We start from the raw sequence: 72089 nt of genomic DNA on the forward strand, positions 1-72089 counted from the left end.
TTACGCGTAGAAATTCGAAATGAAACCTGCTTAACTTTTGTAAGTAAGCTGTAAGGAATGAGCCTGCCAAATTTCAGCCTTCTACCTACATGGGAAGTTGGAGAATTAGTAACGTTAGAAAGTTCAATATGGCGGCCGACAGTGGTGTCATACCAACGAAATAAGTATGGACATCGGTTTCCGTTAAAAGTTCAATATGGCGGCAGACAGTGGTGTCATACTACCGAAATAAGTAGGTAAATTGGTTTTGGTTAGCGCAGGGAAGCCGCATACCAAATTTCGTGAAGATGGGGCCATGAATAAGAAAGTTCAATATGGATGACGTTGTTGACCGTTATTGACCGTTATGACCGTTACGTGTAGAATTTCAAAATGAAACCTGCTTAACTGGGCGGCACGGTGGCGCAGTGGTAGTGCAGCTGCCTCGCAGTTAGGAGACCTGGGTTCGCTTCCCGGGTCCTCCCTGCGTGGAGTTTGCATGTTCTCCCGTGTCTGCGTGGGTTTCCTCCGGGCGCTCCGGTTTCCTCCCACAATCCAAAGACATGCAGGTTAGATGGATTGGCGATTCTATATTGGGCTTGGTGTTTGTGTGTGTCCTGCGGTGGGTTGGCACCCTGCCCAGGATTGGTTCCTGTGTTGGCTGAGATTGGCTCCAGCAGACCCCCGTGACCCTGTGTTCAGATTCAGCAGGTTGGAAAATGGATGGACGGATTTTCTAAAGGCCAAATATAATCAAAACAATTGTTCATCCTTACCTATGAAATGTAATCCCCCGGGATCTGGTTTCGAGCGTATATCGGTTTGTACAATTCCAAGCAGCACATGCGTGAGGCATCTTTTTCCATTTCTTCACTCCACAGCAATATGGCGGCGACGTTGACGTACGATGCTGCTGGTCATGTGCTGTCTAGTAATTCTATGTCTATGGTCTGTAGTGAAAGAAATACAGTCAATGGAGGTGGCAGCTAAAACATAAGGGACCCTTTCTATGTCAACGTCAGGGGTGTTATATATCTGCACTGTGATATTAATTGCAGGGTTCGATTATGCAGCCATGTGCGGTAGGTCTGTTGTTTGGTGAGATGAGCTTGATTACTTTGGTCTGGGTAGAAAAAGGAAGGAGAGAAAACAATAAAAGGTTTTGAAGTTGTTGCACTTACCAGCTGTCAGCGTCTCTCTTTCCTAGACATAAAATTTGGCGACAAGAATGGCTGAGTTTTCCCTTTCACCACCGCCTCCCTTCCTGCTTTTACCCGGTGAGCCTCCGATTCCGTGGACTCGTTGGCTACAATCCTTTGAAGTCTATCTCACTGCCTTGGGGCTTGAGGATGTTTCGCCGCTCAAAGGGCGCTACTCGTTCATTGCTTGGGAGCGGAAGGGCAGCGAGTGCTTGGGACTTTGGGACTAGCTGACACATACGATACTGCAGTTACACTTTTGAATGCCCACTTTGACATCTCTAGCCCCACGTTTGTCACCTGTGATGCATCTGCTATAGCAGTGGGGGCCGTGCTATCACAAAGTCAGGATAAAGTGGAGAAGCCCATAGCTTTTGCCTCTCGTGCCCTCACTGAAACAGAACGGAAATACTCGGTGGTTGAACGTGAGGCACTGGCATGTGTCTGGGCATGTGAGAGATGGCACCTTTACCTGTATGGCCGACATTTCACACTAAGAACAGACCATCAAGCTCTCACTACCCTGCTGTCGGCATCTGGCACTGGACACCGCCCATTGAGGTTACATCGTTGGTCTGACCGTCTTCACCATTACCACTTTACTCTCCAGTTCACTCCAGGGCGTGAAAATGTTATTGCAGACCTCCTGTCTCGCTCAGTTACATCTTCAGCCCAGCCTCCTGACTCTGACCAAATGGAACATGAGATTGTCCAAATGATGCACATGCCTCTTCAGACTACTATATCTCTCCAAGAACTCAAGGAGGCCTCTGCACATGACCCAGTACTATCCCAGGTATGCCACTTTATCAGGAATGGTTGGCCTAGCATGGCACCTGAGGATCTGTTACCCTTTGCCAGAGTGAAAGAAGAACTCTCCTGCTGGAATGGTTCTTGTGTGGCACGAGGGTTTCGTACTGTGGTTCCAAATGCGCTTCGTGCACGTGTGTTGTCAATGGCACATGAGGGCCACTTAGGTATAGTGAAACTAAAACAGAGATGTCGTGACTTGGTGTGGTGGCCTGGCATAGACAGGGACATTGAGACTCTGGTTAAAGATTGTGTGGCCTGTCTGGTAAGTGGCAAGACAGGTCTCCAGGCCCCTCCCCCATTGCAGCCTATTGCCTGGCCCACCCTACCCTGGGAACATATACAGATGGACATCTCGGGAGAAATCCATGGTGTCCCTCACCATCAGCGGTATTTGGTTGTTGTGTATGACTTACACTCAAAATGGCCAGAGGTTACTGCAACTGGCACAGTTACATCCTGTGTCGTCATTAACATTCTGGAATCACTGTTTTCTCGCTGGGGTCTCCCTAAGACCATTACTACGGATAATGGGCCTCAGTTCACCAGTAATCAATTTGCCTCATTTCTGGAATCAAAATGCATTAAACATGTTCGCACTGCCTATTACCATCCACAGTCTAATGGAGGGGTGGAACGTTTCAACCAAACACTAAAAAATGGCCTTAGGGCACACCAGGCACAAGGGTGTTCTTTTGATCAGGCTCTGCTTAATACCCTCTTGCACTACAGATCATCCCAGCATAGCACAACTGGAGTCTCGCCTGCCTTCCTCATGCTAGGTCGTGAGCTTACCCTACCTCTCGACAGACTTCGTCCTTTTTTCGGTCAGAGTATTCCCTGTGCCCTTCCTTCAATTCCTCACGTTAAGCACTCTGTCACCAGAAAGCAACACAGAATGAAACAAAGGTTTGATCAATCAAAACGGGTCAAGGAGGTCAGCATAGCAGTCTCGGACTGGGTGAGAATTCGGAAGCCTCATCGCAATAACAAAATGGCCTCTTTCTGGTCCTCACCAGTACAAGTCACCCGACAGCTTGGCCCAGCCACATTTGGTCTTGCTGATGGTTCTAGGTGGCATGCCACATGTCTTCGAAAGGTGTCACCACCATCATCTGTTGTAGAATTTCATCCTGCTGACAAACACAATGAAAATTCTTCGGCCATTCCAAACGCATGGCTGGGTGACTCTGTTATCCAGTCTGATGTACCACAAAATGAAACCGAGCCTGTTATTCAGCCCCAGGAGCCATCTCCACGTCCCACTCGGTTGCGTTCTCGCCCTGGACACTTGCAGGATTTTGTTACTACATTTCATGTTTAACTGTTCTGTTATATACTTGGATTTCTTTGCTGTTGGTGGAAGGGGGGAGAAATGTTATATATCTGCACTGTGATATTAATTGCAGGGTTCGATTATGCAGCCATGTGCGGTAGGTCTGTTGTTTGGTGAGATGAGCTTGATTACTTTGGTCTGGGTAGAAAAAGGAAGGAGAGAAAACAATAAAAAGGTTTTGAAGTTGTTGCACTTACCAGCTGTCAGCGTCTCTCTTTCCTAGACATAAAAAGGGGTCCAGTCAATGTTACTGTGGTTGCCTTGACAACAGCTCATCGTCCGGGGAAATCAAAGTGAGAAAGAAAAAAAGGTGGACCAGAAAGCCGGAGTGGAATGAAAGAGGCAAGCCAAGTGGGCACATCTGCTAGCCACATGACTGACTTGACAAGACCAGATCCCAGCTGGACGATCGGAAGGGGAGTGTGGCCACCTCGAAGACGGACACGGCGATTATCAGGAGCCAGCAAGGAATTGGAAGGCGATGAGGCCCAGTGGCGCTGACAAGGAGCTGAATTTTCTTACCATTGACGTTGGAAGAGAAAGGCTACACTGAACCCAAGACTGAAGAGAGAACCAGCAGCGGGCCCTTCTAGATTCATTTCTGTGTGAATTTATGTGGCGCCAACAATATGCTGGAAAGGACTTATTCGAGCAAATAATGCTAGTCATCACTATGTTTAATCCTCTGTGGTGTATTTAGAAGATGATTTGTGTACTACTACTAAAATATAGAGAATTCCAACAAAGAACAAGTGGTGTTCGCTTTTTGACCAAGACCCCAATTTCCAAACACTTTTGCACAATGGATGGTGTGTTTATTTCTGAAAAATATTGAAAAACTCGAGTCAGACACGGCCGCGGATTTTCCATCCAATGACAATTCCTCTACGAGGCGTTGCACCACACTGCGTGTTTGCTGATGTGCTGTGTTGTCTTGTTGGTCGGTCATTAAAAGGTTACCTGCTAACTTTCAATTCCCAGTCACCAAACACGCTGTCCATTTCTTCCTTCTTCGCACTGTTGAATCGGCTCAGATGATGACACCCGTCGGTACTCTCAGGCTACTTGGCTGAACTATCTGTACAGAGCACTCAGTGACTGCAGAATCGCCAGAACTCTGTGACTCGTCTCACCTGTCAAAAAGGCTCTCGAAGGGACCGGGTGTGTAAATGGGATATCAGCACCAGGCTATTTGATGAATTTTAATGTCTCTCTATATAGAATCCAATGTCTGTCATTCTCTCTGTCTGTCTGTCCACTTTTCACAAGAGAGCTGCTTAACGGATTCACATCAAGGTTTTTTCCATAATTTGCTTGAACATTCTGGTTGATTCTGCGACTTCTCTCATCGTGCCAAGAATCATAGATTTAAAACGGTGAAACAGCAAACTTTGTGAACATCAACATTTGTGTCATTCTCAAAACTGTTGGCCACAGCTGTAGTGGGCTCTAAATTGTCTGCTCAGATTCAGAAAAATGCTACAAGACAGACAGGACAACACTTCACAGTACAGATGGACAACAAGACAAAACACACTGGGACAGCAAACCGAGTGCTTTACAAGGCAAAGAAGTGAAATATTCTTCAATGGCCAAGTCAGTCAACTGACCTCAACCCAACTGGACAAGAAGTTCACTTACTGAAGGCAGAAAGTCTAAAGAACAAGCAGCACCTGAAGACAGCTGACTTGGCAAAGCATCACTGGGGTGGAAACGCAGCACTTGGAGAAAGCCGTGGGTTCAGACTTCAGGCAGTCGTTGACTGGAAAGGACTTTCAACCAAATATGGACAACGGACATTATATTTAGGATTAGGTGAGTTTATCCAGACACTTTTGAGACCCTGAAAATGGGGGGACCAGTTATAAAAATGGCTGTCTTTCCTAAACGGCTCACATGATATTTAAACTAAACCCCTTGAATTAAAGCTGAAAGTCTACACCTCAGTCATATCTTGATTACGTTATTTCAGATCTATTGTGGTGGCACATGGAGACAAAATTATGAACACTGCGTCAGTGTCCAATCACTTATAGACCTGACCGTATATCAGCCCCAGTCCTGGCCTTCCTTTGTCTTTCATTACCAACTGCAACACAGAAAACGACTGTGAAACTGAAACGAGCTGTAACCTTAGAACAGCAGTGTTGAAAACTTTTATAGAATATACAAATATTAACATATGATTCTGCAATTATTAATAGTCAGTCAGTCATTGTTCAACACACTATATCCTAACACTGGGTCATGGGGGTCTGCTGGAGCCAATCCCAGCCAACACAGGGCACAAGGTAGAAACAAATCCCGGGCATGGTGCCAGCCCACCGTAGTATTAAATGAATGTATAAGTCATGTATGAAAACTTTGCATGATGAAATGCCATGAAACATTTAATCTTAATGCAATTCTGAGGATTCCCAACGTCCAGAGAGCTTTCAGTATTAAATTGAACGTTTTCAGTGTGGTGGGTGTTGATGGTCGGAACAAAATGGTGTTCATTTAAGAAGCACGTAGCGAATTAATGACTTGGTCGGGGATCACAAAGAGTACTTTAGTTACACTTTTAACAAAATCCTGTTTCTTTAAAGGCATTAAATGGGGTTGGGTGGTTCCCCATAGCTGAATTTGGTTCTTTAGGAACTGAAAATGTCGATAAACCATAAATCGTCAATGTCCTGCAGACAACCTAGCAGGATACTAACGTGAAGTTAGCCAGATTTGTGGTGTACAGTGTGAACTTTGCCCGGACACAGACAGGCGGACGTGTTGTTAAAATACCACCACACGTTTATTTACAATATTTACACAAATAATAATGGTCACTCAGACCCAGTCCAAAGTCCATAAAGTGCACAAACCCCAAAATGACACTCAGTCTTGGCCACAATGCCTTCTTCTCGGGCCGCCTCCACTCTCTTCTGCCTCGTCCTTCTTCCACTTGACTCTAGCCTCGAATGAATGGAGATGGCCCCTTTTATAGAGGACCCGGATGAGCCCCAGGTGTTCCCGGCAATCTTCTTCTGGCCACGCCCCAGTGTGGCGGAAGTGCCGGCTGTCCTCCCGGCTGCTCTCCGGGCATCCTCCAAAGTCTTCCCCCCAGCACTTCCTGGTGTGGCGGGAGTGCTGGGGAAACAAGTCCCCAAGGCATTGGGGCGCCTCCTGGCGGTGACCACGGGCTCCTACAGGAAGGGCTTCCATGCCCTTGACCCGTGGCCCCCAAAGCAACCCGGAAGGCAAACCCCACGTGATCCAGGCAGGGCTCTGACCCTCTTCCGGTCCCTCCTGGCGTCCCGGCCGGGTCATGGCCCCTGGCATCCCTGACAACAGCAAGAGTCCGATTCAAAAAAGGAACCCACTGGGATTTAACAAATCTGATATGATCTGCTCTTCGCAAATTTTCAAACTTGCTAGGAATCAACATGCACATGTACCGGTCCGGTACATAACGACGATTTTACGACGTCACAATCATGTCACAGCTATGTGTGCATGCCCCTCTGTCATGCACCTCGACATACTACACATCAAATGAAAAGTCAGAGTCTCGTCTTTCCGATGATATAAACCATTTTGACACACAACAACCACAGCACTGACAATAAATTATTTTTTACAGAGAAGTAAATACTTTCAAGAGCTGACTTTTCCTACATTTGACTACCTTTGAAGGCTCTCTGCAAGTCAAACATCAATATTTCCGAGCAATATTGGATCTCGTTCTGTCTGTAAGACTCCAGGGAATATAATCCAGTAAAACGATTAGGTCCAAAATACACGATTGATCCTCAAAGGGAGAAAAACTCCAGAAAACGCTTCTTAACTTGAGACTAGCTCCGACATTTTTTTTTTATTTCTATTGGTCACATCAGACGTAATTTGTTTCTGTTGGCAATAACCATGCTAAAGCATGTTACACCGAAGTGTTAGCTTCTGATTGCCACCTAAGTTGGCCAATTACGAGGGTCTGGGGGTGACTGGCACCTCGTATAGCCAACGAGTGTCACAGACAGCTGAACGATGACGCACAACTCCAAACCCTGGTAGAATCTACCAGTTTGATTGGACGCTGTGAGTGACACTCCAAACTTACAGCCAATGAGCAGCTGAGCACGCCGATATGTAACTTGCCATACCAACTTGTAAACAAAACCGATCAGAGCTGCGCGAAGCTGGCATTTGTGCCAGTCTGCAGACTTGGTGCGTGGTTGTTTATTGTGATTTCACCAAGTTTTTTCGAATTTTAAATATGGATAAACGTACAGATAAATGTAAATACACTCTCGATTAAATAATAGAGGCATGTACGCGGCGTGACAGTGATCAATCGGACCAGGTGACGTCTAATGGCAGAGAGCGACATGTGACATGCCCTTGTGCTTTCTGCTTGCTAACGATTGCTACAATCAGTGCCATGTGGAAAAACGCTGAGCTGTATTGTAACAGTTTGTAAAGAAATGTATATAGTTTTTGTGCATTTTATTTAAAAAAAGTAATAAAGTAATATATATATATATATATTTGGCCCATAAGACTTGTTTTGACTATTTTTATATTGAAATGTGTATTTTTTATTGTTTTTATTATGGAATATAAATTTCGATAACTAATAGAGTGACTCTGTGTGTAGATGTAGATTCCTTTAGGTGTAAGCTTTCAGTAGAGCCCTCATTGATATCTGTGGGTTGAAGCATTCAAAAGTTATTACACTTTTTCCATACGTTCCAAAATGTGGATAATGGTCCCTATAAAAAGCCCCTGGACATGCCCACATAAAAACTGGTGTAAAAATGTCATTTTTACAGGTATTCTTTTCAAATTTGAAATGTGAGTAGTCAACAAGTTTTTCTGTTGGTACATAGTGTGTTTCTGTCCCCACCTACCTACTGCAGCTATAGAGGCCTTTATTTTCACAAAAAAACTTAGACGAGAACAAAAAAATTCATTTTTTCTGTGAGTTCTAATGTGCATAACTTGTGATCAGTCACACCTACAGTGATTCTGACTACTAAGGGTGAAACTAGAGAATGTTACCTTTACAAAGAGACCAAACATGTGTTTATACTCCAGATAGTTCAATAACAGCAATGATTCTAATTTGGAGAGGTCGAATTACAAGCGATTTAGCAAAAATGACCCCGCTTGATAAGGGGTTAATACATAAAGTTTTCCCTCTGGAATCTTCACAGAGACGGTCCTGTTGGTGAACAAAGAAGGTGTACTTATGGGACTGCATTGAAGAACCATGTTGGATCCTTTATTTTTAAAGGATGCCTGATTGCGGTTTGAGATAAATTCTTAAATTAAACGATCAATCTTATGATGTTCTTAACAGAGATATAAGGATTTCTGGAAGCACACCCCTGATTACTAAGTCACTGAACACATTGGAGTGTTACGCCATGTATATAACAGAACATGAAAGTGCTTATTTGACCACAGTGACCGAACATTTCACGTTTATTTAATTAGCAGGTACTTCTATCCAAAGCGCCAAATCCTCTCACTCTGAAGGACTTATTGGAACAAGTGTGACAGGACAAGGGTACAAAATCGATCATCACAAGTGACAATACCAGAAAGTAGCAATTCCTCTGTGACATTTCCTCTGTGAGCATTCCTAGAACTCCTGAGGTTTCAAGCACAGGTGGGCAGCTTGTTTCCCCCAGCCAAACACCTATATGAGAAGTCCGGACAATGCAGAGGTGGGCATCATCACACGCTGTTCACCATCTGACAGGGGGGCTAGAGAGGGAGCAGAGGACCTCACAAGTCTCACCAAATGCAAAGGCTGGTCCTATGAAAGTAAACGCACTTTATGATTGTAAATTAACAGCAGGGTCTGCACCAGAACAACCAGCAGCTCAGACACTTGTGAGATCTCCAAATGACTCTGCGTTTGTGTTGTGCAATTGGATTTGAAAAACTGAAAGGAGATGTTTATTAAGATACATCTATGCTCCTTCAAAATGTGTATCTAGTTCTTGTGACACTCTGTCTATGTTCTACTGACTACACAGTTGGCAAACAGGAAGTATTTGAACTTCATGTGAGCAGCTACAAGGAGCCAAAGTGATGACCTGAAAAGAGGAGTGAGATGTTCCCACCTCAATGTTGCATACACCCATTTCCACACTCACATGACGATGTATAAAAACTAAATTTGGCATAAAGCCACGCACATTCTCACGCCAGGTCAATCCCTGGCGTACGCAAGTTCTCCGCTCGGTTTTGCACACTTGCGCCATCCAGCCCTGTATGTTTTCCATTTTATTTTTTTAGATTCACATCCCTGACGAGGCTTTATCAAACACATTGAAATTAACCGCATATTGTTTATTAGTTTAAGGGATCTGATTGCAATCAACCTGTAAAATTATAATGGTGAACCAAATGGCCAAACTATTCTAAATACTATAGCTGCTTTAGTGTTGTTACTCTCACAGCTCTACAGCATCTGATTTGACTATCAGGATACAGCATCAAGCACATGCTGCCTCAGCCATGCACACAGTCTGTTTGAAATTCTCCCATACAGTATTGCAAACGCTCTTGGGATGAAACTGTTTCTGAACCACAACGTCCCTTCATGAAAGACCCTGAAGACACTCAATCAGCCCATGAATTGCTCGTGGTAAAACTATTTGTACTTAAGTACAATTACCTCACTGTAAACTTGCATTACAGTTATAATATTGCACAACCTGAGTCAATTTATAAAGCGGGTATTTACATATGATGACAACTGGCTTCTGAGTTGATTTAGATTTCCAAATGGTATCTTCTTGGAGCTATTGATATCATTTTTAAGATGAAATGCTATAAAGCATATTTATTAAATTATACAGATGAGTTTTAAACTTCATTAATATAATATATATTGTTAATAATTAAACATGTGAGGACACGGTAGACAGCGGTAGCGACGAGCTGGCGCCCCGTTCAGCAATTGTTCCTGCTGTATGCTTGCTGGCACTGGCACGACACTGGATGGATTGATGGATAGAATAATTAAACACGTACTATGAAGATATTTCAATGTTCCTTAAAAGTTTTGAAGAATCTGCATTCTCAGCTTACAAATGGCTTAACGTCCATTACAGAGCTGAATGTGTGGTGATTGGTTACTTGTAGAAAGAAAAGGAAGGACAGGAATTGGAGGTTAGTACATTTGAAAGAGACTGGACTGCTGCAATACATTTTTTCATCGAAGGTCGCGCACGGCGCAGCAATCATCTTGCATAAGGCAGGAACAATCTCTGGACGAGGCACCAGCTCATTGCTAATACTGCGCCACTCTTTCCCCATGTTTAATAAATGCTTTAATTCCTATCATTATGAAAATGGTATCAAGTGTACATCTTAATATTTAAATTAATATCATGAATGTAATGGATTCTGTGTGCTGTTGGAGGAAGAAAAAACTAGTTTAAGAAGCAAGTAGTGATTCACACACACAGAGCACATTAAAGATCAAATACAAAACAAAGCATCTAATGTGCTACTTTAGTTACGATGGAATTTGAGAGACTAATAAATTAAGGATTTTAAGATGAAGTTCATGACATTCTACTTTATTGACAAAATTACGTCATTGAAGTGGAAATTTCAAGATTTAAGTTGATATTTGGACTTTTTTTTTCACTGTGTCCGTTTTGGTTTTTTTTTTTTCTCTGTAACCTAATAAGCTTTCATATGACACTCAGCTACTGGGCTACGACTCGGCTTTTCACTGCGACTTTTATATCTGTCCACTTCTTATTTATTTCGGGCACTTTGGGACTTTCTGAACTTGAACTTTCATTCACCTTTCTTTTATTATTTATACCACTACTTAAACCAACAAATAGTACATTCTTACTTGCCTCTACTTGGTATTCGCTCAAATTCTTATTTTTCCCACGTGCTTTTGCCATTGTCCTTTTACAGAACACAAAATATAAGTGGCTATTTACATTGATTTGCATATTCAATATCGATATATGGGAGGAGTCTGGGAGGGGCACCCGTGTTACATTTCACGCTGACCAGGATTTTTGTGGCAGAAGAACGCATCTGGATTTTTTTTTGTGCGTATGCACATTACTGCTTTTGTCCGTAGGCCATGGTTTAGTGTGAATTCTACCCATGGTGTTATGCATGAGGCCCCTGGTGTGCCACTTCCTTTAAAATCATCTGCAGTAGTTTGGGGACTCAGGCTAATGCATGAGGCCCCTGGTGTGCCACTTCCTTTTAAATCTGCAGTAGTTTGGGGACTCAGGCCAATACTCCTACCAGCAGATAGGTGCAGTGGTGGCTCTGAGGCGAAGGTTCTGCCAAGAGATCCTACTCTCCCAGGCAACTTGACCAAGACCCCTTAACTTGCCATTGCTCCAGTGGTATTTGCTGTATAATGGCTGACCCCAAGGGGTATGCAAAAATTAACATATTCTTAATACAAGAAACTGTATAAGGTGAAATAAAAAAAAAGCCTGGACCAGACGTTGTGCTGCACACTCTACCACATCAGCATTATCAGACCATAAATGACAAAGGGGGAATCTGCAAGACAGAGACCATTGCAACGTGCCCAGCAGGATGTTATCCATCAACATCACGAGCTTGAGTGGTGACTTAGCAGCTCTTAGCCATAATGAGCCAAGCCAATCAGAAACTGTGTATTAAATAGTCTGACCGAAATGCTGGGACAACGAGAAGGTCCATTTTTTGCAGGTGGTGTATCTGGAGCCACTTCACTTCATCCAAGTTATATGACTGAGATGCGTGGCCCCATGGAAAGAATGGTATCTACTGGAGTAGCACGTATAAAGAAAGTCCATGAGACTGGCTGAAATAATCCAGTGAAGAGACAGGAGGGACCGAGCAGGGATGCTTGGGGGAATCTCTGCTTACCTGGTGCACCCCCTGTTTCTGTGGGTGGGAAGGAAATGCTGCACTCAACAGGTCAGGTGGTGGATAGTTATCAATAGCACCTGATGACTCCGACTCTTTCGATACACTAACACAATGTCTTACTGGTATTTCTGAATGGATGAATAGTAATTTTCTCAAACTAAATAAAGAGAAAACTGAAATTTTGGTAATTGGCAATAATGGATTCAGCGAGGTTATCAGAAATAAACTTAATGCACTAGGATTAAAAAGTTAAGACGGAAGTAAAAACTTAGGGGTAACCGTTGACTGTAATCTGAATTTTAAATAAATCACTTGCATATTCATCAGACCACTAGGATGTCACTGGTTGCCTGTGTCATTCAGGATTGACTTTAAAATACTCTTATGGTTTATAAAGCCTTAAATAATCTGCTCCATCTTATATATCGGAATGCCTATATTCCAAATCGTAACCTTAGATCTTCAAATGAAGTGAATTCCAAAAGCTAAACTTAAAAGAAGTGGTGAGGAGGGCAGCCTTCTGCTGTTATGCACCTAAAATCTGGAATAGCCTGCCAATAGGAATTCACCAGGCTGATACAGTAGAGCACTTTAAAACACTGCTGAAAACACATTACTTTAACATGGCCTTTTTATAACTTCACTTTAACTTAATCCTGATACTCTGTATGTTCAATTCTTCATAATAACTATTCATGGTGGCTCTAAAATCCATACTGACCCCTACTCTCTCTTCTGTTTCTTTTTCTGGTTTCTTTGTGGTGGCGGCCTGCGCCACCACCACCTACTCAAAGCATCATGATGCACCAACATTGATGGACTGAAAGCCAGAAGTCTACGTGACCATCATCATCAAGTCCTTCCATGAAAACGCTAAATACAAAGAGGACTGTTTGACTCATGTTAGGTAGATTGCCCAGAGGGGACTGGGCGGTCTCTTGGTCTGGAACCCCTACAGATTTTATTTTTTTCTCCAGCCTTTGGAGTTTTTTTTTTGTTTTTTCTGTCCACCTTGGCCATCGGACCTTACTCTTATTCTATGCTAATTAATGTTGACTTATGTTTATCTTTTATTGTGTCTTATATTTCTCTATTCATTTTGTAAAGCACTTTGAGCTACATTTTTTTGTATGAATATGTGCTATATAAATAAATGTTGATTGATTGATAGTCCCTTGAATTTTAGTCTTGGATGTAAAACAGTTAATGTTCAAGGTGACACTTGTGAGCATCCTAGTACTCATTGCAAAATCCAACCCATTTCAAACACTCAATGGCAACACTTCATCACTTGCCCAGATGAGTGGTCAGGGAATGACAGAAAGATAAAGCAATCAATGGGATGGTTTAAAAGTGTACTGTGTTTGAAACAGCAAGAACATAGAGGGTGGTCCAGATGTAATTATGCAGATCCAGAGCGTCTGGATGACTTTGATTTATGCGGGGACGATTCCAGTTCGGTGCAAAGACGATTCTTCATGTCATCAGTTCGCACATTTCTCAATGGTCCAGGATATTTCGGGTGATTTTCTACGTAATAAACTTAAGTTATAGCATAATGAAAATTGCATAATTAGATCTAGACCACCCTATAGAGGTGAAGGAGAGAGAGAGAAAAACTGCAGCAATACCAGTTACCCCAGTGTAAATTAACAAATGGAATATCAACATGGGAGTGGTAGCATTAAAAGGAGTCAAGGACACACAAAAAAAGCAAATAACTGACCATGTTCATCCAGTCCAGACTCCCTCTTCACATTTAGAAGCCTCCTGACCCAAACACCATCAATAATTATGACAGAGCCGAGCTGACTAATTGGGACAAACCTCACACACAGCAAGGAGATTGTGGAAATGTGTCAAGGTGCTTTTATTAAAAACCAAAGTGTCCACAGTGCAGTGTTCCAATTGTCCATAAATAAACCATAAAAACCAAGTGTGTATAGATAGATACTTTATTAAAACCCAAGGGGAAATTCACAAACTCCAGCAGCAGCATACTGATAAAAAAAATATTAAATTAAGGAGTGATAACAATGCAGGTATAACACACAATAAAACTTTGCATAATTTTAGCGTTTACCCCCCAGGTGGAATAGGAGTCGCATTGTGTTGTGGAGGAACGGTCTCCTCAGTCTGTCAGTGGAGCAGGACGGTGACAGCAGTCTGTCACTGAAGCTGCGCCTGTCTGGAGATGATCCTGTTCAGAGGATTCTCCACGATTGACAGAAGTCTGCTCAGCGCCCATCACTCTACCACGGATGTCAAACTGTCCAACTCTGTGCCTACAATAGAGCCTGCCTTCCTCACCAGTTTGACCAGGTGTGAGGCGTCCCTCTTTATGCCGCCTCCCAAGCACACCATCACGTAGAAGAGGGTGCTCGCCACAACCATCTGATAGAACATCTGCAGCATCTTATTGTAGATGAAGGACGCCAGCCCTTTAATGAAGTATAGTCGGCTCTGACCTTTCTTACACAGAGCATCAGTATTGGCAGTCCAGTCCAATTTATCATCCAGCTGCACTCCCAGGTATTTATAGGTCTACACAGTCAACTCTGATGATCACGGGGTCCATGAGGGGCCTGGGCCTCTTAAAATCCACCAGCTCCTTCGTTTTGCTGGCATTAACCCCTTCTCAAGTGGGGTCATTTTTGCTAAATCGCTTGTAATTTGACCTCTCCGAATTAGAATCATTGCTGTTATTGAACTATCTGGAGTATAAACACGTGTGTGGTCTCTTTGTAAAGGTAACATTCTCTAGTTTCACCCTTAGTAGTCAGAATCACTGTAGGTGTGACTGATCACAAGTTATGCACATTAGAACTCACAAAAAAAACGAATTTTTTTGTTCTCGCCTAAGTTTTTTTGTGAAAATAAAGCTGCAGTAGGTAGGTGGGGACAGAAACACACTATGTACCAACAGAATAACTTGTTGACTACTCACATTTCAAATTTGAAAAGAATACCTGTTAAAATTACATTTTTACACCAGTTTTTATGTGGGCAGTTACAGGCGCTTTTTAGGGGTACCCATAATTTATCCAAACCTATCCAAATTGTACAAATTTGGGAATGTATGGAAAATGCAATAACTTTTGAATGCTTCAACCCACAGATATCAATGAGGGCTCTACTGAAAGCTTACACATAGCGGAATGTATATCTACACACAGTGTCACTCTATTAGTTATGGAAATTCATATTCCATAATAAAAATAAATATGCACAAAATATAAAAATAGTCAAAACAAGTGTTATGGGCCAAAATTATATTTATATAATATATATATTTGAAAAGAATTTTATTAAAATGAACAAATGCTCTTCTAGATGCACACAAACTATATACATTTTTTGCAAACAATTGCAACACAGCTCAGCGCGTTTCCATGTGCCACTGATTGTAGCAATCCCTAGTAGGCAGAAAGCACAAGGGCATGTCACATGTAGAACATTTTACAGGGGTTTTTGCTTGGCACCTCCTGCACCTCAGTTGGCCATGAGTTTTGTCCCCACCACTGATGTGCACCAAACGATGGTCTTCCCTGTTCTCTTCTTGTGGTGCTGTCATGGTGGATCCCGCAGCTGCTAGCTCCAAGACTAGGGCTTCCCTAAATGCCTTCTGGTGCACAGGAACTACTGCCTTTGCCTAGGACTGGGATTTGTATAATATGAAGGCATTAATAGCGATATCCACAAAATGGTAAAAAAAAGTCTTGTACCACTTTTGTCTTGTGGAGAACCTCATAATAGCTGATGAGTGAATCCGACAGGTCGACTCCACCCATGTGCCTAAAATAAATTGCAAATATATTAGTAACATACAAATACTATTTCAACAGGGGGTAAATACAATATACACAATACAAATCATGTTATATTATACATACTTGTTGTAGTCTTTGATGGCTGGTGGAATGGGGACATCTATCTTGGTCCAACGGCCTGCCTCATCTTTCACCTTACGCGGCACTGTCTCCGCTCCATGGGCGGTGTGCATGGTGGAGCACATGAAAACATCTCTGGTATCCCTCCACTGGATAAAAAGCAAAGGGTCTCCACGAATCCACCTGATACTGCCACGGGTAGCTTTGGTGTCCAGGATGTTGACAGAAGTTTTGGGGTAACCCTGTCTGTTTGTCCCGATAGTGCCACAGGCTGTTATTTTTTTGCAGGAGATCCTGAAACAGAACTGGGCTTGTATAAAAATTGTCCACGAAGAGCTTGTACCCGGTGCCCAATAAAGAGGGGTTGACAAGAGTCCTAGCTCAACCCCTTTTTGCATGCTCCTGCACTTTTGCCCTCATAGACAAAAAAGTCCCACGTGTAGCCTGTTTGAGAATCTGCCAGCACAAACAGCTTGTAACCCCATCGAACAGGTTTGTTTTTCAGGTATTGTTTGAATACCACTCGGGCTTTTGAAGCAACCATTCTCTCATCAATGGAGATATGCTGATTTGGCTGGAAGTTCTGACGACATGCAGTTCTAATGTCATTGTAGATGGGCTTGATCTTGCCCAGGCGGTCAAAATCAGCAGTGCCTCTTTTCCTTTCATTTTTAGCATCCTCGTCTGGACTGCTTAGTTGAAGCCCGTGAACAATTGAAAAAAATTTCCGACCTGACATGACTGAGTGAGGAAATTGAAGACTGTATAATCTGCCTTTTCTCCAGTAATCAGTTAGTGCAGGTACTTTCAAGAGGCCCATGTAAATTACAACTGCCAGAAAAGAGTAGAGGTCTTCAATGCTAAGGTCTGTCCATGAGCTGTAAACGGATCTGCCGTGCACATTTGTATTGGCCACAATTGTCAATAACAGTGTTTTTAAAAAACTGTTGAAATAGTTCAAGAACAGTGTAGTGTAATTTGACGTGCCGATTATCTGGGGTCCAGGAGTCCTTGTAGGACAAAAGGGGGGGTGGGTGGGTAGGTGTGATGTCTGGATCTTCAACATCAAGCCACTTCCCCTCTGCAGGTCTTGGTGGTGGCTCTCTAGCACAGGCACCACGTCCCGTCCTCTGCTCCTCCCCGTCTGCTGCCTCTTCTGGTTGTTGTTAAATACTCATTTAGCTTGATTCGGCATTTCAGGTTCCTACACATCCTTCAAAATCAAGCATAAAGAGGGTGTCCAATGTGACCTGTGGGCTCGAGTATATGATTGTGGCACCAGTCCACTGCTCAGAAAGATGGTGTGTGTTGCTGGCTAGGAGATGTGTACGTCACCATCAAGGAAATTTCATGATAAGCTAAAGTCAATGGGAGCACCTGATGCCTGGAGGATACCAAACCCCAGTTGAAAAATTCTCCATTTAAACTACACACTTTTTAAAAATCACCCCAGTAACTTCCACTATTCATGAAGAGCCTTTTTAAAGTTTCAGATTCACATTTTGACTGTTCATCCTCCTCACAGCAACTACAGCCAAAATCAGAACCACTATCAAGATGGCAGCTGCAGTTCCCAGTACCAGGTATCCAGTAGGAGCTTTGGGAGGAAGACAAAGGACATTTACTCTCCAAGGAGAGTAAAGGATAAGACCATGGATGAGCCAAACCCCCCCCCCCCCCCCCCCCCCCCCCCCCCCCCATAAAGCAGAACTCTGGCCTACCCAGGTAAATCAAGATGGTTACCTTCCTGCTCCATTCTGGATGTTTGCACCTGTTCAGCCTCACAACGACAGGACCACTGTGAAGGAGCACATTCTTCCTAGATGAAGTGATTTGTGCCAACTTATCTGCAGCTCTGCCAGATCCTGAAAACAAAGTGGTAGGGTTTAGTTTCATACACCATTCCCCCACCTTACAAGGGGGCCAACAAGATTGCTTAACCCCATGGTCATGGTTTGGGATGTCTTCATACCACTCTGTGCAGTTTCAACCACAAGGCACTGAATTTGAAACAATGATGCTATGTTCTACAGACGGACACAACCAAACCCAACTCTCATGTGCAACTCACTTCTTGCAGGGCAGCTGAGTACAGGGGTCTGTGGCAGAGGGATAGCAGGCAGCAGCAACACAGTAGATGAAGATCTACAGAGAGCAAAGGGAAACCAGATTACAAAGGAGCCAAAACCAGAGATTCCTTGCCATCACTTTGGCTTGAAATAGCCGTATGGATACACAACTCAAACAATGACAGAATTCCCCATTGCCGCAAAACCCACCTGTTCAGCCAAGGCTTGTGCTACAGGGTCCACAAAAGCAAACATCTCAAACACAAATCTCTTTGTAATGACTTGGGTAGGCCACTCCAGAGTGTGCTGTCAACACTCACCTAGCTGGTCAAATAGTTGTTCTCAATGTATGGGCACCTGGAACAAACAGACCCCCAGTTAGCACTAACCAGCCACCCCTCTACCACCGCCCAAGACAGCGAGGAACATACCCATTCACCAGAAGGCTCCACTGGGGCTGGCTGGAAGCAGAAGGGCCTGGGTGACCCAGCAGTCCCCAAGAGTCAGCACAAGGTTAGGTCAGTCCTGTTCATGATGTGCACTTCCACAGCCACAGGATCCCTCAGAGTTTTGGTCACTGGGTAGTCAGCATCCACATAGTAGGAGCCATAGGAGGAATCTGCCCATGGAAAGGAGGAGGCATTTACTCAATTACAGGCCTGAAACGGTCCCTGAAAGTATGGACTTCACACTGACCAACTTCACAAAAGGTATTGATCTTCTCAAAGCCCACAGGGACCCCACCCCACAATACCTGTTGCAATGACCAATTCAGGTCAAATGGCCCTTGCTCTACTACTGGAAGAGGTGGCGCACAGTATACACCTCAGCCTCCACTTGCACATCCTGGCTTCCAGAGTAGGTGCACTGAAAGAATAACCTGAGGAGAGAAACACCACATCATAGCAGGGAGAGCACATTTAGGGTTAGAGGAAGCAGGTTCCGAAGCCTTACTTGTAGACGCTGTCCCTGGTGATGGAGCCCTCTGGACCACTCCTCACAGTGATGGCAGCAGACATGGTGTTCTGGTAAGTCACATTGCCACCAGCAAGCTGAAACAAGGACATTACAATCACTGCTGGCCACCAAATATGCAACAGTGGTGGCATCTTAAGGTCAGCAGCAAAACATTGCTGTGTGTAGTTCAATTTTAGAACAGTCATGTAAATGGGGCGAAATTGGTTTAACATTTGTGTATTTGAGAGAAACTGCCCAGATCTTGTCAGGTTAAACGTCAGTAGCAGGACAGCCCACTCTTCTGCTAGATATCCCCCGGATGGCATCTCACCTGAACTGTGCTGCCACAGGAACTGACTGGAAACTGGTACACGACAAAGGTGGACAGGCTGGTCACAGGACTGCAGCTGGGGGAACTGCTGTCCACCAACTGGATGGACCCAAGATCCAGGGGAGGAAGGGTCACCTTCTCAGACACCACCACCACAAATCGGCCATCCAGGTACACTGCACAGTCACTGGCAAAAGCAACCAAGCATAAATATCCAGTAGCAGCCACCTTGGCTCACCACACACCCCCAACCACTCACCATCATTAGCATAGTAGCATGGAAGGGCGAGGATCCTGCGAATCGTAGCAACAGTTGATGGCTTCACAGTCTGCTTGAGTGATGAATGCAGACGCTCCACAAGCGAGCTTCTCACTGCTGGTAACTGCACATCTCTCAGCAACACTCACAGATTGGCGAGCTGCGATGGTCAAAAAGCCCATTTAGAAAATAGGAGAGACACTAACGGTGTCAACCCAGAAGAGAAGCATACCTGGTTTAGGGCATGTGACATCTTCAAATTAGAGGGACGTCCAAAGGCAATGACCACGACATACTGGGAAGGCTAAAGAGACAAAGGAGAGGCTCAAACCCGTAATTAGTGATGGGCCGCTCGATACTCCAGTGCTTAGGTTTCGACACCGTGTCGAGCTATCGGAGATCGAAGCACCGCTTCGAGGATTGCTGCAAATGCGCCCATTACGTAATTGCGCAGATATCAATGACGTCATTACGCTAGCGTACTCAGTCAGCAGTCGATTTGGTCAGTAACTAGTCTGCTAAGGTGCTTTGGCTCAAAGCGTAAAAGCGGTTGTCTGTGCTATGTTGATAAAATACGCTAACCCGAGTTCAACATATGCGAGCCCCAACTAGGATTTGAAATAAGGATTTTGTATAAAACAGTTTAGTACTTGTCTGAAAGTTAAATATTTGAGACATTATGAACGATTTACATGGAGCACCTTTTTCTTCGGTGTGGAATCGTGTCCACCAAGAATCTGTAACAAATCAATGAGCAGATTTTGCGTAAGGTAGCACGTATTATAACAATCCAGAATCTATTCTACCCATGTCGATCATAGGACCACGTCGGCTTTCGTGAAGCATTTCTTAGCCTCTGAATAGTGAAAACGTTTAATGAGGAATGTCTTGCGCATACTGTATACTGGTGTAATTACAGTGATTCCCAGATCAGTTTGATTTGTATTATTGATTTCCAAAAAGAAATGCGAGTAAAAGCGTATTCTGCATAACTAATCACAACTGCAGAAGACACTGTCTTTACAACTTTTTTGTCTCATTAACGCAGAAATCCCGAGGCTTTTCTAAAATTGTTGATGGCGCTGATTCTGTTTTAAAGAAACTTTACGTTCACCTCTGGATGAATTCGCACTCAAGTACTGAGAAGGAGCAGCTGAATAAGCACATCTGGAGCCAAACGTTCAAAAAATCATCTGACTTTTTATACGTTGAATTCACAAGACAGGATGTTGCTGACAAAGGCGCATGGGGTAAATAAGTAATCTTCCGAAGAGCAGCACAACAGAGTAAATAAATGACGTAAATAGAATTACTCAAACACTAAAATTGTCGTTTCTGTATTTTAAAACCATCTTCCAGTTCCACAATCCTCAACAGTCACTGTCACATTTAACGTTCCCTGCTCCTTAACCTGTCTTGTTACCCAAAGCATCAACACTCAGTTTCATTCAAGACTTTACCGTCCTTCCTTTCATAGACATAAAATAAAACACATTTCCTCTACATGTCCAATAATAATAGTAAACTTGCAGGAACGAGAAAAAGCACAAGATGGAAATATTTAAGACCAGAGCCTGGGCATCAGGATGAGAATGTGGCTTGTCACCCGTTACGTGAGCTTGTCTGCCATCCCTCGGTTACACTGGCACACGATACACACGGGGGGCAAATGCAATGGAGAATACCGACAGTGTACACCTTCAGAAGTGGAATAAATCGACTGTATAAGTAGAAAATTTCAGATAAACGATGAATTTTGTTAATCATAAACAATGCAACATAATTATGTGTTACTTTTAATTTATACTCACCAAACGTTACATATCTACATGGGAAATGAACATAGGTAATATGTTTATAATCACTCACTAAAATACACTGTCAAAATATATTAATGAGCAAATTGGAGACAGATTGGCCTTTAGGAAATATAAAAGAGCGTGTGCGCTGTCATTTAGGACAGAATGCATTGTTAACGTGACGCGCTCTCTACTGACACGATGTCACGAAGAAAAAAAAAAAAAGAAACAGCGCAGTCCATGCAAACTCAAATCCTCTTTGATGTTTGGCCTTATGATTAATTGTCAATATCAAATCAATAAAGTCATTTTAAGAATATGACAAGTCTGCTATAATCAATTTAATCAACGCTCCTTTTAAAAAGTTTCCTTATACAGAATATAAAACAGAATCTCAATGAAGCGGGACTCGCGAGTAGTAACGAATAATGTTTCCGTTATTAGCAATTATAATTTCTCTGTGTCACAAGTAAAAACTACGACTTCCTAAAACGGACACTGTAAATGTAGGTATTTCAATAAATAATTTAGGAGACGTGTGTGTGCATTTCAATATCGATTTAAGAACTACGTAGGCCACCTGTTGTACCATAAATGGTAGCTCAAGCAGCACTTAACAGTAAATAGTCTAACAGGACAATGACTGACTGAAACGAAGACGCTGCGCCGCTTCAATAAAGGTTCATACTGTCGTTCTGCATGTTTAGAAGGCGCTGGATGGCTGAAACTGTGTACAGCGAATTGTCCCAAGTTGGAAGTGCCGTAAGCGATCAGAAACGAAAAGACACATTTAGGCATGCTGGACAGTAGTTTGTTTTCTACAATACCAATTCAGTATGACATCAGAGTCTCCAAACACACAAATATGAAGCTTATTACGTTTTACAGTGAAACTCTTAACATACACAATATAATTAGGGGCGTGTGCCCCCTGCCCGACTACGGTGGCCCAACCTTCCCTCGATAGCTCAATTCTGCTCGCTATCCGTCCAAGCTTGTTAAATGGAGGAATGGAAAGAAAAACGTTCACAAGAGGAGGATCAGCGACGCTAACCTGAGTGACAACACCACTGAGCCACCTAATCCGGATAATTAACGAGCTCTGCACAACTGAACTACTACTACTGTTGCGGCGGATGAAATATGTTGTTTGACATATGCACGGTAAAATGGTTTAATTGATACGAGAGTATTATTGTTATATTTTTTTCGTCTTCATTAGGATAATACATTTATAGATGTATACTACGACATACGGTTTGAACAAAAATTAAGTGTTCCATAAAAGGTTGAACGATTTACCTAATCTTTTCATATATATATACATATATATATATATACACATATACACACACACACACACACATCTTTGACACTATCAAAGGGAATGACAGCAATCTACAAGAATAATAATTAATTCTCAGCAACTACCTGAATTGTAGCTTAACCATATCAACTGAAATGTGTAATGTCAATACGAATTACAAAATATAACTAGAGAGTTAAGTGTCAGATAGACTCAAAATATAGAGGTCAATGCCTTCCGTGTGCCGAGGCTTCACAAAGATTCAGTAACCAGTGACCATGTCTGCTCAAAGCCCTGTCATGATCCAATCTCGGTACTACGCATGTCTGAGGTTTTTCGGCCCGCTAAGATTGTAGCATGAGGCTTCGGTGCCAGTCATGATACAATCTCAGTAGTAAGTATGTCTGAGGCTTCAGTAGCCCCGTCATCATCTCAGTAATACGCATGTCTGAGGCTTCGAGACCCGCTCAAAGCCCGCTCATGACAATTTCAGTTCTTCATGAAAGCTTCCACTCATTTGTTCAACGAGCTCCCGTTTGAAGTAGGCTACATATGGCATCAACAGAGTTAAAAACTCAACAGAATTCCCATTGAAATGAAAGTTTTAGATGATCAATACATGTTAAATGATTGTTGTGGCAAAAAATAAAATTATACATTATACATCATACATATTATCGGGCACAAAAGCCGACTTGTTGAATGCATAATGCTGCAAAGAAGAGCTTTTAGCAATACGGGTGTGACACATATCTCTCACTATAATATACTCTCCTAAATATCCATTCTTCGCCTCATGCAACGTTTTCATGCAACACTGAAGGTATGTCATATAGTATACATCTATATATAATTGTTGTCGCCGCTACAAACATGTATATATTAAAAAGCAAACATTTCAACAACAATATTTATTTATATAGCACATTTTCATACAAACAGTAGCTCAAAGTGCTTTACATATTAAAGAATAGAAAAATGAAAGACATAATTATAAAAAATAAATCAACATTAACATCGAATAAGAGTAAGGTTCAATGGCCAGGGGACAGAAAAACAAAAACTCCAGACGGCTGGAGAAAAATAAAATCTGTAGGATTCCAGACCATGAGACCGCCCAGTCCCTCTGGGCATTCTACCTAACATAAATGAAACAGTCCTCTTTGGATTTAGGGTTCTCACGGAAGGGCTTGATGATGATGATGGTCACGTAGACTTCTTCCTTTTAATCCGTCCATCATTGTTGGAGCATCATGAAGCTTTGAGTAGGTGGAGGTGGCGCAGGCCACCACCACAAAGAAACCGGAAAAAGAAACAGAAAAGAGAGTAGGGTCAGTACCGATTTTAGAGCCACCATGAATAGTTGTTATGATGAATTGAACATACAGAGTATCAGGATTAAGTTAAATTAGATTAAAATGAAGTTATAAAAGGCCATGTTAAAGTAATGTGTTTTCAGCAGTGTTTTAAAGTGCTCTACTGTATCAGCCTGGCGAATTCCTATTGGCAGGCTATTCCAGATTTTAGGTGCATAACAGCAGAAGGCCGCCTCACCACTTCTTTTAAGTTTTGTTCTTGGAATTCTAAGGAGACACTCATTTGAGGATCTGAGGTTACGATTTGGAATATAAGGTGTCAGACATTCCGATATATAAGATGGGGCGAGATTATTTAAGGCTTTATAAACCATAAGCAGAATTTTAAAGTCAATTCTGAATGACACAGGTAACCAGTGTAGTGACATCAAAACTGGTGTGATGTGTTCTGATTTTCTTTTCCTAGTTAGGATTCTAGCAGCTGCATTCTGCACTAGTTGCAAACGATTTATATCTTTTTTGGGTAGTCCTGAGAGGAGTGCGTTACAGTAATCTAGTCGACTGAAAACAAACGTGAACTAATTTCTCAGCATCTTTCAGTGATAAAGAGGTCTAACTTTACTTATGTTTCTTAAGTGAAAAATGCTGTCCTAATGATCTGATTAATATGTGATTTAAAATTCAGATTACAGTCAACAATCACCCCTAAGCTTTTTACCTCCGTCTTGACTTTTAATCCTAATGTATCCAGTTTATTTCTAATAGCCTCATTGATCCATTATTGCTGATCACTAAAATTTCAGTTTTCTCTTTATTTAACTTGAGAAAATTACTATTCATCCATTCTGAGATACTAGTCAGACATTGTGTTAGTGAATCAATAGAATCGGGTCATCAGGTGCTATTGATAAGTACAGCTGTGTGTCATCAGCATAGCTGTGGTAGCTCACGTTGTGCCCTGAGATAATCTGACCTAACGGAAGCATGTAGATTGAGAATAACAGCGGACCCAGGATAGAGCCTTGTGGAACACCATATTGGATATCATGTGTCTTCGAGTTGTAATTCCCACAACTAACAAAATATTTTCTCCCTGTCAGGTAGGATTCAAACCAATTTAAGACACTGCCAGAGAGGCCCACCCATTGACTAAGGCGATTTCTAAGAATGTTGTGATCAATGGTGTCAAATGCAGCACTCAGATCTAAGAGGATGAGAACAGATAAATGGCCTCTGTCTGCATTTACCCGCAAGTCATTTACTACTTTAACGAGTGCAGTTTCTGTGCTGTGATTTGTTCTAAAACCTGACTGAAATTTATCAAGAATAGCATGTTTATTTAGGTGGTCATTTAACTGCATAATGACTGCCTTCTAGAACTTTACTTAAGAAGGCAGTTAGAGATGGGTCTAAAATTTTCAAGAGCTGAGGGGTCAAGATTATGTTTCTTAAGTAGGGGTTTAACTACAGCAGTCTTAAGACAGTCTGGGAAGACCCCAGTATCTAGTGACGAATTTACTATGTCAAGAACATTATCAATTAGCACGCCTGATACTTCTTTGAAAAACCTTGTTGGTATCGGGTCAAGGACGAGGTGGAGGGTTTTAATTGAGATATTATTTTTGTAAATCAGGTAAATCTATCCTAGTGAAAGAGTTTAATTTGTTTATAACAGGATGTTGGGGTTTAGGGGATCCTTAGTGTTGGGGAGATATACTATGTTATTTCTAATATCATTAATTTTTGATTGAAAATACAGCGACAGCCTCACAGGTTTCACTGGAAGCACTTAGGAGGCATTCCTTTGAGCTACCTGGGTTTAGTAGGTGATCAATTGTTGAAAATAAGACTCTGGGATTACTAGCATTGTTATTTATAATATTAGAGAAATAGCAGGTCTCTCAAGACGGACAGTGTTATTGTATTCTGTTATTTTGACTTTTAATATTTCGTGGTGGATAGTAAGTTTAGTCTTCCTCCATTGACGCTCAGCTCTACGGCATGTTCTCTTTAAATCAGACACTCTTTGGGTCTTCCATGGTATACAATGCTAGAAGATTTTTTCACTGTCTTTTCAGGTGCAACTATGTCAACAGCAGCTCTCACTTTAGAATTAAATCTTTCCACCTTACTATTTACATTGTCCTCGCTATTATAGCTGGCACTATAAACGGACTGATTGCTTAAAATGTTTGTAAGTTTTAAAGCTGCTGCCGAATCAAAGAAGCGTTTTTTAACAATATGCTTCTCATGAGTGTTTTTTATCATTATTTCTATATTAAAAGTAGAAGAAAATGGTCTGATAGACCAATATCAATGATCTGTTTTATATCAACTTTCAGTCCTTTAGTAATCACTAAGTCTAATGTATGACCTGCTTTATGTGTAGGCTGATTTATGAGTTGTCTCAAATCAAAAGAATCCAGGAGGTTCATAAATTCTTTTACTTTTAGATCACACTGATTATCTATATGAAAATTAAAGTCGCCAACTATTAGGAGTGTGTCATAGTTAGTAATTAAAATTGACATTAAGTCAGAGAATTCCTCAAAAAACGACGCGTTATATTTAGGAGGTCTATACACGGATAGTACTAGAACTTGAGAATCTCCATGAATAACAACGGCGAGATACTCAAAGGACTTGAACTTACCAAAACTGACATCTTTACATTTTAATCGGCTCGAGTAAATGTTAGCCAATCCGCCCCCCCTTTTTCCCTGGCGGTTTGAATGAGTAAAACTGTAATCCGGAGGCGCAGATTCGCATCTGAATTCAGCCATGTTTCATTTAGTGCAATAAGATCTATTTTTTTTATCACTAATAAGATCGTTGATAAAAAACGTTTTGTTAGTTAAAGCTCTAACATTTAATAGTGCCATATTTAATGTTTCGAGGTGCAGAGATGAGTACTATGCGTTATTGTTATTTGGAATAGGAACTAAATTATTATTATTAGCGCTCTGTGTATATTTTTGTTTAATCTGTGATCTGTTTTATAGTTTTAATACATTGTTCCTCTTAAAATAGTGATTTTAATTAGATTATTGGAGTTTATGCCGTATTTCCTAGGTTTTCTACGTGCATTGAGATTGCTTATTACAGTATTAATGGTGTGAACTTTAACGGAAGACTCTATTAAACATTCATCATGTCCTGGCACAGCAGTATTATTTCGGAAGGGGTTAAGAGCAGAGATAGATAGTCAAGAAAACGAATTACCTTCGATATGTTTTCGGAGAGGACCCGGGCGCCGAAACTGTTCGGATGCAGGCCATCACGCTTGAAGAGACGCGGCCTTTCCAAAAAGAGATTCCAATTGTTGATGAAACCGACATCCTTCTTCTTGCAGAAACCCTGTAGCCAGTTGTTCAACCCTAGCAGACGACTGTAGTACTCGTTGGATCGTCTGACGAGGTAGTGGACCAAACGAAGATCTTTGCCGATGGGGTCCTCTCCTTCGTGTCTTTAATCAAAGCTGCGAAGTCAGCCTTCAGGATTTCTGATTGTCGGTGCCTTATATCGTTTACGCCGGCATGCAAGACGATTGATCCAACTGCCCTCTCCTTGTGTTTCTCGTAGACTGCTGGCGACGTTTCATTACATCTGCGGACGCGACCGGGAAAACAAGAAACAAACGATTTTGCATTAGGGCATGCGACATTAAGGTTTCTAACGATGGAATCACCTACCACTAATACATCACCAGGTGCTGAAGGCGAAATGGGGACGCGGAGAGGGTCAAACCGGTTCTGAGATAAAATGCTCGCCTGTGCCGATGGAGGTGCTCTGGCCTTGAACCCCGCCTGCATAGCTGAAATCCACCGAGGTCAGCAGGCGCCGCCCTACGAGACGCGGGGGTGAGGTCGGCACAACGCGGGGTTGATGTTTCGCCGGTTCCAGATGGCAAGGACGGTTTATCCAACAGCCGGGCCTTCAGATTTCAGGTATTTCCGTCGGGACAGGAGTTTCTGAATCTTTCATCAAGTGCTTGGAGTTCCTCAATTACGATTTCAACGCGAAGTTACCCCACTGTCGGCCATTTTCTACTTCGTGCCCTAGGAGAAATGAGAGAGAGAGAGAGCACTTTATACCATCTTCCTGAAAATAGTAGTGGTGCTGCGGTAGCGTTACCGCTTCATAATAAAGCATACGTGGTTTCGGGTCCCACGTCCACCCACTGTGAATTAGGACCCAAAAGAGTCTGATTTTTTTTCTTCAAGTTAAACAGCAAATTCCAGCGTGGACCTGAAGCAAGCAAGGCGAGAACACTAGTAAAGATATAAACAAGATGCACGTTTCCATTTGATATGTCTATAACAAAAGAAAAAATATGAGTAACGATTTCAACTGTTTTTGTAGTTGTTGATGGCGGGTTTAGCGGTTTAAATTTTTAAGTATTAAATTGATAAGGTGGAATGTGTTCTTACTTTGAGTGTTAATGTGTTAGTAACTGGGATTGCACCTCTATTACTGGAAGATTGCTTAGGAATGATACACATTGACAACTATATGTTTTAGGAAATGTTTTATTATTGCACTGTGCTGTGACTAAAAACTTTTACTGATCACCTGTCCGGACCTTGAAAATGTGTTCACGAGGGAGGGATGCTGTTGTTAAAAGCAAATGTTTTTTCAACAGAAGGTCCAGATGCATTTATCCCGCTGCTTGTTGTTGCCTCAGCTCTCAATCTTTAATGCTGACCTTGATATGTGCACTGCTCACCTTGGAGTGTCCTGTGTGTGTCTGTGTGCCGGTGACTGATCTGCGCCGTGACTCTCAGCCTCTGATGTGCTCCGGATTGACACTCTTTGAATATTTGGTGCAGCAGAGCAAATTCAACCTGATCTACCACAGTGGCTTTGTTATCACCTTATTCCAGCGTTTCTCAACCTTTAAGTATTTGCGACCCGAGTTTTCATAACAGTTTTAATCGCGCCCCCTTTTTGAAATGTAGATGCATATTTGATTATACCTACTTAACTTTTATCGACATTTATCTAACTCTATACAGTATTTATTGTTATATTATCAGAATGTAGTTTAAATGAAATTTGTTTTGGTTTCCAACAGATGTTTTCTTTATTTCAAATCTTCGCGCCCCACAGGTTGAGAACCATTGCCTTATCCAATTGAGGGGTTCATGGACGTCAAATGGCAATGAATAGAAATGGATTAATGTAAATACGTGAGCTGCCATCCGCAATTAGACATCGCATTTTGATGGCGATTTCCGTACAGATCTCTTATGCGATCCTTCGACAGTATCTCTCAAAATTATTTAGTTCAAATTGGTTATAAAGATTAATTCGGATCTTTTTTTTTTTATTATTGTTAATTTTGACGAGTCTTTAAGTCGGATCGAACTCGGGCAGCAATACTCAGAATTTGATAAGCAACCACCTTAGTTGAGCCAATGACGGCGACATTTTTGCAGCTAATTCTTTACAATATTTTGTGGAGCACGAAAGTCAAGTATTACTAAATGAAGTATTTCAATACATGATCGAATAATAACTGAGGATAATAACTTAAGGATTTCACCTTTTCTTTCTCAAATGTGCTTACCTTTATCATGGCAAATTACAGGGATAAACCTTTATTTTCCGTCTACTCCATTTTAATTAAGTCAAATCAAAGAAAACATTTAAGGCTATTAAATGTGATCTCATCAAAAGATGAAGGTTAATTCTAATACAAATAACAGGAACGATTATAATGATACAGTGCAAAAGTAACTACTAATTGAAAGAGCCGGGAATCCATGAGGTGAGGCGTCTTATTTTAAGAATAGTGCTTTCTGCTTGGCGGCGAGATCTATAGATATATTTTTACACATCAGACACTAGAAGTTGCTAACGAAACACTCTCTCGTTGTCAGTCTGTAGCAGAGAAAAAAAAGCAATAAGTTATAACAGACGTCATTGAAGTGGATAACGAGCTTGTGCAATGTTAATGAAAATGGCCAGGAGGGGTCACTAGAGAGGCGAGTGTCAAATGCTTCGATACGATTTCCGACACAATTGCTTCAAACGTTTTGATGCTTCACTTCCATCACTACTCAGAATTCAAGATAGACAGCTGGATTAAAAACGGTGACCCAAGACGAAAGCGCTGTAGCTGCTCACCTCCTCAGCCACGTAACCGTACCTGGAAGAAAAGGGCACCGTTAGTGTGGTGCGGACAGATTTCACGGAGGACGATTCCTGGGAGATCTTTGGTCACCTTTACCAGTCCGTCAATCGCCTCTGAAAAGAAAAATATTTAACATTTACTTAGACGAAGGCGCCGACTAGTCCCAGTGGTCGAGGACAAGCTGCACTCACTCTGGAGAAAAACGTAGTGATGGGCCGCTCGATACTCAGGTTTCGACACTGTGTCGAGCTATCGAAGCACTGGAGATCGAAGAACCGCTTCGAGGCTTGCTTCAAATGCGCCCGTCACGTGATTTTGAGCACGCTAGCGTAATGACGTCATTGATATCCGCGCAGTCAGCAGTCGATTTGGTCAGTAACTAGTCTGCTGAAGTGCTTTGGCTGAAAGCGTAAAAGCGGTTGTCTGTGCTATATTGATAAAATACGCAACCGAGTTCAAATCCTAGTTGGGGCTCGCATATGTTGAAATAAGGATTTTGTATAAAACAGTTAAGTAGTACTTGTTTGAAAGTTAACAAATATATTTTGGAGACATTATGAACGATTTACATGGGGCACCTTTTTCCTCGGTGTGGAATTGTGTCCACCAAGAATCTGTAACAAATCGATGAGCATATTTTGCGTAAGGTAGCACGTATTGTAACAATCCAGAATCTATTCTACCCCATGTCGATCATATCACAGAGGCTAAGAAATGCTTCACTAAAGCCGACGTGGTCATTACACCAGTATATGCGCAAAACATTCCTCATTAAACGTTTTACTATTCATGATTCCCAGATCTGTTGCTGATTTGTATTATTGATTTCCAAAAGCAATGTGAGTAAAAGCGTGTTCTGCATAACTAATCACAACTGTCTTTAAAACAGAATCAGCGCCATCAACAGTGTCTTCTGCAATTTTAGGAAAGCCTCGGATTTCTGCGTTAATGAGACAAAAAAGTTGTAAAGAAACTTTGCAAATTCATCCAAAGGTGAACGTAAAGATCACTCAAGTACTGAGAAGAAGGAGCAGCTGGATAAGCACATCTGGAGCCAAACTTTCAAAAAAGCACCTGACTTTGTCATGAACATTCCTTTAGTTGTGAATTCATCTTATCAAAGGCTGCGCTGGGGGGGTAAATAAGTAATCTTCCGAAGTGCAGCACAACAGAGTAAATAATTGATGTAAATAGAATTACTGAAAGACTAAGTTTTTGCCGTTTCTGTATTCTTAAACCATCTTCCAGTTCCACAATCCCCCGCAGTCAATGTCACATTCAATGTTCTCTGCTCCTTAACCTGTCTTGTTACCCAAAGCATCAACACTCAGTTTCATTCAAGGCTTTACCGTCCTTCCTTTCATAGACATAAAATAAAACACATTTCCTCTACATGTCCAATAATAATAGTAAACTTGCAGGAACGAGAAAAGCACAAGATGGGAATATTTATGACAAAAGCCTGGACATCAGGATGAGAATGTGCCTTGTCACCCATTACGTGAGCTCGTCTGCCATCCCTCGGTTACACTGGCACACGTTACACTCTGGAGCAAATGCAATGGAGAATATCAATCAATCAATCAACATTTATTTATATAGCACATATTCATACAAAAAAATGTAGCTCAAAGTGCTTTACAAAATGAATAGAAAAATAGAAGACACAATAAAAATAAACATAAGTCAACATTAATTAACATAGAATAAGTAAGGTCCGATGGCCAGAGTGGACAGAAAAAAAAAAAACTCCAAAGGCTGGAGAAAAAATAAAATCTGTAGGGGTTCCAGACCAAGAGACCGTCCAGTCCCCTCTGGGCAAGCTACCTAACATAAGTCAAACAGTCCTCTTTGTATTTAGGGTTTTCATGGAAGGACCTGATGATGATGGTCACGTAGACTTCTGGCTTTCAGTCCATCAATGTTGGTGCATCATGATGCTTTGAGTAGGTGGTGGTGGCGCAGGCCACCGGAAAAAGAAACAGAAGAGAGAGTTGGGGTCAGTATGGATTTTGGAGCCACTGTGAAAGTTATTATGAAGAATTGAACATACAGAGTATCAGGATTAAGTTAAAGTGAAGTTATAAAAGGCCATGTTAAAGTAATAACATGTAATAAAGTAATACCGACAATGTACACCTTCAGAAGTGGAATAAATCGACTGTATACGTAGAACATTTCAGATAAACGATGAATTTTGTTAATCATAAACAATGCAACATAACTATTATATGTGTTGTTACTTTTTATTTATACTCACCAAACGTTACAGATCTACATGGGAAATGAACACAGGTAATATGTTTATAATCATTCTCACTAAAAGACACTGTCAAAATATATTAATGAGAAAATTGAGACACATTGGCCTTTAGGAAATATAAAAAAGTGTGTGCGCTGTCACTTAGGACAGAATGCATTGTTAATGACGCGACTCTCTACTGACGCGATGTCACGAAAAAAAAGAAACAGCGCAGTCCATGCTAACTCAAATCCTCCTTGATGTTTGACCTAATGATTAATTGTCAATATCAAATCGATAAAATCATTTTAAGAAGATGACAAGTCTGCTATAGTCAGTTTAATCAACGCTACTTTTATACAGAATATAAAACAGAATCTCAATGATACGGGACTCGCGAGTAGTAACGAATAATATGTGACACTGAGAAATTATAATTCCTAATAACGGGAACAAGTAAAACCTACGACTTCCTAAAACGGACACTGTAAATGTAGGCATTTCAATAAATAATTTAGGAGACTTGTGTGTGCATTTCAATATCGATTTAAGAACTACGTAGGCCACCTGTTGTACTATAAACGGTAGCTCAAGCAGCACTTAACAGTAAATAGTCTAACAGGACAATGACTGACTGAAACGAAGACGCTGCGCCGCACAATAAAGGTTCACACTGTCGTTCTGCATGTTTAGAAGGCTGGTTGGCTGAAACTGTTTATAGCGAATTGTCCCAAGTTGGAAGTGCCATATAGCGATCAGACAAAAGACACATTTAGGCATAATGGACAGTAGTTTGTTTTTCTACAATACAAATTCAGTACGACACCTGGGTCTCCAAACACACAAATATGAAGCTTATTACATTTTACAGTGAAACTCTTTACATACACAATATAATTAGGGTGTGCCCCCTGCCCGACTACGGTGGCCCAACCTTCCCGATAGCTCGATTCGCTCGCTATCCGTCCAAGCTTGTTAAATGGAGGAATAGAAAAAAAACTTTCACAAGAGGAGGATCAGCGACGCGAACCTGAGTGACAACACCACTGAGCCACCTAATCCGAGAATTAACGAGCTCTGCACAACTGAACTACTACTACTGTTCTTACTGCGCGGATGAAATATGTTGTTTGACATATGCACGTTAAAATGGTTTAATTGATACGAGAGTATCATTGTTGTATTCTCCTAATGAAGACGAAAAAATTATATGTATAGATGTATACTATATGACGTACGGTTTTGAACAAAATTAAGTGTTCCATAAAAGGTTGAACGATTTACCTAATCTTTTCATATATATATAAAGTTAATATATGACAATATATCTTTGACACTATGTATCAGACAAAGGAAATCACAGCAATCCACAAGAACAATAATTAATTCTCAGCAACTACCTGAATTGTAGCTTAACCATATCAACTGAAATGTGTAATGTCAATACGAATTACAAAATATAACTAGAGAGTTAAGTGTCAGATAGACTCTCAAAATTAAGAGGTCAATGCCTTTCAGTGTGCTGAGGCTTTACAAAGATTCAGTAACCAGTGACCATGTCTGCTCGAAGCCCTATCATGATCCAATCTCGGTACTACGCATGTCTGAGGCTTCAGCAGCCGTGTCATCATCTCAGTAGTACGCATGTCTGAGGCTTCGGTAGCTCCGTCATCATCTCACTAGTATGCATGTCGAGGCTTCGAGACCCGTTCAAAGCCCGTCATGACGCAATCTCAGTACTCTGCAGCAAAGATTCCACTCATTATTTGTTCAACGAGCTACCGTTTGAAGTAGGCTATATATGGCATCAACAGAGTTAAAAAACTCAACAGAATTCCCATTGAAATGAAAGTTTGTAGATGATCAATACATGTTAAATGATCGTGCCGATAATACGTTGTGGCAAAAAAATAAAATTATAAATTATACATCATACAAACGCCGACTTGTTGAATGCATAATGCTGCAAAGAAGAGCTTTAGCAATACGGGTGACGACACATCTCTCACTATAATACTCTCCTAAATATCCATTCTTCGCCCTCATGCAACGTTTTCATGCAACACTGAAGGTATGTCATATAGTATACATCTATATATAATTGTTTTCGTCTTCACTACATACATACATGTATACATTAAAAAAACATACATTATATATCATCCTCCTGAAAATAGTAGTGGTGCAGCGGTAGCGTTACCCTTCATACTATAGCATACGTGGGTTCGGGTCCCACGTCCACCCTCTGTAAATTATGACCCAAAAGAGTCTGATTTTCTTCTTCTTTTTTTTTTTATTAAACAGCAAATTCCAGCGTGGACCGGAAGCGAGCAAGGCGAGAACACTAGTAAGGGTATATCAATAGAAACGTGCATCTTGTTTTATGTCTATAACAAAAAATATTTGAGTAACGATTTCAACTGTTTTTGTAGTTGTTGATGGCGGGTTTAGCGGTTTAAATTTTTAAATATTAAATTGATAAGGTGGAATGTGTTCTTACTTTGAGTGTTAATGTGTTAGTAACTGGGATTGCGCCTCTATTACTGGAAGATTGCTTAGGAATGATACAGACTGGACAACTATGTGTTTTAGGAAATGTTTTATTATTGCACTGTGCTGTGACTAAAAACTTTTACTGATCACCTGTCCGGACCTTGAAGATGTGTTCACGAGGGAGGGATGCTGTTGTTAAAAGCAAATGTTTTTCAACAGAAGGTCCAGATGTGTTTTCCTTGCATTTTGTTGCTCGACTAATCAATGCCGACCCTTATTTTTCCTTCCATTGAGTCCAGGCGGGGGGATGATCTGCGCCTTGATTCAGCCTCTCGATGTACAGTTGACCTTTTGAATGTTGGTGCAGCAGCAATTCAACCTGATCTACCACAGTGGTTGTTATCACCTTTTCCAGGTCTCAACCTTTAAGTATTTGCGACCAAGTTTTATAAAGTTTTAATCCTTTCAACATTTTGAATAGATGCATATTGGGTATATTTGTAACTTTATCGACTTTATCTTTAAATTATACAGATTTATTGTTTATTATCAGAATAGTTTAAAATTAATTGCGGTCCACAGATGTTTTTTTATTTCACAGCACCTTTTTGTTAAAAATTGCCTTGTTTGAGAATTGCCTTTATTAATGATTTATGATGTCAAATGGCAATGAATGAAAGATTATGTAGTAAAGTGAAACATACCAATTAACAGCATTTGTGACGATTTGGTGATTCCCGACCCGATCTCCTTGGTGATCCTTCCCCATACTTCCTCAAATTATTTGTTCAAATTGCATAAAATTCAATTCTGATCTCTTTTTTTTTGTTAATTTTGATGGAGTCTTTAAAGGGACAACCAGACCCCGCAAACGCAAGTTGAAAACCCAAACCATTAAAGTAGTTGAGATTGACGGCGATATTCGTTGTAGCTATTCGTTATTTCGTGTCCAAAATATTGTAAAGTACTAATCAAAGAAAAATATTTCAATCTTGATCGATAATATCTGATTTAGGATTTATTCTTTTCCCAAATTGTGTATTTATATGGAAGTACAATAAATTATTTCCGTTATATTTTAATTAATAACCAAGGAAAAAACCATTTAAGCTGTTAAGTGATCTCAAAAAAGATGAGGTTATTCAATACAAACATGGGTGGAGCGATTATAATGATAATGAAAAGGACTAATTAAAGAGGCTGGGAACTGCGTGGTCTTTTTAATTTGCTATCGTATGTGCATTCTGCTTGCTGTTTGTTATATAAATTATATATAGGTAAATATATATAGGATATTATATGATATTTATTTTAATATAGAGATATAAATTTATATTTTTGCATCGACCACAAAGAAAAAAAAATATTCAATTCTTGTTTCAGTCAAGCAGGAAAAAATAAAAAAAGCAATAAATTTATAACAGAGTCTGAAGTGATCAAGTTTGTGTAATTTAAAGGAAAATCCAGGAGAGGTAAATAAAAGGTGATTCGGCCCTTCGAACCTTTACGATTTCGACAAATTGTTTCAAAGTTTTGATGCTTTGGTTATGATCACTAGGAAAACTCGAGGCTATAAATGCAGCGTCATCCTTTGTCTCATGAATTTTTAAATCACATTTCCTGGCGCAAAGCATCTGAGAGGACCGAAACGCCAACCAAAAAATAACAATCAAAACGCCCTGCTGTGAAAGACAACAGGACCGAAATAAACGAGGGCGCTGAGGGGTTTAAGAATCTGCCAGCACAAACAGCTTGTAACCCCATCGAACAGGTTTGTTTTCAGGTATTGTTTGAATACCACTCGGCTTTTGAAGCAACCATTCTCTCATCAATGGAGATATGCTGATTTGGCTGGAAGTTCTGACGACATGCAGTTCTAATGTCATTGTAGATGGGCTTGATCTTGCCCAGGCGGTCAAAATCAGCAGTGCCTCTTTTCCTTTCATTTTAGCATCCTCGTCTGGACTGCTTAGTTGAAGCCCGTGAACAATTGAAAAAAATTTCCGACCTGACATGACTGAGTGAGGAAATTGAAGACTGTATAATCTGCCTTTTCTCCAGTAATCAGTTAGTGCAGGTACTTTCAAGAGGCCCATGTAAATTACAACTGCCAGAAAGAGTAGAGGTCTTCAATGCTAAGGTCTGTCCATGAGCTGTAAACGGATCTGCCGTGCACATTTGTATTGGCCACAATTGTCAATAACAGTGTTTTTAAAAAACTGTTGAAATAGTTCAAGAACAGTGTAGTGTAATTTGACGTGCCGATTATCTGGGGTCCAGGAGTCCTTGTAGGACAAAAGGGGGGGTGGGTGGGTAGGTGTGATGTCTGGATCTTCAACATCAAGCCACTTCCCCTCTGCAGGTCTTGGTGGTGGCTCTCTAGCACAGGCACCACGTCCCGTTCCTCTGCTCCTCCCCCGTCTGCTGCCTCTTCTGGTTGTTGTTAAATACTCATTTAGCTTGATTCGGCATTTCAGGTTCCTACACATCCTTCAAAATCAAGCATAAAGAGGGTGTCCAATGTGACCTGTGGGCTCGAGTATATGATTGTGGCACCAGTCCACTGCTCAGAAAGATGGTGTGTGTTGCTGGCTAGGAGATGTGTACGTCACCATCAAGGAAATTTCATGATAAGCTAAAAGTCAATGGGAGCACCTGATGCCTGGAGGATACCAAACCCCAGTTGAAAAATTCTCCATTTAAACTACACACTTTTTAATAAAGGCTCTTCATGAATAGTGGAAGTTACTGGGGTGATTTTTAAAGTTTCAGATTCACGTTTTGACTGTTCATCCTCCTCACAGCAACTACAGCCAAAATCAGAACCACCATCAAGATGGCAGCTGCAGTTCCCAGTACCAGGTATCCAGTAGGAGCTTTGGGAGGAAGACAAAGGACATTTACTCTCCAAGCCATACAGTAAAGGATAAGACCATGGATGAGCCAAACCAAAAAGCAGAACTCTGGCCTACTCCAGGTAAATCAAGATGGTTACCTTCCTGCTCCATTCTGGATGTTTGCACCTGTTCAGCCTCAATAACGACAGGACCACTGTGAAGGAGCACATTCTTCCTAGATGAAGTGATTTGTGCCAACTTATCTGCAGCTCTGCCAGATCCTGAAAACAAAGTGGTAGGGTTTAGTTTCATACACCATTCCCCACCTTGCAAGGGGCCAACAAGATTGCTTAACCCCATGGTCATGGTTTGGGATGTCTTCATACCACTCTGTGCAGCTTCAACCACAAGGCACTGAATTTGAAACAATGATGCTATGTTCTACAGACGGACACAACCAAACCCAACTCTCATGTGCAACTCACTTCTTGCAGGGCAGCTCCGAGTACAGGGGTCTGTGGCAGAGGGATAGCAGGCAGCAGCAACACAGTAGATGATCTACAGAGAGCAAAGGAAACCAGATTACAAAGGAGCCAAAAACCAGAGATTCCTTGCCATCACTTTGGCTTGAAATAGGCGTATGGATACACAACTCCAAACAATGACAGAATTCCCCATTGCCGCAAAACCCACCTGTTCAGCCAAGGCTTGCCGTGCTACAGGGTCCACAAAAGCAAACATCTCAAACACAAATCTCTTGTAATGACTTGGGTAGGCCACTCCAGATGTGCTGTCAACACTCACCTAGCTGGTCAAATAGTTGTCTCCAATGTATGGGCACCTGGAACAAACAGACCCCCAGTTAGCACTAACCAGCCACCCTCTACCACTCACCCGCACAGCGAGGAACATACCCATTCACCAGAAGGCTCCACTGGGGCTGGCTGGAAGCAGAAGGGCCTGGGGTGACCCAGCAGTCCCCAAGAGTCAGCACAAGGTTAGGGTCAGTCCTGTTCAGGATGTGCACTTCCACAGCCACAGGATCCCTCAGAGTTTTGGTCACTGGGTAGTCAGCATCCACATAGTAGGAGCCATAGGAGGAATCTGCCCATGGAAAGGAGGAGGCATTTACTCAACTACAGGCCTGAAACGGTCCCGAAAGTACGGACTTCACACTGACCAACTTCACAAAAGGTATTGATCTTCTCAAAGCCCACAGGGACCCCACCCCCTACAATACCTGTTGCAATGACCAATTCCAGGTCAAATGGCCCTTGCTCTACTACTGGAAGAGGTGGCGCCACAGTATACACCTCAGCCTCCACTTGCACATCCTGGCTTCCAGAGTAGGTGCACTGGAAGAATAACCTGAGGAGAGAAACACCACATCATAGCAGGTAGAGCACATTTAGGGTTAGAGGAAGCAGGTTCCGAAGCCTTACTTGTAGAAGCTGTCCCTGGTGATGGAGCCCTCTGGACCACTCCTCACAGTGATGGCAGCAGACATGGTGTTCTGGTAAGTCACATTGCCACCAGCAAGTTGAAACAAGGACATTACAATCACTGCTGGCCACCAAATATGCAACAGTGGTGGCATCTTAAGGTCAGCAGCAAAACATTGCTGTGTGTAGTTCAATTTTAGAACAGTCATGTAAATGGGGCGAAATTGGTTTAACATTTGTGTATTTGAGAGACACTGCCCAGATCTTGTCAGGTTAAACGTCAGTAGCAGGACAGCCCACTCTTCTGCTAGATATCCCCCGGATGGCATCTCACCTGAACTGTGCTGCCACAGGAACTGACTGGAAACTGGTACACGACAAAGGTGGACAGGCTGGTCACAGGACTGCAGCTGGGGGAACTGCTGTCCACCAACTGGATGGACCCAAGATCCAGGGGAGGAAGGGTCACCTTCTCAGACACCACCACCACAAACCGGCCATCCAATGTACACTGCACAGTCACTGGCAAAAGCAACCAAGCATAAATATCCAGTAGCAGCCACCTTGGCTCACTCACACCCCCCAACCACTCACCATCATTAGCATAGTAGCATTGAAGGGCGAGGATCTGCGAATCGTAGCAACAGTTGATGGCTTCACAGTCTGCTTGAGTGATGAATGCAGACGCTCCACAAGCGAGCTTCTCACTGCTGGTAACTGCACATCTCTCAGCAACACTCACAGATCGGCGAGCTGCGATGGTCAAAAAGCCCATTTAGAAAATAGGAGAGACACTAACGGTGTCAACCCAGAACAGAAGCATACCTGGTTTAGGGCATGTGAACATCTTCAAATTAGAGGGACGTCCAAAGGCAATGACCAAGACATACTGGGAAGGCTAAAGAGACAAAGGAGAGGCTCAAACCCGTAATTAGTGATGGGCCGCTCGATACTCCAGTGCTTAGGTTTCGACACCGTGTCGAGCTATCGGAGATCGAAGCACCGCTTCGAGGATTGCTGCAAATGCGCCCATTACGTAATTGCGCAGATATCAATGACGTCATTACGCTAGCGTACTCAGTCAGCAGTCGATTTGGTCAGTAACTAGTCTGCTAAGGTGCTTTGGCTCAAAGCGTAAAAGCGGTTGTCTGTGCTATGTTGATAAAATACGCTAACCCGAGTTCAACATATGCGAGCCCCAACTAGGATTTGAAATAAGGATTTTGTATAAAACAGTTTAGTACTTGTCTGAAAGTTAAATATTTGAGACATTATGAACGATTTACATGGAGTGATTTGTATTATTGATTTCCAAAAAGAAATGCTTGTAAAAGCGTATTCTGCATAACTAATCACAACTGCAGAAGACACTGTCTTTACAACTTTTTTGTCTCATTAACGCAGAAATCCCGAGGCTTTTCTAAAATTGTTGATGGCGCTGATTCTGTTTTAAAGAAACTTTACGTTCACCTCTGGATGAATTCGCACTCAAGTACTGAGAAGGAGAAGCTGAATAAGCACATCTGGAGCCAAACGTTAAAAAAAAAATCATCTGACTTTTTATACGTTGAATTCACAAGTACAGGATGTTGCTGACAAAGGCGCGCGGGGGTAAATAAGTAATCTTCCAAAGAGCAGCACAACAGAGTAAATAAATGACGTAAATAGAATCACTCAAACACTAAAATTGTCGTTTCTGTATTCTTAAACCATCTTCCAGTTCCACAATCCTCAACAGTCACTGTCACATTTAACGTTCCCTGCTCCTTAACCTGTCTTGTTACCCAAAGCATCAACACTCAGTTTCATTCAAGACTTTACCGTCCTTCCTTTCATAGACATAAAATAAAACACATTTCCTCTACATGTCCAATAATAATAGTAAACTTGCAGGAACGAGAAAAAGCACAAGATGGAAATATTTAAGACCAGAGCCTGGGCATCAGGATGAGAATGTGGCTTGTCACCCGTTACGTGAGCTTGTCTGCCATCCCTCGGTTACACTGGCACACGATACACACGGGGGGCAAATGCAATGGAGAATACCGACAGTGTACACCTTCAGAAGTGGAATAAATCGACTGTATAAGTAGAAAATTTCAGATAAACGATGAATTTTGTTAATCATAAACAATGCAACATAATTATGTGTTACTTTTAATTTATACTCACCAAACGTTACATATCTACATGGGAAATGAACATAGGTAATATGTTTATAATCACTCACTAAAATACACTGTCAAAATATATTAATGAGCAAATTGAGACAGATTGGCCTTTAGGAAATATAAAAGAGCGTGTGCGCTGTCATTTAGGACAGAATGCATTGTTAACGTGACGCGCTCTCTACTGACACGATGTCACGAAGAAAAAAAAAAAAACAGCGCAGTCCATGCAAACTCAAATCCTCCTTGATGTTTGGCCTTATGATTAATTGTCAATATCAAATCAATAAAGTCATTTTAAGAATATGACAAGTCTGCTATAATCAATTTAATCAACGCTCCTTTTAAAAAGTTTCCTTATACAGAATATAAAACAGAATCTCAATGAAGCGGGACTCGCGAGTAGTAACGAATAATGTTCCCGTTATTAGCAATTATAATTTCTCTGTGTCACAAGTAAAAACTACGACTTCCTAAAACGGACACTGTAAATGTAGGTATTTCAATAAATAATTTAGGAGACGTGTGTGTGCATTTCAATATCGATTTAAGAACTACGTAGGCCACCTGTTGTACCATAAATGGTAGCTCAAGCAGCACTTAACAGTAAATAGTCTAACAGGACAATGACTGACTGAAACGAAGACGCTGCGCCGCTTCAATAAAGGTTCATACTGTCGTTCTGCATGTTTAGAAGGCGCTGGATGGCTGAAACTGTGTACAGCGAATTGTCCCAAGTTGGAAGTGCCGTATAGCGATCAGAAACGAAAAGACACATTTAGGAATGCTGGACAGTAGTTTGTTTTTCTACAATACCAATTCAGTATGACATCAGAGTCTCCAAACACACAAATATGAAGCTTATTACGTTTTACAGTGAAACTCTTAACATACACAATATAATTAGGGGCGTGTGCCCCCTGCCCGACTACGGTGGCCCAACCTTCCCTCGATAGCTCAATTCGCTCGCTATCCGTCCAAGCTTGTTAAATGGAGGAATGGAAAGAAAAACGTTCACAAGAGGAGGATCAGCGACGCTAACCTGAGTGACAACACCACTGAGCCACCTAATCCGGATAATTAACGAGCTCTGCACAACTGAACTACTACTACTGTTCTTACTGCGGCGGATGAAATATGTTGTTTGACATATGCACGGTAAAATGGTTTAATTGATACGAGAGTATTATTGTTATATTTTTTTCGTCTTCATTAGGAGAATACATTTATAGATGTATACTACGACATACGGTTTGAACAAAATTAAGTGTTCCATAAAAAGGTTGAACGATTTACCTAATCTTTTCATATATATACACATATATATATACACATATACACACACACATCTTTGACACTATCAAAGGGAATGACAGCAATCTACAAGAATAATAATTAATTCTCAGCAACTACCTGAATTGTAGCTTAACCATATCAACTGAAATGTGTAATGTCAATACGAATTACAAAATATAACTAGAGAGTTAAGTGTCAGATAGACTCAAAATATAGAGGTCAATGCCTTTCCGTGTGCCGAGGCTTCACAAAGATTCAGTAACCAGTGACCATGTCTGCTCAAAGCCCTGTCATGATCCAATCTCGGTACTACGCATGTCTGAGGTTTTTCGGGCCCCGTCAAGATTGTATGAGGCTTCGGTGCCCGTCATGATACAATCTCAGTAGTAAGTATGTCTGAGGCTTCAGTAGCCCCGTCATCATTTCAGTAATACGCATGTCTGAGGCTTCGGAGACCCGTTCAAAGCCCGTCATGACAATTTCAGTTCTCTGCGCAAAGCTTCCACTCATTTGTTCAACGAGCTCCCGTTTGAAGTAGGCTACATATGGCATCAACAGAGTTAAAAAAAACTCAACAGAATTCCCATTGAAATGAAAGTTTTTAGATGATCAATACATGTTAAATGATTGTTGTGGCAAAAAATAAAATTATAAATTATACATCATACATATTATCGGGCACAAAAGCCGACTTGTTGAATGCATAATGCTGCAAAGAATTAGCTTTAATACGGGTGATGACACATCTCTCACTATAATATACTCTCCTAAATATCCATTCTTCGCCTCATGCAACGTTTTCATGCAACACTGAAGGTATGTCATATAGTATACATCTATATATAATTGTTGTCGCCTTCAGTACATACAAACATGTATACATTAAAAAGCAAACATTTCAACAACAACATTTATTTATATAGCACATTTTCATACAAACAGTAGCTCAAAGTGCTTTACATATTAAAGAATAGAAAAATGAAAAGACATAATTATAAAAAATAAATCAACATTAACATCGAATAAGAGTAAGGTTCAATGGCCAGGGGACAGAAAAACAAAAACTCCAGACGGCTGGAGAAAAATAAAATCTGTAGGGATTCCAGACCATGAGACCGCCCAGTCCCTCTGGGCATTCTACCTAACATAAATGAAACAGTCCTCTTTGGATTTAGGGTTCTCACGGAAGGGCTTGATGATGATGATGGTCACGTAGACTTCTTCCTTTTAATCCGTCCATCATTGTTGGAGCATCATGAAGCTTTGAGTAGGTGGAGGTGGCGCAGGCCACCACCACAAAGAAACCGGAAAAAGAAACAGAAAAGAGAGTAGGGGTCAGTACCGATTTTAGAGCCACCATGAATAGTTATTATGATGAATTGAACATACAGAGTATCAGGATTAAGTTAAATTACGATTAAAATGAAGTTATAAAAAGGCCATGTTAAAGTAATGTGTTTTCAGCAGTGTTTTAAAGTGCTCTACTGTATCAGCCTGGCGAATTCCTATTGGCAGGCTATTCCAGATTTTAGGTGCATAACAGCAGAAGGCCGCCTCACCACTTCTTTTAAGTTTTGTTCTTGGAATTCTAAGGAGACACTCATTTGAGGATCTGAGGTTACGATTTGGAATATAAGGTGTCAGACATTCCGATATATAAGATGGGGCGAGATTATTTAAGGCTTTATAAACCATAAGCAGAATTTTAAAGTCAATTCTGAATGACACAGGTAACCAGTGTAGTGACATCAAAACTGGAGTGATGTGTTCTGATTTTCTTTTCCTAGTTAGGATTCTAGCAGCTGCATTCTGCACTAGTTGCAAACGATTTATATCTTTTTGGGTAGTCCTGAGAGGAGTGCGTTACAGTAATCTAGTCGACTGAAAACAAACGTGAACTAATTTCTCAGCATCTTTCAGTGATATAAGAGGTCTAACTTTACTTATGTTTCTTAAGTGAAAAATGCTGTCCTAATGATCTGATTAATATGTGATTTAAAATTCAGATTACAGTCAACAATCACCCCTAAGCTTTTTACCTCCGTCTTGACTTTTAATCCTAATGTATCCAGTTTATTTCTAATAGCCTCATTGTATCCATTATTGCTGATCACTAAAATTTCAGTTTTCTCTTTATTTAACTTGAGAAAATTACTATTCATCCATTCTGAGATACTAGTCAGACATTGTGTTAGTGAATCAATAGAATCAGGGTCATCAGGTGCTATTGATAAGTACAGCTGTGTGTCATCAGCATAGCTGTGGTAGCTCACGTTGTGCCCTGAGATAATCTGACCTAACGGAAGCATGTAGATTGAGAATAACAGCGGACCCAGGATAGAGCCTTGTGGAACACCATATTGGATATCATGTGTCTTCGAGTTGTAATTCCCACAACTAACAAAATATTTTCTCCCTGTCAGGTAGGATTCAAACCAATTTAAGACACTGCCAGAGAGGCCCACCCATTGACTAAGGCGATTTCTAAGAATGTTGTGATCAATGGTGTCAAATGCAGCACTCAGATCTAAGAGGATGAGAACAGATAAATGGCCTCTGTCTGCATTTACCCGCAAGTCATTTACTACTTTAACGAGTGCAGTTTCTGTGCTGTGATTTGTTCTAAAACCTGACTGAAATTTATCAAGAATAGCATGTTTATTTAGGTGGTCATTTAACTGCATAATGACTGCCTTCTCTAGAACTTTACTTAAGAAGGCAGGTTAGAGATGGGTCTAAAATTTTCAAGAGCGAGGGTCAAGATTATGTTTCTTAAGTAGGGGTTTAACTACAGCAGTCTTAAGACAGTCTGGGAAGACCCCAGTATCTAGTGACGAATTTACTATGTCAAGAACATTATCAATTAGCACGCCTGATACTTCTTTGAAAAACCTTGTTGGTATCGGGTCAAGGACGCAGGTGGAGGGTTTTAATTGAGATATTATTTTTGTAAATCAGGTAAATCTATCCTAGTGAAAGAGTTTAATTTGTTTATAACAGGATGTTGGGGTTTAGGGGATCCTTAGTGTTGGGGAGATATACTATGTTATTTCTAATATCATTAATTTTTGATTGAAAATACAGCGACAGCCTCACAGGTTTCACTGGAAGCACTTAGGAGGCATTCCTTTGAGCTACCTGGGTTTAGTAGGTGATCAATTGTTGAAAATAAGACTCTAGGATTACTAGCATTGTTATTTATAATCTTAGAGAAATAGCAGCGTCTCTCAAGACGGACAGTGTTATTGTATTCTGTTATTTTGACTTTTAATATTTCGTGGTGGATAGTAAGTTTAGTCTTCCTCCATTGACGCTCAGCTCTACGGCATGTTCTCTTTAAATCAGACACTCTTTGGGTCTTCCATGGTATACAATGCTAGAAGATTTTTTCACTGTCTTTTCAGGTGCAACTATGTCAACAGCAGCTCTCACTTTAGAATTAAATCTTTCCACCTTACTATTTACATTGTCCTCGCTATTATAGCTGGCACTATAAACGGACTGATTGCTTAAAATGTTTGTAAGTTTTAAAGCTGCTGCCGAATCAAAGAAGCGTTTTTTAACAATATGCTTCTCATGAGTGTTTTTTATCATTATTTCTATATTAAAAGTAGAAGAAAATGGTCTGATAGACCAATATCAATGATCTGTTTTATATCAACTTTCAGTCCTTTAGTAATCACTAAGTCTAATGTATGACCTGCTTTATGTGTAGGCTGATTTATGAGTTGTCTCAAATCAAAAGAATCCAGGAGGTTCATAAATTCTTTTACTTTTAGATCACACTGATTATCTATATGAAAATTAAAGTCGCCAACTATTAGGAGTGTGTCATAGTTAGTAATTAAAATTGACATTAAGTCAGAGAATTCCTCAAAAAACGACGCGTTATATTTAGGAGGTCTATACACGGATAGTATTAGAACTTGAGAATCTCCATGAATAACAACGGCGAGATACTCAAAGGACTTGAACTTACCAAAACTGACATCTTTACATTTTAATCGGCTCGAGTAAATGTTAGCCAATCCGCCCCCCCTTTTTCCCTGGCGGTTTGAATGAGTAAAACTGTAATCCGGAGGCGCAGATTCGATTAAAACTGACGCGGCATCTGAATTCAGCCATGTTTCATTTAGTGCAATAAGATCTATTTTTTTATCACTAATAAGATCGTTGATAAAAAAACGTTTTGTTAGTTAAAGCTCTAACATTTAATAGTGCCATATTTAATGTTTCGGAGGTGCAGAGATGAGTACTATGTGCGTTATTGTTATTTGGAATAGGAACTAAATTATTATTATTAGCGCTCTGTGTATATTTTTTGTTTAATCTGTGATCTGTTTTATAGTTTTAATACATTGTTCCTCTAAAATAGTGATTTTAATTAGATTATTGGAGTTTATGCCGTATTTCCTAGGTTTTCTACGTGCATTGAGATTGCTTATTACAGTATTAATGGTGTGAACTTTAACGGAAGACTCTATTAAACATTCATCATGTCCTGGCACAGCAGTATTATTTCGGAAGGGGTTAAGAGCAGAGATAGATAGTCAAGAAAACGAATTACCTTTGATATGTTTTCGGAGAGAACCCGGGCGCCGAAACTGTTCGGATGCAGGCCATCACGCTTGAAGAGACGCGCCTTTCCAAAAGAGATTCCAATTGTTGATGAAACCGACATCCTTCTTCTTGCAGAAACCCTGTAGCCAGTTGTTCAACCCTAGCAGACGACTGTAGTACTCGTTGGATCGTCTGACGAGAGGTAGTGGACCCGAAACGAAGATCTTTGCCGATGGGGTCCTCTCCTTCGTGTCTCTAATCAGAGCTGCGAAGTCAGCCTTCAGGATTTCTGATTGTCGGTGCCTTATATCGTTTACGCCGGCATGCAAGACGATTGATCCAACTGCCCTCTCCTTGTGTTTCTCGTAGACTGCTGGCGCACGTTTCATTACATCTCGGACACGAGCACCGGGAAAACAAGAAACAAACGATTTTGCATTAGGGCATGCGACATTAAGGTTTCTAACGATGGAATCACCTACCACTAATACATCACCAGGTGCTGAAGGCGAAATGGGGACGCGGAGAGGGTCAAACCGGTTCTGAGATAAAATGCTCGCCTGTGCCGATGGAGGTGCTCTGGCCTTGAACCCCCGCCTGCATAGCTGAAATCCACCGAGGTCAGCAGCGGCGTCGCTCCTACGAGACGCGGGGGTGAGGTCGGCACAACGCGGGGTTGATGTTTCGCCGGTTCCAGATGGCAAGGACGGTTTATCCAACAGCCGGGCCTTCAGATTTCTCAGGTATTTCCGTCGGGACAGGAGTTTCTGAATCTTTTCATCAAGTGCTTGGAGTTCCTCAATTACGATTTCAACGCGAGTTACCCCACTGTCGGCCATTTTCTACTTCGTGCCCTAGGAGAAATGAGAGAGAGAGAGAGAGAGCACTTTTATACCATCTTCCTGAAAATAGTAGTGGTGCTGCGGTAGCGTTACCGCTTCATAATAAAGCATACGTGGTTTCGGGTCCCACGTCCACCCACTGTGAATTAGGACCCAAAAGAGTCTGATTTTTTTTTTTAAGTTAAACAGCAAATTCCAGCGTGGACCTGAAGCAAGCAAGGCGAGAACACTAGTAAAGATATAAAACAAGATGCACGTTTCCATTTGATATGTCTATAACAAAAGAAAAAAAAATATGAGTAACGATTTCAACTGTTTTTGTAGTTGTTGATGGCGGGTTTAGCGGTTTAAATTTTTAAGTATTAAATTGATAAGGTGGAATGTGTTCTTACTTTGAGTGTTAATGTGTTAGTAACTGGGATTGCACCTCTATTACTGGAAGATTGCTTAGGAATGATACACATTGGACAACTATATGTTTTAGGAAATGTTTTATTATTGCACTGTGCTGTGACTAAAAAACTTTTTACTGATCACCTGTCCGGACCTTGAAAATGTGTTCACGAGGAAGGGATGCTGCTGTTAAAAGCAAATGTTTTTTTAACAGCAGGTCCAGATGCATTTATCCCGCTGCTTGTTGTTGCCTCAGCTCTCAATCTTTAATGCTGACCTTGATATGTGCACTGCTCACCTTGGAGTGTCCCGTGTGTGTGTGTGTCTGTGTGCCGGTGACTGATCTGCGCCGTGACTCTCAGCCTCTCTGATGTGCTCCGGATTGACACCTTTGAATGTTTGGTGCAGCAGAGCAAATTCAACCTGATCTACCACAGTGGCTTTGTTATCACCTTATTCCAGCGTTTCTCAACCTTTAAGTATTTGCGACCCGAGTTTTCATAACAGTTTTAATCGCGCCCCCCCCCCTTTTTTGAAATGTAGATGCATATTTGATTATACCTACTTAACTTTTATCGACATTTATCTAACTCTATACAGTATTTATTGTTATATTATCAGAATGTAGTTTAAATGAAATTTGTTTTGGTTTCCAACAGATGTTTTCTTTATTTCAAATCTTCGCGCCCCACAGGTTGAGAACCATTGCCTTATCCAATTGAGGGGTTCATGGACGTCAAATGGCAATGAATAGAAATGGATTAATGTAAATACGTGAGCTGCCATCCGCAATTAGACATCGCATTTTGATGGCGATTTCCGTACAGATCTCTTATGCGATCCTTCGACAGTATCTCTCAAAATTATTTAGTTCAAATTGGTTATAAAGATTAATTCGGATCTTTTTTTTTTTATTATTGTTAATTTTGACGAGTCTTTAAGTCGGATCGAACTCGGGCTAGCAATACTCAGAATTTGATAAGCAACCACCTTAGTTGAGCCAATGACGGCGACATTTTTTTGCAGCTAATTCTTTACAATATTTTGTGGAGCACGAAAGTCAAGTATTACTAAATGAAGTATTTCAATACATGATCGAATAATAACTGAGGATAATAACTTAAGGATTTCACCTTTTCTTTCTCAAATGTGCTTACCTTTATCATGGCAAATTACAGGGATAAACCTTTATTTTCCGTCTACTCCATTTTAATTAAGTCAAATCAAAGAAAACATTTAAGGCTATTAAATGTGATCTCATCAAAAGATGAAGGTTAATTCTAATACAAATAACAGGAACGATTATAATGATACAGTGCAAAAGTAACTACTAATTGAAAGAGCCGGGAATCCATGCGTGAGGCGTCTTATTTTAAGAATAGTGCTTTCTGCTTGGCGGCGAGATCTATAGATATATTTTTTACACATCAGACACTAGAAGTTGCTAACGAAACACTCTCTTCGTTGTCAGTCTGTAGCAGAGAAAAAAAAAAAAGCAATAAGTTATAACAGACGTCATTGAAGTGGATAACGAGATTGTGCAATGTTAATGAAAATGGCCAGGAGGGGTCACTAGAGAGGCGAGTGTCAAATGCTTCGATACGATTTCCGACACAATTGCTTCAAACGTTTTGATGCTTCACTTCCATCACTACTCAGAATTCAAGATAGACAGCTGGATTAAAAACGGTGACCCAAGACGAAAGCGCTGTAGCTGCTCACCTCCTCAGCCACGTAACCGTACCGGGAAGAAAAGGGCACCGTTAGTGTGGTGCGGACAGATTTCACACGGAGGACGATTCCTGGGAGATCTTTGGTCACCTTTACCAGTCCGTCAATCGCCTCTGAAAAGAAAAAATATTTAACATTTACTTAGACGAAGGCGCCGACTAGTCCCAGTGGTCGAGGACAAGCTGCACTCACTCTGGAGAAAAACGTAGTGATGGGCCGCTCGATACTCGGGTTTCGACACTGTGTCGAGCTATCGAAGCACTGGAGATCGAAGAACCGCTTCGAGGCTTGCTTCAAATGCGCCCGTCACGTGATTTTGAGCACGCTAGCGTAATGACGTCATTGATATCCGCGCAGACAGCAGTCGATTTGGTCAGTAACTAGTCTGCTGAAGTGCTTTGGCTGAAAGCGTAAAAGCGGTTGTCTGTGCTATATTGATAAAATACGCTAACCCGAGTTCAAATCCTAGTTGGGGCTCGCATATGTTGAAATGAGGATTTTGTATAAAACAGTTAAGTAGTACTTGTTTGAAAGTTAACAAATATATTTTGGAGACATTATGAACGATTTACATGGGCACCTTTTTCCTCGGTGTGGAATTGTGTCCACCAAGAATCTGTAACAAATCGATGAGCATATTTTGCGTAAGGTAGCACGTATTGTAACAATCCAGAATCTATTCTACCCCATGTCGATCATCACAGAGGCTAAGAAATGCTTCACTAAAGCCGACGTGGTCATTACACCAGTATATGCGCAAAACATTCCTCATTAAACGTTTTTACTATTCAGTGATTCCCAGATCTGTTGCTGATTTGTATTATTGATTTCCAAAAAGCAATGTGAGTAAAAGCGTGTTCTGCATAACTAATCACAACTGTCTTTAAAACAGAATCAGCGCCATCAACAGTGTCTTCTGCAATTTTAGGAAAGCCTCGGATTTCTGCGTTAATGAGACAAAAAAGTTGTAAAGAAACTTTGCAAATTCATCCAAAGGTGAACGTAAAGATCACTCAAGTACTGAGAAGAAGGAGCAGCTGGATAAGCACATCTGGAGCCAAACTTTCAAAAAAGCACCTGACTTTGTCATGAACATTCCTTTAGTTGTGAATTCATCTTATCAAAGGCTGCGCTGGGGGGGTAAATAAGTAATCTTCCGAAGTGCAGCACAACAGAGTAAATAATTGATGTAAATAGAATTACTGAAAGACTAAGTTTTTGCCGTTTCTGTATTCTTAAACCATCTTCCAGTTACACAATCCCTGCAGTCAATGTCACATTCAATGTTCTCTGCTCCTTAACCTGTCTTGTTACCCAAAGCATCAACACTCAGTTTCATTCAAGGCTTTACCGTCCTTCCTTTCATAGACATAAAATAAAACACATTTCCTCTACATGTCCAATAATAATAGTAAACTTGCAGGAACGAGAAAAGCACAAGATGGGAATATTTATGACAAAGCCTGGACATCAGGATGAGAATGTGCCTTGTCACCCATTACGTGAGCTCGTCTGCCATCCCTCGGTTACACTGGCACACGTTACACTCTGGAGCAAATGCAATGGAGAATATCAATCAATCAATCAACATTTATTTATATAGCACATATTCATACAAAAATGTAGCTCAAAGTGCTTTACAAAATGAATAGAAAAATAGAAGACACAATAAAAATAAACATAAGTCAACATTAATTAACATAGAATAAGTAAGGTCCGATGGCCAGAGTGGACAGAAAAAAAAAAAACTCCAAAGGCTGGAGAAAAAATAAAATCTGTAGGGGTTCCAGACCAAGAGACCGCCCAGTCCCCTCTGGGCAATCTACCTAACATAAGTCAAACAGTCCTCTTTGTATTTAGGGTTTTCATGGAAGGACCTGATGATGATGGTCACGTAGACTTCTGGCTTTCAGTCCATCAATGTTGGTGCATCATGATGCTTTGAGTAGGTGGTGGTGGCGCAGGCCACCGGAAAAACAGAAGAGAGAGTTGGGGTCAGTATGGATTTTGGAGCCACTGTGAATAGTTATTATGAAGAATTGAACATACAGAGTATCAGGATTAAGTTAAAGTGAAGTTATAAAAGGCCATGTTAAAGTAATAACATGTAATAAAGTAATACCGACAATGTACACCTTCAGAAGTGGAATAAATCGACTGTATACGTAGAACATTTCAGATAAACGATGAATTTTGTTAATCATAAACAATGCAACATAACTATTATATGTGTTGTTACTTTTTATTTATACTCACCAAACGTTACAGATCTACATGGGAAATGAACACAGGTAATATGTTTATAATCATTCTCACTAAAAGACACTGTCAAAATATATTAATGAGAAAATTGAGACACATTGGCCTTTAGGAAATATAAAAAGCGTGTGCTGTCACTTAGGACAGAATGCATTGTTAACGTGACGCACTCTCTACTGACGATGTCACGAAAAAAGAAACAGCGCAGTCCATGCTAACTCAAATCCTCCTTGATGTTTGACCTAATGATTAATTGTCAATATCAAATCGATAAAATCATTTTAAGAAGATGACAAGTCTGCTATAGTCAGTTTAATCAACGCTACTTTTAAAAGTTTCCTTATACAGAATATAAAACAGAATCTCAATGATACGGGACTCGCGAGTAGTAACGAATAATATGTGACACTGAGAAATTATAATTCCTAATAACGGGAACAAGTAAAACTACGACTTCCTAAAACGGACACTGTAAATGTAGGCATTTCAATAAATAATTTAGGAGACTTGTGTGTGCATTTCAATATCGATTTAAGAACTACGTAGGCCACCTGTTGTACTATAAACGGTAGCTCAAGCAGCACTTAACAGTAAATAGTCTAACAGGACAATGACTGACTGAAACGAAGATGCTGCGCCGCTACAATAAAGGTTCACACTGTCGTTCTGCATGTTTAGAAGGCGCTGGTTGGCTGAAACTGTTTATAGCGAATTGTCCCAAGTTGGAAGTGCCGTATAGCGATCAGACACGAAAAGACACATTTAGGCATAATGGACAGTAGTTTGTTTTTCTACAATACAAATTCAGTACGACACCTGGGTCTCCAAACACACAAATATGAAGCTTATTACATTTTACAGTGAAACTCTTTACATACACAATATAATTAGGGCGTGTGCCCCTGCCCGACTACGGTGGCCCAACCTTCCCTCGATAGCTCGATTCGCTCGCTATCCGTCCAAGCTTGTTAAATGGAGGAATAGAAAAAACTTTCACAAGAGGAGGATCAGCGACGCGAACCTGAGTGACAACACCACTGAGCCACCTAATCCGGATAATTAACGAGCTCTGCACAACTGAACTACTACTACTGTTCTTACTGCGGCGGATGAAATATGTTGTTTGACATATGCACGTTAAAATGGTTTAATTGATACGAGAGTATCATTGTTGTATTCTCCTAATGAAGACGAAAAAATTATATGTATAGATGTATACTATATGACGTACGGTTTTGAACAAAATTAAGTGTTCCATAAAAAGGTTGAACGATTTACCTAATCTTTTCATATATATATAAAGTTAATATATGACAATATATCTTTGACACTATGTATCAGACAAAGGAAATCACAGCAATCCACAAGAACAATAATTAATTCTCAGCAACTACCTGAATTGTAGCTTAACCATATCAACTGAAATGTGTAATGTCAATACGAATTACAAAATATAACTAGAGAGTTAAGTGTCAGATAGACTCTCAAAATTAAGAGGTCAATGCCTTTCAGTGTGCTGAGGCTTTACAAAGATTCAGTAACCAGTGACCATGTCTGCTCGAAGCCCTATCATGATCCAATCTCGGTACTACGCATGTCTGAGGCTTCAGTTGCCTCGTCATCATCTCAGTAGTACGCATGTCTGAGGCTTCGGTAGCTCCGTCATCATCTCACTAGTACGCATGTCTGAGGCTTCGGAGACCCGTTCAAAGCCCGTCATGACGCAATCTCAGTACTCTGCGCAAAGCTTCCACTCATTATTTGTTCAACGAGCTACCGTTTGAAGTAGGCTACATATGGCATCAACAGAGTTAAAAAACTCAACAGAATTCCCATTGAAATGAAAGTTTGTAGATGATCAATACATGTTAAATGATCGTGCCCGATAATACGTTGGCAAAAATAAAATTATAAATTATACATCATACAAACGCCGACTTGTTGAATGCATAATGCTGCAAAGAAGAGCTTTAGCAATACGGGTGACGACACATCTCTCACTATAATACTCTCCTAAATATCCATTCTTCGCCTCATGCAACGTTTTCATGCAACACTGAAGGTATGTCATATAGTATACATCTATATATAATTGTTTTCGTCTTCACTACATACATACATGTATACATTAAAAAACATACATTATATATCATCCTCCTGAAAATAGTAGTGGTGCAGCGGTAGCGTTACCGCTTCATACTATAGCATACGTGGGTTCGGGTCCCACGTCCACCCTCTGTAAATTACGACCCAAAAGAGTCTGATTTTCTTCTTTTTTTTTTTTTATTAAACAGCAAATTCCAGCGTGGACCGGAAGCGAGCAAGGCGAGAACACTAGTAAGGGTATATCAAATAGAAACGTGCATCTTGTTTTATGTCTATAACAAAAAAAAAATATTTGAGTAACGATTTCAACTGTTTTGTAGTTGTTGATGGCGGGTTTAGCGGTTTAAATTTTTAAATATTAAATTGATAAGGTGGAATGTGTTCTTACTTTGAGTGTTAATGTGTTAGTAACTGGGATTGCGCCTCTATTACTGGAAGATTGCTTAGGAATGATACAGACTGGACAACTATGTGTTTTAGGAAATGTTTTATTATTGCACTGTGCTGTGACTAAAAACTTTTACTGATCACCTGTCCGGACCTTGAAGATGTGTTCACGAGGGAGGGATGCTGTTGTTAAAAGCAAATGTTTTTTCAACAGAAGGTCCAGATGTGTTTATCCGCTGCTTTTGTTGCCTCAGCACTCAATCTTTAATGCCGACCTTGATATGTGCACTGCTCACCTTGGAGTGTCCCGTGTGGGTCTGTGTGCCGGTGACTGATCTGCGCCGTGACTCTCAGCCTCTCTGATGTGCTCCGGATTGACGCCTTTGAATGTTTGGTGCAGCAGAGCAAATTCAACCTGATCTACCACAGTGGGTTTGTTATCACCTTATTCCAGCGTTTCTCAACCTTTAAGTATTTGCGACCAGAGTTTTCATAACAGTTTTAATCGCGCCCCCCCCCCCAACATTTTTTGAAATGTAGATGCATATTTGATTATACCTACTTAACTTTTATCGACATTTATCTAACTCTATACAGTATTTATTGTTCTATTATCAGAATGTAGTTTAAGTTAATTTGTTTTGGTTCCAACAGATGTTTTCTTTTTTTCACATCTTCGCGCACCCCTTTTTGTTACTTCCGCCCACAGGTTGAGAACCATTGCCTTATTCAATGGAGGGGTTCATGGATGTCAAATGGCAATGAATAGAAATGGATTAATGTAAATATGTGAGCTGCCATCCGCAATTAGACATCGCATTTTGATGACGATTTTGGTGATTCCCGAACAGATCTCTTATGTGATCCTTCCACAGTATCTCTCAAAATTATTTAGTTCAAATTGGTTATAAAGATTTCAATTCTGATCCTTTTTTTTATTATTGTTAATTTTGATGAGTCTTTAAGTGGGATCGAACTCGGGCTAGCACTACGTTCAGAATTTGAAAAGCAACCACCTTAGTTAGTTGAGCCATTGACGGCGACATTTCGTTGTAGCTAATTCGTTATTTTCGTGCTCCACAAAATATTGTAAAGTACTAATAAATGAAATATTTCAATACTTGATCGAATAATAACAACTGATTTAAGGATTTCACCTTTCTTTCTCAAATGTGCTTACCTATATCATGGCAAAGTACAGGGATAAACCATTATTTTCCGTCTACTCCATTTTAATTAAGTCAAACCAAGGAAAACATTTAAGGCTATTAAATGTGATCTCAAGAAAAGATGAGGGTTAATTCTAATACTAATAACAGGAGCGATTATAATGATACAGTGCAAAGGTAAATACTAATTGAAAGAGCCGGGAATCCATGCGTGAGGCGTCTTATTTTAACTCTTGCTATCGTATAGTGCATTCTGCTTGTCGGCGTTAGTTATATATATATATATATATATATATATATATATATATATATATATATAGATATATATATATATATAGATATATATATATTTATATTTTTTAGACATCAGACACTAGAAGTTGCTGAAGAACCCTTCTCTTCGTTGTCAGTCTGTAGCAGCGAAAAAATAAAAGCAATAAGAGTTATAACAGACGTCATTGAAGTGGATCATGAGTTTGTGTAATGTTAATGAAAATGGCCAGGAGGGGTCACTAAAGAGGTGAGTGTCAAATGCTTCGAAGCTTCGATACGATTTCCGACACAATTGCTTCAAACGTTTTGATGCTTCATGAGGCTTCACTCCGCCCATCACTAGAAAAACGGTCGGAGAGCCATCAAATGACAGCGTCATCGCCTTGTCCTCATCGCATTTCTTAGTCACATCTCCTGACGCCGCAAAGACATACTGAGCGACCGCCACGCACAACCAGAAAAGACACCAACAATTCAAACACGCCATGCTGTGAAAGTACCAAACAGGAACACGAAATAAACGAGAAAGCGCGCGAGGGGGTTTAAATGATCAGCGGGAGCGGCGCACGTGACTCGTTAGTGAGAAGACGTGAGATTCGACCGCGGTAAATCGGTGGCATTCCTTCTGCACGTGCGGCTTTATTAACCAATCATTACGTGTTTACTGGTTCCTTGGAAAAGAATAATTATTATCATTTAGTCATGTTAAGTGTTGAAGTTATATTCAGTTCAGTTATTGTGTTTGGTTAATAGAAATGATTCACATTAAGGTTACATTCTGTAGTTTGGTTATAATGTACTGTGAACCATGTGCTTGTGTTTAAAGACAACTTACATTGTTTAACTTTGTTTGAAGTTATTAGGAGTTGAAGTGTCATGTCGGTGTTTCTGTAATGTGATTGGCTGAGAGGGAGGCGGTTAAAAAGCAAAAGTGGGCGAGAGGACAGGCGGCGCTCGTACTAAGATAAGAGAATGATTACAAGGCGACTTTAAGACAAAAAGAGGGCTGACTTATACGGTGATGCTGATGCTTTTAGCTCCTGTTGTTGTACACATTACTAGTGATGGGCGGAGTGAAGCCTCATGAAGCATCAAAATGTTTGAAGCAATTGTGTCGGAAATCGTATCGAAGCTTCGAAGCATTTGACACTCACCTCTCTAGTGACCCCTCCTGGCCATTTTCATTAACATTACACAAACTCATGAACCACTTCAATGACGCCTGTTATAACTTAGTCTGTAGCAGCGAAAAAAATAAAAGCAATGACAACGAAGAGAGTGTTTCGTTAGCAACTTCTAGTGTCTGATGTGTAACTATATATATATATATATATATATATATATATAACGCCGAAAAGCAGAAAGCACTATACGACAGCAAGTGTTAAAATAAGACGCCTCACGCCTGGATTCCCGGCTCTTTCAATTAGTATTTACTTTTGCACTGTATCATTATATTCGTTCCTGTTATTTGTATTAGAATTAACCTTTATCTTTTGTTGAGATCACTTTTAATAGCCTTAAAAGTTTTCTTTGATTTGACTTAATTAAAATGGAGTAGACGGAAAATAAAGGTTTATCCCTGTACTTTGCCATGATAAAGGTAAGCACATTTGAGAAAGAAAAGGTGAAATCCTTAAGTTATTATCTTTAGTTATTATTCGATCATGTATTGAAATACTTCATTTAGTAATACTTGACTTTCGTGCTCCATAAAATATTGTAAAGAATTAACTACAAAAAACTGTCGCCGTCAATGGCTCAACTAAATAAGGTGGTTGCTTTTCAAATTCTGAGTAGTGCTAGCCCGAGTTCGATCCGACTTAAAGACTCATCAAAATTAACAATAATAATAAATAAAAAAATGATCTAAATTAATCTTTATAACCAATTTGAACTAAATAATTTTGAGAGATACTGTCGAATGGTCGCATAAGAGATCTGTTCGGGAATCACCAAAATCGTTATCAAAATGCGATGTCTAATTGCGGATGGCAGCTCACATATTTACATTAATCCATTTCTATTCATTGCCATTTGACGTCCATGAACCCCTCAATTGGATAAGGCAGTGGTTCTCAACTTGTGGGACGCGAAGATGTGAAAAAAAGAAAACATCTGTTGGAACCAAAACAAATTCACATAAACTACATTCTGATAATAGAACAATAAATACTGTATAGAGTTTGATAAATGTCGATAAAAGTTAAGTAGGTATAATCAAATATGCATCTACATTTCAAAAAATGTTATGAAAATTCGGGTCGCAAATACTTAAAGGTTGAGAAACGCTGGAATAAGGTGATAACAAAGCCACTGTGGTAGATCAGGTTGAATTTGCTCTGCTGCACCAAACATTCAAAGGTGTCAATCCGGAGCACATCAGAGAGGCTGAGAGACACGGCGCAGATCAGTCACCGGCACACAGACACACACGGGACACTCCAAGGTGAGCAGCGCACATATCAAGGTCGGCATTAAAGATCCTCTTGAGTTCTGAGGCAACAGAAAGCAGCGGGATAAACACATCTGGACCTGCTGTCGAAAAAGCATTTTCTTTTAACAGCAGCATCCCTCCCTCGTGAACGCGTCTTCAAGGTCCGGGCAGGTGATCAGTAAAAAGTTTTTTAGTCACAGCACAGTGCAATAATAAAACCTTTCCTAAAACATATAGTTGTCCAATGTGTATCATTCCTAAGCAATCTTCCATTAATAGAGGCGCAATCCCAGTTACTAACACATTAACACTCAAAGTAAGAACACATTCCACCTTATCAATTTAATACTTAAAAATTTAAACCGCTAAACCCGCCATCCACAACTACAAAAACAGTTGAAATCGTTACTCAAATATTTTTTTTTTTTTTGTTATAGACATAAAACAAGATGCACGTTTCCATTTGATATATCTTTACTAGTGTTCTCGCCTTGCTTGCTTCAGGTCCACGAAAGGCCGATAAGAACGCAGGGCTTTGAAGCTTGGGGAAAGGTGTGTCGCTGGCTACGGCCCGACATTACACGTTATTAAACATGTGTTTCACTTCGATGAAATAATTTATTGCAGCAGTACTCAGGGGCGGCTCTAAGCTTGTGGTGGAACTGGGCAGAGGAAGAATCGGTGGCTCCTTCGCCCGCCAGTGTCATGCACGGTGGATGGCCACGTATGTTGCAGACACTAGCCGCCTCTTGCTCATGACACAAGCATTTAACTTTTGCCGAAATTTGTCGCTGTGTTTTTAGCTGTGTTGTTATTTTATCTTTCTGTTTTATATTCAATATATGTTGGCGTAGCCGTCACTGAAGTCAGTGCTTTTCTTTCCCCAAGTAACCGATCGCCACACAATCAGCTCTGTAATAGACGTTAAGCCATCTGTAAGCTTAGCGCAGATTCTTCAAAACGTTTAAAGGACATTGAAATATCTTCGTAGTACATGTTTAATTATTCTATCCTTCATGACACTCCCAGTGAAGAATATAGATTATTTAAATGAAGTTAAAGTTTTATGTGTATAATTTAACAAACATATTTTGCTGCATTTCACCTTAAAAATGATATCGTCATCATATGTAAATACGCGCTTTATAAAGTGGTCCAGGTTGTGAGATATTATAACTGTAGTGCAAGTTTACAGTGAGGTGATTGTACTTATAAGTCCAGACAGTTCTACAAGGAGCAATTGATTGAGTGCATTTAAAGTTGTTGGGATGAAACTGTTTCTGAACCGCGAGGTCCGTACAGGAAAGGCTTTAAAACATTTTGCAGTGGCTGAGACAGCGTGTGCTTAATGCCGTATCCTGATAATTCTCTTTCCGATCAGCTGCTGCTGTGATTCACACTCAGATACAGTGATATAAATACTCCGAGTGGTGCAGTGAGAGAAATATGGAAAAAGATGATCCGCTGTGGCAACTCCTAACGGGAGGAGCTGAAAGAAGAAGAAGAAGAAGAAGGTGCAGTGAGAGTAACAACGCTAAAGCAGTTATGGTATTTGGAATACTATGGCTGTTCCCTGGACCATTATATTGTTACGAGTTAATTACAATCAGATGCGTTAATCCAATAAACAATATGCGGTTAGTTTCAGTGTATTTATAAAGCCGCGTCAGGAAAATAATGAGTAATCACACAAGAACAGTAGCACTGCTTTGACGCTGGGTGCCACCAGTTTGCAAAACCGAGCGGAGAACTTGCTTACGACAAGGTATGAGGTACCGTGGAAAAGTGCGTGGCTTTTCGCCAAGTGTAGGTTTTATACATCGCGATTTGAACGTGGAAAAGTTCTTACGCAACATTTCTGTGCGTACGCACCGTTTATACATGAGGCCCCAGTTCTCCTTGTTTGGCAGATTTCTTATGTTCTTATGACAGAATTAAAACAATTCTGCAAAGATGAGTGGGCCAAAATTCCTCCAGAGCGCTGTAAAAGACTCATTGCAAGTTATCGCAAACGCTTGATTGCAGTTATTGCTGCTAAGGGTGGCCCAACCAGTTATTAGGTTCAGGGGCAATTACTTTTCACACAGGGCCATGTAGGTTAGGATTTTTTTTCTCCCTAAATAATAAAAACCATCATTAAAAAACTGCATTTTGTGTTTACTTGTGTTATATTTGACTAATGGTTAAATGTGTTTGATGATCAGAAACATTTCGTGTGACAAACATGCAAAAGAATAAGAAATCAGGAAGGGGGCAAATAGTTTTTCACACCACTGTATAATATTGCACAACCTGAGTCACTTTATAAAGCGGGTATTTACATGTGATGACAACTGGCTTCTGAGTTGATTTAGATTTCCAAATGGTATCTTCTTAGAGCTCTTGATATCATTTTTAAGATGAAATGCTGTAAAGCATATTTATTACATTATACAGATAATTTTTAAACTTCATTAATATAATATATATATTGTTAATAATTAAACATGTGAGGACACGGTAGACAGCGGTAGCGACGAGCTGGCGCTCCGTTCAGCAATTGTTCCTGCTGTATGCTTACTGGCGCGACACTGGATGGATTGATGGATAGAATAATTAAACACGTACTATGAAGATATTTCAATGTTTCTTAAAAGTTTTGAACAATCTGCATTCTCAGCTTACAAATGGCTTAACGTCTATTATAGAGCTGATTGTGTGGCGATTGAGTATTTGTAGAAAGAAAAGGAAGGACAGGAATTGGAGGTTAGTATGTTTGAAAGAGACAGGACTGCTGCAATACATTTTTTCATCGAAGGTCGCGCACGGCGCAGCAATCATCTTGCATAAGGCAGGAACAATCTCTGGACGGGGCACCAGCTCATTGCTAATACTGCGCCACTGTGTCCCCATGTTTAATACATGCTTTAATTCCTCTCATTATGAAAATGGTATCAAGTGTACATCTTAATATGTAAATTATTCATAGAGCTGTAATATCACGAATGTAATGGATTCTGTGTCCTGTCAGAGGAAGAGAAATCCAGGAAGTACGTAGTGATTCACACACACAGAGCACATAGAAGATAAACAAAGCATTTAACGTGCTACTTTAATTTACTAGTTTCTCAAATCCCATCGTAACTAAAGATTTTAAGATGAAGTTCATGACATTCTACTTTATTGACAAAATTACGTCATTGAAGTTAAAATTTCAAGATTTAAGTTGATAGTTGGACATTTTTTTTCACTGTGTCCATTTTGTTTTTTTTTCTTCTCTGTACCCTAATAAGCTTTCATATGACACTCAGGCGGTGGGCTACGACTCGGCTTTTCACTGCAACTTTGATATCTGGCCACTTCTTATTTATTTCGGGCACTTTGGGACTTTCTGAACTTGAACTATCATTCACCTTCCATTTGTTATTTATACCACTGCTTAAACCAACAAATAGTACATTTTTCCTTGCCTCTACTTGGTATTCACTCAAATTCTTATTTTTTGCATTCTGTAAAAAGACAATGGCAAAAGCACGTGGGAAAAATAAGTGGCTATTTTCATTGATTTGTATATTCAATGTAAATATTTTGGAGGAGTCTGGCATGTGTGTTACGTTGTACGCTGACCATGATTTATGTGGTTGAAGAATGCATCTGGATTTTTTTGTACGTACACACATTTCTGCTTTTGTCCGTAGTAATGAGACCCCTGGTGTGCCACTTCCTTTTTGAATCATTTGCAGTAGTTTGGGGACTCAGCCTCAAAGTCGACACTGCACCTATCTGCTGGTAGGAGTATTGGCCTAAGGTTTTGCCAAGAGTGATCCTACTCTCCCAGGCAACTTGACCATGACCCCTTAACTTGCCATTGCTCCAGTGTTGCTTGAGGTACAATGGCTGAACCCAAGGAGTATGCAAAAAGTAACAAATTCCCAAAATTAGAAATTGTATAAGGTGAAATAAAAAAAAAAGCCTGGACCAGAATTTGTGCTGCACACTCTACCTCATCAGCATGATCAGACCATAAATAACAAAGGGGAAATCTTCAAGACAGCGACCATTGCAACGCGCCCAGCAGGATGTCATCCATCAGCATCAAGAGCTTGAGTGGTGACTGAGCAGTTCTTAGCCATAATGAGCCTAGCCGATCAGAAACTTTATATGAAATAGTCTGACCGAGGTGCTGGGACAATGTGAAGGTCCATTTTTTTGCAAGGTGAATCTGGAGCCCCTTCGTCCAAGTTATATGACTGAGATGCGTGACAAATAGTGTGTGGGCCCATGGAAAGAACGGTGTCTATTGGCATAGACACCCCTGTTTCTGTGGGTGGGAAGGAAATGCTGCACTCAACAGGTCAGGTGGTGGATAGTCCCTTGAATTTTAGTCTTGGATGTAAAACAGTTAATGTTCAAGGTGACACTTGTGAGCATCCTAGTACTCATTGCAAAATCCAGCCCATTTCAAACACTCAATGGCAACTCTTCATCACTTGCCCAGATGAGTGGTCAGGGAATGACAGAAAGATAAAGCAATCAATGGGATGGTTTAAAAGTGTACTGTGTTTGAAACAGCAAGAACATAGAGGGTGGTCCAGATGTAATTATTCAGATCCAGTGTGTCTGGATGACTTTGATTTATGCGGGGACGATTCCAGTTCGGTGCAAAGACGATTCTTCATGTCATCAGTTCGCACATTTCTCAATGGTCCAGGATATTTTGGGTGATTTTCTATGTAATAAACTTAAGTTATAGCATAACTAGATCTAGACCACCCTATAGAGGTGAAGGAGAGAAAAAAAAAAACTGCAGCAATACCAGTTACTCCAGTGTAAATTAACAAATGGAATATCAACATGGGAGTGGTAGCATTTAAAGGAGCCAAGGACACACAAAAAAAGCAAATAACTGGCTATGTGCATCCAGTCCAGACTCCCTCTTCACATTTAAAAGCCTCTCAACCCCATCAATAGTTTTGACAGAGCTGATCTAACTAATGGGGACAAATCTCACACCCAGCAAGGAGACTGTGGAAAGTGCCAAGGTGATTTTATTAAAAACCAAAGTGGCCACAGTGTAGTGTTCCAGTTGTTCATAAATAATCCATAAAAACCAAGTGTGTAGGTAGGTACTTTATTAATCCCCAAGGGGAAATTCACAAACTCCAGCAGCAGCATACATCCAACCTCTGCTCCTTAGAGACAAGCTGACTGAGATTGGAGTAGACTCACACCTGGTGGCATGGATCGTGGTCTATCGTACAGACAGACCTCAATATGTGCATCTTGGGAACTGCAGGTCTGACATTGTGTTCAGCAACACAGGGGTGCCACAGGGGACTGTACTTATTCCGTTCCTGTTCAATCTATATACATCAGACTTCCAATATGACTCGGAGTCCTGCCACGTGCAAAAGTTCGCTGATGACACTGCTATTGTGGGCTGCATCAGGAGAGGGCAGGAGGAGGAGTATAGGAACCTAATCGAGGTCTTTGTTAAATGGTGCAACTCAAACCACTTACACCTGAACACCAGCAAGACCAAGGAGCTGGTGGTGGATTTTAGGAGGCCCAGGCCCCTCATGCAACCTGTGATCATCAGAGGTGACTGTATGCAGACTGGATGACAAATTGGACTGGACTGCCAATACTGATGCTCTGTTTAAGAAAGGTCAGAGCCGACTATACTTACTGCAGATGTTGAAGGACGCCAACCTTCTCAGAAAGATGCTGCAGATGTTCTACCAGACGGTTGTGGCGAGTGCCCTCTTCTACACGGTGGTGTGCTGGGGTGGCAGCATAAAGATGAAAGACGCCTCACGCCTGGAAAAACTGGTGAGGAAGGCAGGCTCTATTGTAGGATTAAAGTTGGACAGTTTAACATCTGTGGCAGAGCGACGGGCACTGAGCAAACTCCTGTCAATCATGAAGAATGCACTGAACAGTGTCATCTCTAGGCAGAGGAGTAGCTTCAGTGACAGACTGAGGAGATCATTCCTCCCCCACACTACCCGACTCTTCAATTCCACCCGAGGGAGTAAATGCTAACATTACTCAAAGTTATTGTCTGCTTTTTATATTTTTTTCACTATTTAATTTAATATTGTTTCGCTGTATCAGTATACTGCTGCTGGATTATGTGAATTACCCCTTGGGATTAATAAAGTATCTGACAAAAAAACATTAGAGTGATAAAAATACAGGTATAACAGACAGTAACTTGGTATAATATTAACCTCGCCGGGTGCAATTGGAGTCGCATAATGTGGGAGAGGAAAGATCTCCTCAGTCTGTCAGTGGAGCAAGATGGTGACAGCAGTCTGTCGCTGAAGCTGCTCCTCTGTCTGGAGATGATCCTGTTCAGTGGATTCTCCATGATTGACAGGAGTCTGCTCAGCACCCATCGCTCTCCCACAGATGTCAAACTGTCCAGTTCCGTGCCTACAACAGAGCCTTCCTCACCAGTTTGTCCAGGCGTGAGGCGCCCCTCTTTATGCTGCCTCCCCAGCACACCACCGCGTAGAAGAGGGTGCTCTCCAGAACCGTCTGACAGAACATCAGCAGCATCTTATTGCAGACATTGAAGGATGGCAGTCTTCCAAGTACAGTCGGTTCTGTCTTCTCTTACACAGAGCATCAGTATTGGCAGTCCAGTCCAATTTATCATCCAGCTGCACTCCCAGGTACTGTATTTACAAATCTGTACCCTCTGCACTGTCACCTCTGATGATCACAGGGTCCATGAGGGGCCTGGGCCTCTTAAAATGGACCAGCTCCTTAGTTTTGCTGGTGTTAAGAGGTATGAAAAAAATCCTACTATATAAAAGCAGTCAGGATTGTCCTTCCATCCCGTGATTGCAACGCAAGCGTGGCGTTTCACACACGCCCCATCCATTTTGTAATGCACGATGGGATTTGTAGTTTCATTTTTCCAGGTAAAAGATGATTTTCTACTCCACACTGTGCGATATCTTCACTATAAAAACGCAGTTGGGATTGTCCTTCCATCCCGTGAGTGGAAATCATAGCGGTATTCCAATAATCACAGACTTACAGCTTGCGGTACGAAGTGACATGATGTGAGCAGAGTTCTGGTGCTCCCATCGTTCCCTTGCTATTGTGCACGATGTGATGGAAAAAGACAATTAGGTCTCTGGAAATTAATGTTGGAGTACAAATGCCTCACCGTGTAGTAAATATCAGGGGTGTTCAAAAGGGCGACCTCAAATATAGAAAAAAATTTATTAAAACAAAACCATGAGTATTAAATACCGCTCAAATGCAATATAAACAAAATTAATGAGTTTGTATAAAATCAAATTGATCTACATATTGATTTGCCTTAAATGTAGAACTTAGTTGGTCGCCTTAAAAGGCGGGTCAGCCTAGTAAATCTATAAAGAGGTTAAGAATACAGTCAATAGCTCCTCCCGATCTCAGCCCACCTCCTTCAAGTCCATCACTCAACAGCCACAAACGTCATTTAGCCGACACCCACCAGTCTTGGCTGCATCCAAACTGCTTAGCCAGATCACCCAAAGTCGGCACTCCTTCCTTACCTGTGCTACATAGGGAGATCCTCTTCAATGCTCAGCACTCTATATACCATTCTTCGGAGTTGGAGTGGGTGGTTGGTAAGAAGATGACAAACCTGCCTCTAGAGTACCACAGCATATTCTCCTTTGCAGGAGCCCAGTTTGTGCTCCCTTGCCACATCCAGGTGGCCTGCTCGTCCTTCCAAGACTTCTTTGCTCTTTCATAACCCCGATCTCTTTTCCCCTGTGCCAGCTAGTACTTCTACAGCTACAATGGCACCCACATTTTTGATGTGACTCTTCTCCATTATCCCCATTTACTCCCTGCGTTTGTAACAACCACACAGTGCCATGGCTATCTGGACATAGTTTAACTAGCCATTTCTTTGGAGGGCAGGGGACACTGTACCACAACAACTTGGCAAAGCTCAGGTCCTCAATTATGTGAGCAGAAAACTGGATTAAAATGGAACTAACCACTATGAAAGGAGTTGGGCACTGGTGAGGGTAAGAAAAAAAAAAAAAAAAAACCTCCCCAATCACAGTCAGACTTAGTACTCCTCTCCTGCAAATATTCCAGCATGTGGTGCTGGCATTTCATGTTAGACCACAGCCTTTAAAATGAAAGTTACCAACTTACTTGGGAGGTGGTGTAGTTGAGTAGCACTAGTCCAGTTCAGAGAAAGTGTGGGATGCAGAATAAGAGGCACAGGTCAACAACCAGAAACAATTTTCACAAAAACCTTGAGTCAAGGGAGCAGCTCATGCTTGAAGCACACCAGACCGACCTTTGGTTCCGTTTCCTACTTGAAAACAAGAAACCGTTTCCAAAGCAGTCATGGACTGAAGAGAAGAGCCGATTCTTACAGCCTGCCCCCATTCATTGTTAAATACTCATTTAGCTTGATTAGGCATTTCAGCCTCCTACACATCCTTCAAAAATAAGCATAAAGAGGGCGTCCAATGTGACCTGTGGGTTGGAGTACAGGATTGTGGAACCAGTCCACTGCTCAGAAAGATGGTGTGTGTTGCTGGCTAGGAGATGTGTACGTCACCATCAAGGACATTAGTGAGCTAAAGTCAATGGGAGCACCTCATGCCTGGAGGATACCAAACACGGTTTAAAAACCACCACACACCTATTCTCCATTTAAACTACACACTTAAAAAAACCACCAAGTAACTGCAACTACTCATGAAGTAAAGAGCCTTTATTAAAGTTTCAGATTCATGTTTTGACTGTTCATCCTCCTCACAGCAACTACAGCCAAAATCAGGACCACCATCAACATGGCAGCTGCAGTTCCCAGTACCAGGTATCCAGTAGTAAGAGGAGCTGTGGGAAGAAGGCAGATGTTTACTCTCAGTAAAGGATAAGAGCATGGATGAGCCAACACAAGCAGAACTCTGGCCTAATCCAGGTAAATCAAGATGTTACCTTCCTGCTCCATTCTGGATGTTTGCACCTGGTCAGCCTCAATAACGACAGGACCACTGTGAAGGAGCACATTCTTCCTAGATGAACCAATTCGTGCCAACTTATCTGCAGCTCTGCCAGATCCTGAAAACAAAGTGGTAAGGATTAGTTTCATACACCATTCCCCCAGCCCCTTACAAGGAAGCCAACAAGATATCCCAACCCCATGTACATGGGGTCAAGCAGTCTCCATAACATTGTGCACATCTTCAACCACAAGGCACTGAATTTGAAAACAATGCCATGTTCTACAAACAGACACCACAACCAAACCCAATTGCCATGTGCAACTCACTTCTTGCAGGGCAGCTCGGAGTACAGGGGTCTGTGGCAGAGGGATAGCAGGCAGCAGCAACACAGTAGATGAAGATCTACAGAGAGCAAAGGAAACCAGATTACAAGGAGCCAAAAACCACCAGAGATTCCTTGCCGTCACTATGGATACACACAACTCCAAACTGAAGCCCTCTACACATTTCAAGCAAGACAGAATTCCCATTTGCCACAAAACCAACCTTTTCAGCCAAGGCTTGCCGAGCTACAGGGTCCACAAAAGCAAACATCTCAAACACAAATCTCTTGTAATGACTTGGGTAGGCCACTCCAGATGTGCTGTCCACAGTCACCATGCTGGTCAAATAGTTGTCTCCCGTGTATGGGCACCTGGGACAAAGACCCCCCAGTTAAAACTAACCAGCAACTCTGCCACCCACCCTCACAGCGAGGAACCTACCCATTCACCAGAAGGCTCCACTGGGGCTGACTAGAAGCAGAAGGTCCTGGGGTGACCCAACAGTCCCCAAGAGTCAGCACAAGGTTAGGGTCAGTCCTGTTCATGATGTGCACTTCCACAGCCACAGGATCCCTCAGAGTTTTGGTCACTGGGTAGTCAGCATCCACATAGTAGGAGCCATAGGAGGAATCTGGCCATGGAAAGGAGGTGGCGGCATTTACTCAATTACAGGCCTGAAATGTTCAGTGTGGAGTCCCTACTTTTGGGACCAATACCTTTTGTTAAGTCTGTGAAAGCCCACAGGGACCCCACCCACTAAGATACCTGTTGCAATGACCAATTCCAGGTCAAAGGGCCCTTGCTCTACTACTGGAAGAGGTGGCGCCACAGTATACACCTCAGCCTCCACTTGCACATCCTGGCTTCCCGAGTAGGTGCACTGGAAGAATAACCTGAGGAGAGAAACACCACATCATAGCAGGGAGAGCACATTTAGGGTCAGAAGAAGCAGGTTCAGAAGCCTTACTTGTAGACACTGTCCCTGGTGATAGAGCCATCTGGACCACTCCTCACAGCAATGGCAGCAGACATGGTATTCTGGTAAGTCACATTGCCACCAGCCAGCTGAAAAAAGGACATTACAAATCACTGCTGACCACCAAATATGTAACAGTGGTGGCATCTTCTTAAGGTCAGCATCAAAACATTCTAAAATTGAACTACACAAACACACCTCATGTACATGGTGCAAGGATTGGTTGAACATTTGAGACACTCCCCAGATCTTGTTAGGTTAAATACACAAAACGTCAGTAGCAGGACAGCCCACTCTTCTGCTAGATATCTCACCTGAACTGTGCTACCACAGGCACTGACTGGAAACTGGTACATGACAAAGCTGGACAGGCTGGTCACAGGACCGCAGCTGGGGGAACTGCTGTCCACCAACTGGAGGGACCCAAGATCCAAGGGAGGAAGGGTCACCTTCTCAGACACCACCACCACAAACTGGCCATCAAGGGTGCACTGCACAGTCACTGGCAAAAGCAAACAAGCATGAATATCCAGTAGCAGCCACCTTTACTCACTCACAACCCCCACCACTCACCATCATTAGCATAGTAGCATGGACTGGTGCTGCTGATCAAATCGTAGCAACAGTTGTTTGCTTCACAGTCTGCTTGAGTAATGGATGAAGACCCTCCACAAGGGAGCTTCTCACCGGCAGCAACTGCACATCTCTCAGCAACACTCCCAGATCGGCGAGCTGCGATGGTCAAAAAGCCCATTTAGAAGATGGGAGAGACACTCAGGGTGTCAACCCAGAAGAGAAGCATACCTGGTTTAGGGCATGTGAACATCTTCAAATTAGAGGGACGTCCAAAGGCAATGAGCACAACATACTGGGAAGGCTAAAGAGACAAAGGAGAGGCTCAAACCCACAATTCAAGATAGACAGCTGGATTAGAAACGGGGACCAAAGGCGAAAGCGCTGTAGCTGCTCACCTCCTCAGCCCCGTAACCGTACCGGGAAGAAAAGGGCACCGTTAGTATTGTGCGGCCAGACTTCACACGGAGGACGATTCCTGGGAGATCTTTGGTCACCTTTACCAGTCCGTCAATCCCCTCTGAGAAAAAAATAAAATAGTGAATATTTACTTAGACGCAGGCGCCGACTAGGCCCAGTGGTCGAGGACAAGCCGCACTCACTCTGGAGAAAAACGGTCGGAGAGCCATCAAAAGACAGCGTCATCGCCTTGTCCTCATCGCATTTCTTAGTCACGTCTCCTGACGCCGCAAAGACATACTGAGCGCCCGCCACGCACAACCAGAAAAGACACCAACAATTCAAACACGCCATGCTGGGGAAGAACCAAACAGGAACACGACATAAACGAGAAACCGCGCGAGGGGGTTTAAATGATCAGCGGGAGCGGCGCACGTCACACCTTAGGGCTCATTTATACTTCACGCGACGCGACGCATGCTGCAGCGGACGCTCCTGCTACGCAAGCGTTGAAGTGTTTATACTTGCGCGCGTACTTTACGTAAATCTGGAGGAGTCCACCAGGTGGCAGTGCGAGATATTATCACGGTGAGAACATGTTTGGCTTCTCTGTGTTGTGAGTTGCCTAAAACACCTATTAAATTCCGATAACACCTTACCGCAGTATCTGTGAAAAGGATGTTTATTGATTAAATCCATCAATCCAGGGATGTGTCCATTCCAACAAGCATTGGGCACGACTGAGAAACGATCCCTGGACGAGGTCTCCGCTCATCGCAAGGTGAATACTAGCACACAAACACTAGCGTCATTTTAGCGGCACCAAATCCCCAAATCTGCATATCTTTGGAAGGAAACCGGAGTGCAGTGTGGAATACAAGCAAGAAATACCAGCAACGTAACTCCCTGCGAGACAACAGTGCCATTGCTCCGCCACCGTGACACCCACATGTGTGTATTTATTAACAGTATTCATTATTTAAATGAAATTATATGTAAAATGTAACATACACACTTTAATGCATTTCATCATGAAAGTGATATCAAGTATGAATCTAAAGATTCTAAATGTGCAGAGAGTTGGAATATCAGACATTTCATTTGTTCTGTGTGGTGATCTTTTGCTGCTTGCCGCAGCTGTTAATGTCAAGAAGCTCGTAGCGATTAAAAACTGGGATGACGTTTACGACGGTCTGCTTTAATGATGAAGTAAACTACGAGGTTAAAGTGGACATTTCGAGATTAAAGCCGAAATTTCCACTTTAATCACAAAATACACGTTTTCACCGTGTCCTTTATTTTTTTCTCAGTGGTTCAAATATAACGCTATACATTATGTTGCTGTTGTTAAGTGGCAAAATAAAAATATACGGCACAAAAGATGGTATGTGAGACTTTTAAAATGTATCGTGTCATTACGATCGGGAATATGCGACGCTTGAATATAAAAGCACCACGAATGCATCTGTATGTCGGCATTTTGCTTCAACACTTTGAACCATTCATCACACAGCAAAGCGCGCACATCGATCCCGAAGGATCTCCATAGAGGCTTGCTGTCACATGTAGATAGTAAACAGAGACTCTGACGTCACGTTCCGACTTTTAGCACACTGCGCCCCCCGACTTTTTGCTGGTACTGCAACTCGCGCACGCGTCGCGTTAATTTCTGAGGACCTGCTCAGAGGACGCGTGAAATGAACGCTGGGAACGCGTGGCAGCCATGATGCGGACGCGTACGCGTTCTAAACGTGAAGTATAAATGAGCCCTTAGTGAGAAGACGCGAGATTCGACCGCGGTAAATCGGTGGCATTCCTTCTGCACGTGCGGCTTTATTAACCAATCAGCCCGTCACGACATCGGACTGATACGCCCAATCTTAGACCCTCTGTAGATCGATCTGTAAATTTAATGAGGGAAATCGGTAAACATCAATGAAGAAAAGA

General features: G+C 41.3%; 4 protein-coding genes and 1 long non-coding RNA gene across 5 annotated transcripts; all 5 read right to left on the reverse strand.

The window, feature by feature from the left end:
* Positions 1-17886: 17886 nt before the first annotated feature.
* LOC120528313 lies at positions 17887-18439 on the reverse strand. The gene is made up of 3 exons (XR_005633481.1): positions 18386-18439; positions 18178-18251; positions 17887-17971 (listed from the first exon to the last, which is right to left on the reverse strand). It is a non-coding gene; the product is annotated as an uncharacterized LOC120528313 (long non-coding RNA).
* A 219-nt stretch (positions 18440-18658) lies between these two features.
* LOC120528922 (zona pellucida sperm-binding protein 4-like) lies at positions 18659-20192 on the reverse strand. The gene is made up of 6 exons (XM_039752998.1): positions 20019-20192; positions 19872-19882; positions 19464-19650; positions 19130-19227; positions 18930-19055; positions 18659-18794 (listed from the first exon to the last, which is right to left on the reverse strand). Exons 1-5 carry the CDS (start codon positions 20190-20192, stop codon positions 18971-18973), a joined length of 555 nt encoding a protein of 184 aa, XP_039608932.1. The 3' UTR covers positions 18659-18794; positions 18930-18970.
* Positions 20193-37745: 17553 nt separating this feature from the next.
* Positions 37746-38592, reverse strand: LOC120528923 (zona pellucida sperm-binding protein 4-like). Its single transcript, XM_039753000.1, has 4 exons — positions 38545-38592; positions 38337-38409; positions 38010-38132; positions 37746-37890 (listed from the first exon to the last, which is right to left on the reverse strand). Exons 1-4 carry the CDS (start codon positions 38590-38592, stop codon positions 37775-37777), a joined length of 360 nt encoding a protein of 119 aa, XP_039608934.1. The 3' UTR covers positions 37746-37774.
* Positions 38545-40357, reverse strand: LOC120528924 (zona pellucida sperm-binding protein 4-like). The gene is made up of 8 exons (XM_039753001.1): positions 40247-40357; positions 40119-40191; positions 39888-40046; positions 39628-39815; positions 39294-39391; positions 39092-39219; positions 38766-38955; positions 38545-38692 (listed from the first exon to the last, which is right to left on the reverse strand). The coding sequence occupies exons 1-8, from the start codon at positions 40355-40357 to the stop codon at positions 38656-38658; spliced, it is 984 nt and encodes a 327-aa protein (XP_039608935.1). The 3' UTR covers positions 38545-38655.
* A 27264-nt stretch (positions 40358-67621) lies between these two features.
* LOC120528272 (zona pellucida sperm-binding protein 4-like) lies at positions 67622-70546 on the reverse strand. Its single transcript, XM_039752402.1, has 12 exons — positions 70346-70546; positions 70142-70263; positions 69975-70047; positions 69744-69902; positions 69485-69672; positions 69162-69259; positions 68960-69087; positions 68636-68825; positions 68418-68565; positions 68198-68273; positions 67864-67986; positions 67622-67761 (listed from the first exon to the last, which is right to left on the reverse strand). Exons 1-12 carry the CDS (start codon positions 70494-70496, stop codon positions 67640-67642), a joined length of 1578 nt encoding a protein of 525 aa, XP_039608336.1. The 5' UTR covers positions 70497-70546; the 3' UTR covers positions 67622-67639.
* Positions 70547-72089: the final 1543 nt, after the last annotated feature.

The sequence above is a fragment of the Polypterus senegalus genome, chromosome 4 (genome assembly GCF_016835505.1).
Source record: "Polypterus senegalus isolate Bchr_013 chromosome 4, ASM1683550v1, whole genome shotgun sequence".
NCBI lineage: Eukaryota > Metazoa > Chordata > Cladistia > Polypteriformes > Polypteridae > Polypterus > Polypterus senegalus.

Bases quoted from the DNA above. Each gene is read 5' to 3' on its own strand.
- LOC120528922 (XM_039752998.1), bottom strand. From the start codon at position 20,192: ATGACGTCATTGATATCTGCGCAATTACGTAATGGGCGCATTTGCAGC. The intron at 19,228-19,463 runs GTGAGATGCCAT...TCCTTGTTTCAG, and splicing joins CCTGTGGCAGCACAGTTCAG to CTTGCTGGTGGCAATGTGAC. The intron at 19,056-19,129 runs GTAAGGCTTCGG...TTCTCTCCTCAG, and splicing joins ACCAGGGACAGCGTCTACAA to GTTATTCTTTCAGTGCACCT.
- LOC120528923 (XM_039753000.1), bottom strand. From the start codon at position 38,592: ATGTTTGCTTTTGTGGACCCTGTAGCACGGCAAGCCTTGGCTGAACAG. The intron at 38,133-38,336 runs GTGAGTTGCACA...CTTTGTTTTCAG, and splicing joins TCGGAGCTGCCCTGCAAGAA to GATCTGGCAGAGCTGCAGAT. The intron at 37,891-38,009 runs GTAACCATCTTG...TTCCTCCCAAAG, and splicing joins ATCCAGAATGGAGCAGGAAG to CTCCTACTGGATACCTGGTA.
- LOC120528924 (XM_039753001.1), bottom strand. From the start codon at position 40,357: ATGACGTCATTGATATCTGCGCAATTACGTAATGGGCGCATTTGCAGC. The intron at 40,047-40,118 runs GTATGCTTCTGT...TGACCATCGCAG, and splicing joins GTTCACATGCCCTAAACCAG to CTCGCCGATCTGTGAGTGTT. The intron at 38,693-38,765 runs GTATGTTCCTCG...TGTTTGTTCCAG, and splicing joins TGGAGCCTTCTGGTGAATGG to GTGCCCATACATTGGAGACA.
- LOC120528272 (XM_039752402.1), bottom strand. From the start codon at position 70,496: ATGGCGTGTTTGAATTGTTGGTGTCTTTTCTGGTTGTGCGTGGCGGGC. The intron at 70,048-70,141 runs GTGAGCAGCTAC...TTGTCTCTTTAG, and splicing joins ACGGTTACGGGGCTGAGGAG to CCTTCCCAGTATGTTGTGCT. The intron at 69,673-69,743 runs GTGAGTGGTGGG...TGCTTTTGCCAG, and splicing joins ATGCTACTATGCTAATGATG to TGACTGTGCAGTGCACCCTT.